The sequence below is a fragment of the Tiliqua scincoides genome, chromosome 7, assembly GCF_035046505.1.
Source record: "Tiliqua scincoides isolate rTilSci1 chromosome 7, rTilSci1.hap2, whole genome shotgun sequence".
Lineage (NCBI taxonomy): Eukaryota > Metazoa > Chordata > Lepidosauria > Squamata > Scincidae > Tiliqua > Tiliqua scincoides.
In genome coordinates, this window is record NC_089827.1 from 10,562,631 (window position 1) to 10,623,578 (window position 60,948).

The 60,948-nt window shown below is 46.1% G+C and overlaps 5 pseudogenes; 2 read left to right on the plus strand and 3 right to left on the minus strand.

The window, feature by feature from the left end:
• Positions 1-39,856: 39,856 nt before the first annotated feature.
• On the plus strand, positions 39,857-39,978 carry LOC136658092 (5S ribosomal RNA; annotated as a pseudogene).
• Positions 39,979-47,792: 7,814 nt separating this feature from the next.
• Positions 47,793-47,915, minus strand: LOC136657914 (5S ribosomal RNA; annotated as a pseudogene).
• A 29-nt stretch (positions 47,916-47,944) lies between these two features.
• LOC136658063 (5S ribosomal RNA) lies at positions 47,945-48,067 on the minus strand (annotated as a pseudogene).
• A 29-nt stretch (positions 48,068-48,096) lies between these two features.
• LOC136657720 (5S ribosomal RNA) lies at positions 48,097-48,219 on the minus strand (annotated as a pseudogene).
• Positions 48,220-49,148: 929 nt separating this feature from the next.
• Positions 49,149-49,267, plus strand: LOC136658249 (5S ribosomal RNA; annotated as a pseudogene).
• Positions 49,268-60,948: the final 11,681 nt, after the last annotated feature.

Genomic DNA, 60,948 nt, shown 5'->3' on the forward strand with positions numbered 1-60,948 from the left:
TTAGTCGGCGCAGAACTGAAGAGCTGTGTTGGGCTCTGCCACCGTCCCTGCCCTTTCCTGGGCCCGATCCACCCACCCTCCTCCCAATTTCACCCCTCCCTGCCTTCCTCCTGCCCAGAAAATGCCTCCCCGCCCCTCAATGGGGAGCTTGCTGGTCCTGCCGCCAGTGGGAAGCTCAGTGCCCAGTGGTGCAAGCCTCCCTACCGGTGCCACTCATCTGGTGGATGGCACAACATGCCTTATAGCACATTTGTGGCAGCCATTGCCTGGGCTCCACGTGAACGACATTGCCCAGGCTCAGGGTCCACTTGTTCCTGAACACAATGGGTTTACTTCTGAGTAAAATAAATAACAAGATAACAAGAGACCTCATCCTGGTGCCCTCCCTAGCATCTGGCATTCTAACATAGCCCATTTCTCAAATCAGGAGGTTGCACATACACATCATGGCTTGTACCCCATAATGGATTTTTCCTCCAGAAACTTGTCCAATCCCCTTTTAAAGGCGTCCAGGCCAGACGCCATCACCACATCCTGTGGCAAGGAGTTCCACAGACCAACCACACGCTGAGTAAAGAAATAGTTTCTTTTGTCTGTTCTAACTCTCCCAACACTCCATTTTAGTGGATGTCCCCTGGTTCTGGTGTTATGTGAGAGTGTAAAGAGCATCTCTCTATCCACTCTGTCCATTCCCTGCATAATTTTGAATGTCTCAATCATGTCCCCCCTCAGGCGCCTCTTTTCTAGGCTGAAGAGGCCCAAACGCTGTAGCCTTTCCTCATAAGGAAGGTGCTCCATCTCCGTTATCATCTTAGTTGCTCTCTCTTGCACCTTTTCCATTTCCACTATGTCTTTTTTGAGATGCGGCGACCAGAACTGGACACAATACTCCAGTTGTGGCCTTACCATCCATTTGTACAACGGCATTATAATATTAGCCGTTTTGTTCTCAATAACTTTTCTAATGATCCCAAGCATAGAATTGGCCTTCTTCACTGCCGCCGCACATTGGGTCAACACTTTCATCGACCGGTCCACCACCACCCCAAGATCTCTCTCCTGATCTGTCACAGACAGCTCAGAACCCATCAGCCTATATCTAAAGTTTTGATTTTTTTGCCCCAATGTGCATGACCTTACACTTACTGACATTGAAGCGCATCTGCCATTTTGCTGCCCATTCTGCCAGTCTGGAGAGATCCTTCTGGAGCTCCTCACAATCACTTCTGATCTTCACCACTCGGAAAAGTTTGGTGTCGTCTGCAAACTTAGCCACCTCACTGCTCAACCCTGTCTCCAGGTCATTTATGAAGAGGCTGAAGAGCACTGGTCCCAGGACAGATCCTTGGGGCACACCGCTTTTCACCTCTCTCCACTGTGAAAATTGCCCATTGACACCCACTCTCTGTTTCCTGGTCTTCAACCAGTTCTCAATCCACGAGAGGACCTGTCCTCTAATTCCCTGACTGTGGAGTTTTTTTAGTTGCCTTTGGTGAGGGACCATGTTGAACGCCTTCTGAAAGTCCAGATATATAATGTCTACGGGTTCACCCGCATCCACATGCCTGTTGACCTTTTCAAAGAATTCTAAAAGGTTCGTGAGGCAAGACTTACCCTTACAGAAGCCATGCTGATTCTCCCTCAGCAAAGCCTGTTCGTCTATGTGTTTTGAGATTCTTTCTTTGATGAGGCATTCCACCATCTTACCCAGTATAGATGTTAGGCTGACCGGCCTAGAGTTTCCCAGGTCCCCCCTTTCCCTTTTTAAAGATTGGCGTGACATTTGCTATCCTCCAATCTTCTGGCACCGTGGCCGTTTTGAGGGACAAGTTGCATATTTTAGTCAAGAGATCAGCAACTTGATTCTTCAATTCCTTAATTACTCTTGTGTGGATGCCATCAGGGCCCGGTGACTTATTGATCTTTAATTTATCAATGAGGTCTGAAACATCTGAATCTCTATCTGACTTAATTCCTTGGTCAGGAGGAATGTTTGCAGGTTGATAAAATTAAGCATTATGAACCACATTATTGATCTGCTTTTAAAATAGGGTCCCATTTTTGTGGATCAAATCAATTTCATTCCCTTTCACCACTGTATTCCGGGTCCTTCACAATATGGACGGGCACTAATTCTGCTCCCGTGTGACGAAAACACACCATTAATCTTAATAATATGTTAAACTCATATGAATAATTATGAAAGCCTATGGGACATAATTTATGATTAGATACGGCTATTGTGGCCCCTGAATCCGTAGGTAGATTACAGACACTTTGGCATAAAAATTATCTGATGGTATTAACACTGTAACCTACTACACATAAAAGAGAACTTGAAAGAAATACTATTATATTTATTTATTTATAGTAAATACACAATTAATAATTGGGGTTCTATGCTCCTGAGGCTGGTAAACACCTTAACAACATTCTGGAGGAAAAGTTCATCACGAGTTACAAGCCATGGTAGGCATGTGCAGGCTCCTGGTTTTAGAGGTAGGCTTTTTGCCAGGTGCAGGGGAGGGCACCAGGTGCAGGGGAGGTGCAGATTGCCAGGTGCGGGGGAGGGCACCAGGACACAGGTTGTGTGATGCCACTCTTGAAGCATTTGGTGGGCCACTGTGAGATACAGGAAGCTGGACTAGACGGGCCCTTGGCCTGATCCAGCGGGTGTCTTCTTGTGTTCTGAAGAGGACCTTTTCATCCCTGACTGAGACGAGATGGGCACAGCAAGCAGGAAGTCTTTTCTGTTGCAGCAAACATCTGACGTCCCTGGAAGGAAGACACAGAAAAGCAGGGTGAGGTGGGGGGGTCGTGGTCATCCACAAGCATCACCCAGGGACATCCACCGGCTTCTGCCGCCCAGCCTTCCTGGCTTCCGCTTGCCAACTTCCACCACCTTCCACCCACGGATATCCACCAGTTATTCCTTTCATCCATCCCATTCACACGCAATGCCTGGAAGTTGGCTTTAGAAGTCAGCTTCCAAGGCAAAGCACCATTCGCCTCGACCACTTTCACCGCCACACACGCACACAATCACGCACACAATCACGCACACAATCACACAAAGCTGGCAATGCTCTAGCAGCAAGACCAACCACCATTCACTCTCCATTCGCGCCACACACTCCCCAGTTTCCATCCGCAGATATCCAGTGGCTTCCGCCAGCTAGCTTCAGTGGACAGACTTCCACCAGTTTTCATCTGCTAACATCCACCCGCTTTCTCGCGACTGGCGCGACAAATCAGGCGTCCGAAAGCAGCTGGCCACCAGCTTCTGTCTGTTCACTTCCACCAGCTTCCACCAGGTCAGCTGGTTGACGTCCACCGGCTTCAGGCCACGGATAGCCGCCTGCTTCAGGCCACTTCCTTACCCCTCCCCCGCAAGTTCAAGAATGAACTTGCCTTCTCTCCCTCGTCCCTTCTCAGATGTCACTCCAGCCGCTTCCTCTTCCCCACGTGGCCTCCACCTTCTGGCAGAATTGGCAGAGACAGCACTGAGCATCCCTGTGCTCAAGCTGATCACCTTGGTGACCTTGGTTCCATGATGTCATAAAGCTGATCATGTCATAGAGGCACCAGCTTGCAGGAGGGGAGACTACCTGGCCTTTCCACCCCACCTCCTCACCTAGTCAGCCACCTTGGACTGCCAGTATTAAAGCTGCTACCAGAAGTGCCAGCTTTACGTGCCAACATCACTGAATGCTGGTGTGGCAGGATGAATTGTTTTACCCAGAACTCGTACACACAAAACATATATATATATATATATATAATGTGTGTGTGTGTGTGTGTGTGAATGTTTCAAAAACTTTTCACTACCCACCAAAAATCAACTTTGGACCCACTGGTGGGTCCCAATCCACAGTTTCGGAAACACTGCCTTATGCTGTGTAGAGCTCCAGCTGCCCCAATAGGTCTGCATGAATCTGTGCCCGCTATTTAGTCGGCGCAGAACTGAAGAGCTGTGTTGGGCTCTGCCACCGTCCCTGCCCTTTCCTGGGCCTGACCCACCCACCCTCCTCCCAATTTCACCCCTCCCTGCCTTCCTCCTGCCCATTAAATGCCTCCCTGTTGCTCAATGGGGAGCTTAGCATGCCCCACTCTCGCTGGTCCTGCCGCCAGTGGGATCCTCTAGATCAGTACAATATTTAGTAACTGGAACAGCCTCAGAAGGAGCTAATCCGCTGAACAACTTGGAAGCCAAATCAATGTCTGAGGACTCTATCCCCGTGTCTGGGACACAGCAATTTGTTATAAGTAACCAGAGGGGTCTAGACACTCAAATCCTCTCAACTTCAATTCCATCAGATTGACCCTTACCCAGCCGCTCCAAGAGCATCCCACGAGGCCAGCTGAAAATCCTATATTGGAATATTGCTGGCTGGTTTGCAAAGACATGGGGAAAAGAGCTAGACACTGTCTTAAAAGACCGAGATGTTATTTTACTGCAGGAAACTTGGGCAATATAGAATTGGGACTTTGACCAGGGAAGTTGATCAAGAAGACACCTGAGGGGAGAAATAACTGAGACATACCAAATTAGGCAGGGGATGGATATAGTAGATATGTTTATTTTCCTCTCATATGACACCAGAACCAGGGGACATCTACTATAAATGAGTGCTGGGAGAGTTAAAACAGACAAAAAAATTTTTTTAACCCAGTTTGTAGTCTGTAGGACTCCCTGCCACAGGATATGGGGATGATGTCTAGCCTAGATGCCTTTAAAAGGGGTTTGGACAGATTTCTAGAAGAAAAGTCCATCACGGGTTACAAGTTGTCATGTGTTATGTGCAGCCTCATGGGTTTTAGAAATAGGTTACCTAAGAACGCCGGGCGCAAGGGAGTGGCACCAGGATGCATCTTGTCTTGTGTGCTCTGATGAGATGTAAAAAGCTGGACTAGATGGGCCTTTGGCCTGATCCAGCAGGACTCTTCTTATGTTCTTAAGTTCTGCCATATTGCAACTGTGAGGAACCTAGCAAGGTTGGCAGATCAGAAGTGAGGAGAGAGACACTTTTAAAAGTGGAGTTCCTCTTATATATAGCAGGGGGTGAGTAATTGTCCTTCACCACAGCATAGCATTTTTCCCATGGCTGTTTCATGGTGTTTTTTCTGCATCTTTTTAGATTGTGATCTCATTTGGGACAGGAGATCATTTATTTATTTAACTTTCTTAGAGCCCAATCCTATCCACGCCTTCTCAGAAGTAAATCCCATGGTAGTCAATGGGGCTGGCTTACTCCCATGGCAGTGTGGATAGGATTGGGCTCTCAATCTCTTTGTGAACTTATTTGCTGTCAAGTAGTATATTAATATTCATCCCCTGTGCGATAGATCGGTTTCCTGTAACTTTCAATGCACAATGCCCTGAAGACAGCAAGATTCATGCAGCACACACATGGGTGGCATATTTGATGAAAGCCTAGGATAGCATTGCACAAACCTGTGCATGACGTTTTCAGAATGGTTTTGCAAAAATCACCATGGGTGGGGTATGTATATATTGGGCCCACTTACAAGAAGGAATATAAGGAAATACAGTCTAAGACCTCCTGGCTACACCTAGCGAGTCAACAGAGGCTTCTTAATTGCTCTCTTAGAGAGAGATATAATTTACAAATAGATTTGATATGGGTAATGTTTCTTTCTTTATACAGAGCACGAGAGGTGAATAATTAAGGGAAATTTAGGCTATTTAGCCCAGCCTGAGCTATCACAAATTGCTTCTTTAGAAAGTGTACAAATTTAGCTGATAGTGATATTTCAACATGCCAAGTATTCTCAGACTCTGGGCTTCTAACTCTCCTGGGGAAAAAATCTTAACCCAGGCTGAGCCTTAGGTTCCTGCATGTCCCTTTGTCTCCTCATCACTGTGCTGAGAATGTAACAAGCTCACTGGGTTGCTGCATGTTTGTTTGAACTCACAGTCTGTCCCTGGATAGAATGGAGGAAACATCAGGTCATTAGGAGGCCATCACATCAAATACAGAAGAAGTGGTAATAGAGCACACAGATAGTTCCAGATTCATTTCGTGTCAAGGAGCAGGACTGGGGAAGACCTTTGCTTCAGATCCTAGAGACCCACTTTTGGTCTGCAGACAACACTGGCTTTTAGAGAATAGTGGGCTCATTACACATAAACAGTTTTGCATTAGACAAAACCCTCAGCCAGTGGCATAAGAAGAAGATAGCCGGGGGCGGGGCCCTGGCACCAGGTGCCAGACTGCAGGGGGGGATATCTGAGAGGATGCCCCAAGATGGCAATAGCAAAGGGGGTGATCAAAACTATGGGATCAAAACTACACCCCATAGTTTACCATATTTCATAGCTTTCCCTTGCATGCTATTTACAAATAAAATTAAAATGCATCAGGCCATGTTATGCATTTGGGTTGCAAGCTGAATTTTTGCTGGGTTGGGAAAAGTTTTTGAATCCAACCAACCAACCAACCTTTGCAAGCACCCGTGCCTGGTTTGCAGAGGAAATCTTTAGCTGGAATACTAACCTGTGGTGTGATGTAATCTTCATACTGCCAAATTAAAACGTCACATTTTCTGATTTTTTTCTAGTAATTGGCATGCCACAGATCATATGTGAACCCAGTCTTTTGCCTGGCCTGGAAGTTCCTAACTGCACATCTTGCTCTCCAGTTCAACCTTCCAGGTATCTTGGAATGACTGTAAAGGGAAAAGTCCTTGAACTCCATTTCTAAGGAGAGTCTAGCAAATGTCTAGGCACTATATGTAAGGTCTCTAGCACCCTTGGGAGCACAGGACCCCTTTTATCATTTATTAATAATTTATTAATTAATAAAAAAATCTTTCTTTCTAGAGCTATATGTGTGTGTGTCTATTGGCTTGCAATAGATGGTTGTTTTTAAAAGTGGGTCCCGGTGCTATAAAGTTTGGGAAGCTCTGATTTAGCATAATTTGCTGCTTGGCCCTAACTTTTAAATAATCAAGGGTCCAATCCTATCCAGCTTTCTAGCACAGATGCAGCCATGGGGGGCAGTCATAGAGGCCTCCTCAAGATAAGGAAATCTTAGTTCCCTTACCTTGTGATTGTATTGCGGCTGCATCAACACTGGAATGTTGGATAGGATTAAACCCTAAATCAAATCCCCTTTTTAACTTCTTGTGTCATCTCTGGTTCTTTCCTCTTTACTTATGAATTTATCAGAAACATTTCCAGTCCAGGGGGTTGATTAATATTTGGTGATACTAAGGTTGGTGCCTGGATCCCTCTTTTCAAAACGACTTTATACTGTTGGTGAAAAGCATAAGATTTTCGTTGTCGTCTTTGTGATGTGCTTCTTTTAGTGCTCCTTTATAGATATGTTTATTTCCATTAATTCATGCCTTGTTATAAGAGGAGGGTAACCAAAAAAGATCAAAACCCAATGACAACTGGATAGCAATGTTCCATTTCCCTTTTGATTCATGAAAGGGCTCTGTAGTTGTTTGCCGTTCTTTACATCAAGGGCAGAGATGTGATCTTCTGGGAGACAGAGCAAGATTGATAAATAAGACAAATAACCTGTTGGGAGAAATATAGAAGAGACACAGAGGATGTTCAGCAAGAACAGTTTCAAAGGAATGATGCCTTTTAAATTTAATTCTCTTTTTAATCTTATTTTTAATTGTCTCATGCTGTGCTGTTTATGCATCAGTACTTTTGCAGCAATACTTGTGGGACCTCTTGAGAAAAAATATTTTCCTATAAGAGCTTTTTCCTATAAGGATTCCAGGTGCTCTTTCTTTCAAGGTTTAAAATGCTAGCCATATGAATCCTCCTTGGTTAATTAGCGTAGGAATGATTTATGCTTTTCTCCCCTTTGATGCCATCAGTCTGAGAGAAAAAACTTTGTTCTCAGTTCTGGTTTTCTTTGTTGTTCACTTTTTAAAAAATCATTTTATTCTATTTACATTGGATCTAGGACTGCATTCATTTATTTATTCTTTTTCGTCCACTCATCTTGAGGACCCAGGAACACCACAATGCACTGAGGCAGTGGTTCCCAAACATTTTAGCACTGGGACCCACTTTTTAAAATGACGCTCTATCAAATCACAGCCAGAATGGGGGAATGGGGCCTTGTTCAAACTAGTCATAATATTGGTGGTCCATGATCAGATTTCCCATGGTTTAAAGCAGGGGTGCCCAAACCCCGGCCTGGGGGCCACTTGCGGCCCTCAAGGCCTCTCTATGTGGCCCTCAGGGAGCCCCTAGCCTCCAATGAGCCTCTGGCCCTCCAGAGATTTGTTGGAGCCCACACTGGCCCGATGCGACTGCTCTCAGCGTGAGGGCAACTGTTTGGCCTCTCGAGTGAGCTGTGGGATGAGGGCTCCCTCCACTGCTTGTTGTTTCACGTCTGTGATGCAGTAGCAGCAGGAAAGGAAAGGCTAGCCTTGCTTTGTGCAAGGCCTTTTATAGGCCTTGAACTACTGCAAGACCTTCATTCATTCATATAAGTTCATCTTTAATATATTCTTTAATGTAAATTTATTCAAATTTGAAATGTAAATTAATTCGGCCCCCGACACGGTGTCAGAGAGATGATGTGGCCCTCCTGCCAAAAACTTTGGACACCCCTGGTTTAAAGAAAAAAAAATGGAATAGCAGCCAGGGCACCATGATTTGATCAGGATTGTATCACTGGGAAGGAGTGAATGCTCTTGACGTTTGTGGTTTCTCAAAGAAAATCATTTTCTGACAGCTCAATCTGATCCTCAAGATACATCAGCCTAGGTCCATGTGTGATGGAGCAATGACAGACCCACTGATGTGGAAGCAAGGCCACCAACAGATATGCCACAGATAGTGATCAAACCACACACCTCTATCACATCTCTAACAATCACAATTTCCTAGCATCATGTCTAATTTTGCCCTCAGTTACCCTACCATTTGGTTTCTGGAATAGTGTGCTCAACTTGTTTTTGGGGTACTTAGAAAGAGAATGGAACTCACAAAAATAGTGTGGTATGAGGAGGATATTTCTAGAAGAATCAATAGATGTGAAGGGCATGGGACCTTATGAATGGATAGTTCCATCAGGACTTTGCTAAACGGTGATCTTTAAGAAGATACAACACAGTCATAATAACTGCTTCATATTTAGCTTTCACTGCATCCCCGCCTATCAAAATGCAAAGGCTGTCATTTAGAACATGTCTTAGGGCAAAAATGGTCCTTCTTTTCTGTCAAAGCCACATCTGACCAGCTGTTTAGAGGATAACATCTGTTTGTTTTCTTCAAATAGCTTTCTCTTGCAGGTTTTCACCCCAAGGACTTATTTTTGAGCACTGCCTTTGATCATGCTTTTTTTTCATTATTTAGCATTCTCCTAACTCCTTTTTCTCTCTCTCTCCTCATCATTGTTTTCCTGATCTATGGTTTGCATTGACATCAAAAGGTATTTCACTGACACTTCTGATATCTCTGTTTTCTCCTAAGCCCCAGGAGTTTGCAAAATGGTTTTCACAGAATGACTTGTAAGCTGCTAACATGCTTTAAGTGTCTCATTACCTTCTGATCACAAAGATTCCAGAAATGACATCTTAATTTTCTTCTAGATCAACACTGATCTTGCTACAGAAAATATATGAAATTGCCTTATTCTGAGTCAGGCCATTCTAGCTCAGGCCATCTAGGTGAGCAGTTCCCAAACTGGTAGAGTTTGAGCCACTGTAAGTTCTTGCAGGGTAGTGGTGATGGTGGTGACGAAACCTCTACAATCACACTCTGCCAGGGACAAAAGGGCTTTATTATACTTACAGAGGAGAGCTTTGGCCCTCTGGAAGATGTGGGGTGCTCACAGCCCCCTCTTCAGGTCTCCCCGTTGATCAGAACTGTTCAAAAATGTGATTGCAACCCACTTCTGGTCTTCGCAATGCTTACACGGTGTATTGTGGTGCCTTACCACGCTACCCCTCCTGCAGCTACACTACAGGGTGTAGTCACAGCACGTGCAATCATCTTGGCACCTCTTGGTCTCTGCTAGCACTGGTGGAGGGAGCGACCAAGGAATCACCAGACAGTAATTTTAAGGTTTAAAAAGAAACATTCCTTCCAAGACAAACTGCAACTGTGAAACCTGAAACTGTTCAACATTTCAGAGGTCAAATTCTAAAGCGTTAAATTCAAAATGAATATGAAATGCTGTTACAGCACCTGTAGAAATTGCTTATACAAATGCCACCCTCAGTGAGACCTTAAGGACACACATAAAAGGTCCTGCTAGGTCAGGTCAAAGGCCATTTAGTCCCATTTATTTTCAGTATCGACTCATGGCCTGGGGAGTGAATATATGGATGTCTTGGAAATTTAAAGACTAATCTGAAGGTCTAAATTTTGACTTGAGCAGGAAGTGGGAAAGGCAGATTCCTCTAAAGTTCCTTAGTTCAGTGCAGTCTTGGGGATTAAGGAAACACTGACAATCCCAATGGTTTGTCCTGCTTAGAGCTTTACAATCTGATCCTTTGGAGAAGGAGGATTGAATTATTTTCACAGCTTGGCATTCTGTCGTCCCTTGCTTGCAGGCATCTGCCCGACCCTTTCTGCTACAGTGAGTTATGCAAGCTTCAATGCACCTTTTTTTAATTAGTTCACTACGGAGTATCCATCCTTTTGATCCTGTGGGTTACAGTTTTTGTTTTTTTTAAACCTCTGATAACAGCTATCTAAGCAGTATCCTAGTGGGGCATACTCATAAAAGGGAAATTTTGTGTGACCAATTGCCTCCTTTTGCCCTGCACAGCATCAGAACATGGCATGCAATTATTTAACCAGTGCATCTGTTCACTGCAAGGACCGTTTATGCAATGAAATGGGAAAGTACCGCTATTAATAACAACTCACCCTTAACAGATTAATTTAACAGAACACTGTACAGTCTTTTCCCTGCTCATCTAAAGAATATTTGCGTAATACTCGGTTCAGTAAATTCTACAACAGTGCAATCCTAAGCAGGTCTACTCAGAAGTAAGTCCCACTGAGTTTATGGGGACTTATTCCCAGGGTAAGTGTGCATAGGATGGCAGCCTAAGGGTTGTAGATGCTATGATAGAGAGCCTAGTGCACTATTTCCTCAAAAAAATCAAAGTGCAGCCCAGTGGTTCCCCTGTGAGCCATGGAAACCACTGAGGGGAGCCATGAAATCTTTGGGAAAAACCCACTGCCCTATTTAATGTATATGTTTGTAGCTCTAATGGGGAGCCGCAGCCCAGTCTATCAAGGGAACCACCAGTCAAAAAAGTTTGGGAATCACTGCTATGGACTAAGCTGCTATGCTAAGCTGAATGGAGTTTACCCTCAAAAAAATGTACATAGGTCTGTAGCCATACCATACAAGTCTAGGCATGTCTACTCGGAAGAAGTCCCAATGAGTTCCATAATTTTTATTTCCAGGTCAGCATGCAGAGGATTGCACCTTAGGGCCCAATCCCATTGCACTTTCCAGCACTGATGTGGCCATGCCAAGAGGGTGTGCACTGCACCCTGAGATGGGGAGGCACTTATGAAGTCTTCCTCAAGGTAGGCAATGTTTGTTGTCTTACCTGGGGCTGCATTACAGCTGCATTGGCACTGGAAAGTTGGATAGGATTGGGCCCCTAGATATATTGCAAGTATATTGAAAGTATAATTGGAACCTCTTATATATTGAAAGTATATTGAAAGTATATTGAAAGTATAATCTTATATATTGAAGATATATTGAAAGTATATTGAAAGTATAATTGGAACCTCTGAAAACAAGATGCATAGTTTATTCTTAAAAGTTGCTGTGCCAAAACACAAGTACTTAGGTGAGTTGTCAGGCCAGCATAATGACTCAAAGCAAGGTCATACATCAGTGTTGGTGTAATGGACCATTGGCACTTCCTTGTCAATGTCTTACTGACTTTGTCAGTGTCCCAAACTACAGTGTTATAACTTTAATTCTGTATGCCAGTGGTTCCCAAATGTTTTTGACTGGTGGTGCCCTTCATCTGCTGGGCCATTGGCCAGGGCTCCCAATTAGGGCTATAATCCAATACATTGTATAGGGAGGTGGGTTTTTCGAGAGGATTCCGTGGCTTCCCTGGTTAGTGTCTGTGGCTCCCTGGGGAGCCACAGCTCACAGTTTGGGAACCACTGCTGCAAGCTTAGGGTATTTTCATGCAAGAGACCTATGAATACCTATTATTCATTATCCACTCAGGTGGATTCTGCCACACTAAATGCTTAAAATACTTTTGAAAAATGCTTAAAAACAGAGCATCACATGATGGTTTTGGAGATTAGAGGAAGGCACTACTCCATTATATTTGGCATCCTTTATTTTAGATGTCATATGCCTTCTTTAGAAATGGTTTAGCTTAAATAATTTATAGCTCTGGTAACAGATAAGCCCATGAACACAAACACCAGAAAATCCCTCCAGGAAGATTCTTTCATGCTGATAGCTCAGGGATATCTACTTTCCACTCATCCCAGGTGGGACTGTCCTATATCACAAGCATGCAATAAATGTTCAAAAGATGAATACAATATATCACCAAGACTATATACAATGTTTTATGTTTCCTCTCCGCAGTTTGGCTCCTTGGGACTGCTAATGGTTTTCTATGCACAGTTTTCTGCAGCTTCCCCTGTGGCATTTTTAAGATAAAAGACCAAAGAACAGCAGCAGAAAAACAATTTTCAATATTTCCATTTCACAGCTGAAGGGCTTTAATAAAATACAGGTTTCATAATCTCTTAAAATAAGTGATATTTTTAAAAGAATGTTTATTATATATATATGGTTATGTCTATATCTTTACTGATTATATATTTGTTTTTTATTATCTCTCTCTTCCATTATGTTTTCTTGTTACATTTGATATTTTGTTCAGCTATTGTATTATTGTTTTATTATTCACTAATGGGCAGCCCAATCCTATGCCAGTCTCCACCAGTGGGACAAGAATGTGCATTGTCACAAGTATGCCATAAGGCAGGGGTGTCCAAAATTTTTGGCAGGAGGGCCACATCAGCTCTCTGACACAGTGTCAGGGGCCGGGGGAAAAGAAGAATTAATTTACATTTAAAATTTGAATAAATTTACATAAGTTTACATAAATGACTATATTAAAGATGAACTTCTATGAATGAATGAAGGTCTTGCGATAGCTCAAGGCCTATAAAAGGCCTCGCACAAAGCAAGGCTGGCCTTTCCTTTGCTGCCACTACTGCATCACAGACGTGAAACAGCAAGTAGTGGAGGGAGTCCTCATCCCACAGCTCACGCAAGAGGTCAAACAGTCACTCTCACGCTGAGATCAGTTGCGTTGGGCCAGAGTGGGCTCCAACAAATCTCTGGAGGGCCAGAGGCTAATTGGTGTCTGGGGGCTCCCTGAGGGCCGCATTGAGAGACCTCGAGGGCCGCATGTGGCCCCAGGGCCGGGGTTTGGGCACCCCTGCCATAAGGTACACTGTGTCAGCATGGAGACCATTTCACCAGTGGAAAGGCCTGCGCTGATATCTTGCCACCAACCAGAGGCCAGTGCCCGCTGGAGCAGGTAGGCACCCCATTGGATGGCGGGAGGGCAGGGGGAGGGTTGAACGGGGTTGGTGAGGGCTTTAACAGGGTGGGAGCAGGGCAGATGGATTAGTTCCAGATGGGCGGGGATGGCGGCCTCCACCATATCCTATACCACGTCCTAAGCCTGAGAGCCCAACATGGGGCAGTCCAGATCTGTTCTAGCTATAGAACTGGTGCAGATTCAAGTAGCCTCATAGAGGTTTCTGGAGCTTAAATGGGGATAAGGGGACAAAAGTCCCCTTACGTTGAGGAGACCTCTTGCAGTCACAGTTCCTTGCTGGGTGCAGTGGAGGCTGCACTGGCTCTGCTGCACTGCAGCATGGGAATTTGCTTAGGTTTGGGCTCAAAAGAATTTTTTTTTTAAAGAATGGTTTTAAAAAGAAAAGAATGATTGGGGGAAAATCTTAAAGGGCAGGAGGTGTGGTCTGAAGGTGGAGCTGCTGATGTGTGTATAAACGAATGGTGTTTGAAGGAGTCAGCTGACCAAACAAAACAAGACCTGGTTAACATCCTTGAGAAGTTGGACCAGCGACGGACCTCCCCAGCCCTGGACCCAGGGCAAAGGTCCATGATGGTGCCCCCCGTGGGCTGTCATGAGGCTCATGGAGCCTTGCGTGACCTTAGCCTGTGTAAGGGAAGCCTTTCTGAGGTTTCCGACCCAGTTGGGAGCCTCAGAGAGGCTACCATAAGGTCCTAGAGGCTCGCCCCTGGGGCATTTACCCCATCAGACCTAATGGTAGGTCTGCAACTGAGTTGGACTGAAGTTTGGCTGTAAGTGCCTGCAAGAGTCTGGAAAGAGTTGCAAAGTTTATGAACCAGCAGCCAGGATGATTGCCCTTTGAAGGGGAACATCTGGAGAAATGGAGGTTCTACAGGATTCTCTCATGGAATGAAATCTCACTGAAAAATGGATTTGTGTTCAGACTGTCTATGAAAACCACTTTGAGTCCATTCAGAAAGGTGCTATATAAATAAAGGCAATCAGGAAAACACCAATCCCTGTTAATTAAGTGTTTACATGGTTTGAAACTGCTGCACTCAATAGTGCCTAATTATTAGAACTAGAGTTAATTGTGAGTGACCTTTCCAACCCTGAAAATGTATAATGCCATAGTGCAGGGCATTGCTTTAGGCTTGTTATAATCAAAATAACAACGACACAAATTCACTTTCTTCAAGCATTCCTCCTTGCTTGGCGCAATGAATAACAGGTTGATTTTCCTCTCCTGTAATGTAAAGTAGGGCGTCAAAATAGTGAAAGTCACCAGCCTGGAAATGTTTGCAGTTAAATGAGAGTCTGCCTCAGAAAGTGGAACATTATTGAGAACAGTGCAAAGAGAACAGTGCAGGAGATGGAATAAAAATTTACAGGCCAGAATCTGGCATCTCCTAGCTTTGAAAATTAATTGGAACAGAATCTAGATAGATTCCTGCAATCCCAGAGCTGCTGCAACCTACTTTTTGTCTTATGAGAACCTGGCATATCTAAAGCATTGAAAACACCTTTTAAACAGTATTAAAAGGATACAATGATGTGAAACAATGTAAGGACTGTGGCCCAGTCCTATTCAGGCCTTATGCTGCCAGAACCCTTGTAGGGCTCTTTATGGCTGTCACAAAAAGCAACACTCCATGCATTATGGTCTGGCTCTTGCTGCAGGTGGTGAGCAGATGGGTCTGTGTGCCAATGGGTCGGGAATGTCCGCTGGTGCCAGTAAGTCAGCGCAGGGGGTGGGAGGGAGGCAGATGGGGGGGAGGGGGAGGAATAGGGCAGCAAAGGATGGCAGATTGCAACAGAGCATGGAAAATATTGATCCTAAGAAGTTCTCTTTAAAACAAATGGGGAGAAAATGTATGGTTCATATGAGGAGTTTTAGACAACTGATGTAAACTGATACACAAGTAAGGGAGTCCCCTAGGATGAAACTTGTGTGTGCTATGCACCTGCTAGATGGCCTGAGGCAAGCTAATCTCTTCTAGCCTCAGTCTCCCCATCTGCAATATGGAACAATACTAGCCCATTTTACAGGGCTGTGGTAAGGATTAGAGCAGGATAATGTATGTGAAACGCTTTACAAAGCGTTATCATGATCACCACCACCATTATTTATTAAGTCCTGGAAATCTTGATTAAACTAGAATGTTATCTACCACTGGATGAAATGGGGCAGGCCACTATGTTGCAAACACCAAACAGGTATCCCTGGAGGCTATCCCATGCAGTCATCGTTCTTGTGGTTTCAGTTCAGTTTTTTTTAACAAGTTCCAAAGCACGTTCTTCTATACGAAGCCGATGAAAAGATTTAACATTTCCCATGGGATGTACATTCAAAAGTGCGCGTCAGAGTCCACCACAAAGCAGAGCAATCACGTAGTTAGGATTGTACAAAGCAAACAAAGATGCATTTTGAAATCTTGTGGGATTGCACACCACACCCTTTCTGCCACAGCGAGTAACTGGGTTATCAAGCGATCTCACATGAAGGCTTGCGATAACATTAAATGGGCAATTATGGTGTGAGTAGGTAAGCACAGAAACCACCCTTTTTAATTACAAATGAATTTTTCCCCATGCGGTGTTGCGTGAAAGCTGCATGTTTATTCAGTAGTGTATACAGCGTATACAGCAACTGCTTTAAAGGATCTTATGGAGGTAATTGGATTACTGGTCCACGTAATTTTGTTACAACATCTTTCATTACAAAAATGAAGGGAGGGGACCCTAAGGTATGAAATGTTCCAAGTGCAGATAGATATGCAGTCCATATCTCAGTCCAAATGATAGAACTGAGAACTATATAGTTCTGAGAGCTACATAGTCAGTAGCATAGCTAGAGGGGTGCAAAGTGCTAAGTTTTGCAGGGAGACTCACCACTGCGTGCAAGCGACCCCCTCCCCCTTCAGAGCCATTCAGAGTGAAAGCCTCCATTTAGCTTCCCCTGCCTGGAATGGCTCTGAAGGGGAGGGACTGCTTGCATGCATGGTGAAGCTCCCTGCACAACTTTAGAGCGCAATCCTAACCCACTTTCCAGCACTGGCATAGCTGTGCTAGTGGGGCATGTGCTGCATCCTGCAGTTGGGGAGCAGTCATGGTGGCCTCCTCAAGGTATGGCAATGTTTTTTCCCTTACCTTGAAGCTGCATTACCCTTATGTCTGTGCTGGAAAGTGGGTTAGGATTGCGCCCTTAGTGCTTTGCACCCCCTCTAGCTATGCTACTGACTATGTAGCTCTCAGAACTATATAGTTCTCAGTTCTATCATGCAAAACCTGGAATAATTATATAGACCAGGGGTGCTCAGACCCCAGCCCTGGGGCCACTTGCGGCCCTTGAGGCCTCTCAATGCGGCCCTCAGGGAGCCCCCAGTCTCCAATGAGCCTCTGGCCCCCCGGAGATCTGTTGGAGCCCATATTGGCCCGACGCAACTGCTCTCAGCGTCAGGGCGACTGTTAGACCTCTTGCGTCAGCTGTGGGTTGAGGACTCCCTCCACTGCTTGTTGTTTCACATCTGTGATGCAGTAGCGGCAGCAAAGGAAAGGCCAGCCTTGCTTTGTGCAAGGCCTTTTATAGGCCTTGAGCTATTGCAAGACCTTCATCCTTAATATATTCATTTATGTAAACTTATGTCAAATTATTCAAATTTTAAATGTAAATTAATTCTTTTTTTCCCCGGCCCCCGACACTGTGTCAGAGAGATGATGTGGCCCTCCTGCCAAAGACTTTCGACACCCCTGATATAGACTATAGAACCAGGATAGTTCTATTTAATGAGTTCTGGAGAGAAGCCTGGGTATCCAATGAACAAGGTCAGATACATAAAGTGCTTTGTGCTCTAAAACAGGGGTCTCCAAACCCTGGCCTGGGGGCCAGATGTGGCCCACAGCAAGCCTCTTTCCGGCCCGTGGCCAGCCTTTTGTCCCCTGAAAGCCTCTGGTCCACTCAACTGAATTTGACCAGAACTGTGCTCTGATTGTGTCTGGAGGGTGTTCCGAGGGCCAGAGAGGTTGAATGAATGAGCCCATTGATTCATTTATTCACTCATCTAAGTTCCATCTCTAATTTATTTATTTAAATTTTATATTTACAATTTTTTTTGGCCCTCAGCACCACACCAGATATTTGATGCAGCCCTCTGGCCAAAAAGTTTGGAGAAACCCTGCTCTAAAAGCACTATACAAATTCTTTAGAGTGTGTTGAATCCAAAGTTTTCACTCTGTTCACAGAATTGTGCTCACAGAAGGACCCTTTTCATGTGCTGGTGAATGGAAGCTCCTTCCATTTACAGAGTGAAAACTATGACTCCAACCCAATATCCTTTACTTACATTTTGTGGATCAACCCACCAAACACGGTTTTCCCATCATTTATGAAAATGATCATCATTTATGAATACTGGAAACTCAACGGCATCCAGAAATGAACCTAGTTACCCATGTGAACAAATTAAACACCTCCAGTTTTTATCTCTGTGGCTTCATTCCACAAACCACACAGATCAGAATCCTCACTTTTGTCTGCAGAATCAAGTTAATGTAATCTGATTGAGACCTGGGTGCAGAGTCGCAACCTAATTCAATGCCTAGATTGCACTGAGTAGTGTTTGTATTGCTGAGGGATTGGAACCCCTGTCTTCAGGAAGCCCTGAGATTGTGAGGACCAACTCTGCCATAAAGTAGAGACAGATGGTAGGCTAGGTCTCTGAACAACAAGAATGGCAGCCCAAACACATCCTCCTCCCAGATGGCTTGCAGTGGAAGGAAGATAAAATAATACTGTACTGTTTCTGCTCTTTCCTAATAGAAAGGAACTAGGATAGATCTGAAAAAAGGAAGCAATTGGGATAACTGATTTTATCAGAGAAAAAGGAGGAAACCATCATGCATCATAGCTGAGATCTATTGATGGGGACTTGACTCGGAGTTGCATTTAAGTCACTACCCTCGAAGACTCACACCCAAGTTGCAACCATCACTGACTTGCGCTCAACTTGCAATTAATGGGCAGTGACTCAAAAATTGACCACGGACTCGAAATTGACGAGTCCCTATCATGTGTGTGCACTTGCTTACTTTTTTTCTTTGCCATCTCCTTTTTTCTGTGAAATTGGCTCCAATCCTAACCACACTTTCCTGAGAGTAAGCCCCATTGAACAAAATAGGACTTACTTCTGAGTAGACCTGGTTAGGATTGTGCCCATTAGGCTCAAGGACTTGAAACTCACGTCTCAAAATGACTTTGACTTATGACACAAAAGACTTGGAATTTTGCTCGTCAAGTCACAATGGCCAAGCACTATGACTTGTGATTTGTGTTGCAGGATTAGTGACTCGCAAGTCAAGTTTAGTGACCTGAGCAAATCCCTGCTGAGATCTTGAAAATGGTGACTTATACCATCATGGTTAAAATACATATAGGGCAGCCCAATCCTATGTCCAGAGGAGCAGCAGCATGCCAAAATGGCTACCACTGCATCCTTTGGACACCACAGCAGCCACCAGTCTCCCCTCAGGGGAAGGGGATACTTGTGCCCTGTAATGGATCTCCTTCAGTCTGTGCCAGCTATTTTACCAGACTGGAGGAGCTCTGTGTCAGGTTTTTCAGCCCGTCACGGATCATAGCTTGGTTCTTTGCAGAGTTGTAGGGCTGCGTTTACAACTCTGAAACAAAACATGTGCTTTATTTATATGTTAGTAAAAGTACAAAATTGTCCTCAAGCTCCCTATTTCAAACACCCGAGAACAGATGTTTTAAAAGGCAGCCTGATACCATGTGAATGCTTCAAATTCAGCATTTGGTGTCCTGTTTCCCAAGGTTAAGGAGTTGTTGAAACAGTTCTGCATCTCTCAGACTTTCTATTTGCTCCTCTTCCCAATAACAGAAGTTGCATGGAACAGAATCCAGCAAGACGACCGATCAGCCTTTAGGAGGGAAAAACATGAAACAGAACCAGCCTGGAAATTTTGTCTTTGCCTAAAACAACCGTATGGCATTGACTGACAAGCTGCTGCAAGGGAGGACTGAGTTAAAATTTCGTCTGAGAGGAGAAAAGGTGACTGATGCAATTATTGGGAGGCAGGTGAACAAGCACCTGCAGTCCTGTAGATAGGCTCAGCATGACTCTGAAGCCCGAGCATAATTTGAAGTTGTTGCTCATGTGATGTGCATTTCCTGAAGCAATCGTCAGGAAACAGCATTGTGGGAGCCTCTGACCTTTGTTTATGCACAATATTGTGATGATGCGCATGCATTCATAAACACAAAATAGCATTTGAAGCGGTGACCTGGATAATTCCAGAGGTTTGCTTAATATTCAGTGTGTGTAATCCCAAAAGGTCAGTGCGCATATGCACAATTTCACTGCACAAAGGTATCATCATTTTCTGAGCTGGCTTTTTTTACAATAGAAATGAGAACAAATGAGAGAGTGAGAGAGAGAGAGAGAGAGAGGCAAGTTAACAAGTTAATCTGTAGGGGTTTATCATCTGAAAGATCCTTCCCCAGGGCAAGCATGTTATACTCTGGCCCCTTCCAGCCTTGTAGTTGTAGAAATGAACCTTCCAGCTGAACAGCTTCAGTACTATTAAGAAAGACTTCTCAGGTAGGTAACAGCCAAAGCACAGGGCCAAACTAAATGTTACAGCAAACATGCAATGCGGTCCTTTATTTTGTGTTTATTTTATGTAAACAGCATACCAGAGTTGCCCAAAATGTGCAAAATTGCAGCAGGAAGGAGGGTTGGGGGAATTTAACATGTTATCCCTGTTGTGGCTCTAATCCCAGTTGTCTCCCCTCTGTGCTATTTTAAGGAAGGACACAAAATTCCATTGAAAGCCATTTGAAGTTGTTTTTTTTTCCTCCTTAGAATATCACTTGCAGGACCAATCAAGGTTGGAACCACAGCTGGGCAAAGTATTAAATCTTTCCTACCTCCCTGCAGTTTCACCCATTTTGGTTCCCCCCATGAATGGTACTTGTATTTTTAAAAAAAGACTCTAAAAGCAAATAGGCCACCCCTTGCATTTAATGGAACATGTGATTTTGCCTTAGGCCAGTTGCTCCCAAACTTACCTGGGTCATGACGCCCCCACAGCCTCTTCTTGCTGGCTCAACCAGGTGCCACCATCTTACAACATCTCATGAGATCCATGATGGCGGCACCCATATCTCACGAGATTGCATGAAATTCAAGATGGCAGCATCCAAATCAGAAAATCTTGTGAGAGCCAAGGTGACAGCGCTTGGAGGAACGGGTTGGAGGGGCCACCAGGGATATTCCCACGTTGCCCCGTGAGTGTGCTGTTACACCCTATGCCCTTGGTTCTCCGCAGGAGTTGGAGAAGCAAGGTAAGTGTGTGTGGGGTGGAGCAAAAGTAGCAGCTGCCTGGACTGATCGGGGGTGATTTTCACTTACCTGAGCCAGCTCCTTTCTCTTGGGGATGTGGGGAGCCCTGCAGAGGCTTCTGCAGGACTCCTGAAGCCTGGAAAAATCATACCAGAAACCACTTCTTGTTTTTGATCAAATAACAGGAAGTGGGTTCTGATTTTAATTTATGTGCCCTGGAAGCCAAATGACCTTGGTACACCATTGCATGGCACAGATTAACCCGAAAGAATGATTTCTTTTTCTTTTTCTTTTTCCAGAAATTAGAGATGAAGACCAAAGGAAACCCCATCCTGGAATGTTAGCTATAACAGAAACCTCATCAATGCCAAGGAGTGAGGGGGAGGCTGATGAACAAGCAATAAGCTTGAGGCAGAATGGCTGCACTGAAGCCATTCGCTTTTGTCGGCTAAGCGGTTTGTTCCCATAAAAAGGAGTGCTGTGCTGGAGTCCGCAACATGGTGGAGCAGGCCGCTCATATAATGTTACCTTATCTGGTCTCATTTATTGCATGCAACAGCAATGCCTTTGTTACGGGAGCACTGATGCCTCAACAATGGCTGCAATTTGATAGCAACCTGCATTTTGGTGCACCCCAACTCCCTGCTTGGAAGTCAGCCGGCGAGAGAATGAAAAGATCTCTGTTGCGATAGTTACGTAGGTGGCATTTTCTTATCTGATGCTGCACTGTAACACTGATTCAGTACCGCTCCAAGCAAAGCCCCTCCCCCCCGGTTGCTTTCCACATGTGTGCGAGGCTGGGTCCTATTGTTAGCTGATACCGCCATCCAATCAAGCTGTTAAGAATGCATGAGCTAAGGGTGACTGGTTATGTAAGAGGCATTGGTGTTGTCAATGAAACATGTGTGTTCCTAGAACATAATGATCTCCTAGCCGAGAAAGGAGTTTTCTTTGTCAACAACCAAGCAAAGAAAGAATACCTGAAAAGAAGGAGCAGAAGGCCAGTGGTTCATTTGCATAATGGTTAAATTAAACCCAGTATTCTTTTCTTTTTCTTCTTTCCATGGATCTCTGCGGCTTTTGTTCTCTCCCATTTTATGGTGATATCATGCAAAAGAGGGGAACGCTTTCAAGTGAAAAGAAATATATAGGGCAGAACGCTTAGCTTGGTGGGAAATGTTGCCTATGGACCATAAAACCTATGGTTTGTCGTGAGTTTCTGTGCTTGGTTATGATGCCACAGTAAATTGCACGTACTGCAGTGCTGAAAGGTGATAACAAGAAGGGTATAGAGTTGTCTTTATAAAGGGGGATTTAGTAGGTAGCTGCATATGTTGGGCATAGCTGTGCACAAGGTTTCCAGATAGATCCCATTTCCCCTGAAAACTCCAATGCAACTCTTTCTTATCCCCTCTCCGTTTGATTTGATGGCATGGCTACGATCTTGACTGCTGAAGCATGTTGCTGTATACAAAAAAATGATGTTGGTTCTATGGTGAAAAGCAAGGTAGAATTATTATTGTATATTTTACAGAAATATGAAAAGCACAGAACTTTAAAGCGCGTTTGGGGAGGGGGATGCAATATTTTGAAGCCAGGGGATGTGCGCTATGAAGACATAGCACACTGAAGGCCATTTCATGCAGCTTGCTTGCAGAAGATCCTGTGAGATGTGCCTGGGGTGGATCCAAGGGGGGGCCATGGGTGCATGCCCCCCCAACTGTGGCGCCAGCAGGGAAGGGCACCAGCCAGGATGGGGAGCAGCCCAAGCAAGGCCAGGACCCCAGGTCTACCAGGCTGGAAGAGGCCACTCCAGAAGGCAGTCAGAATGAGAATCCAGCTCTACCTGACAGGTCTACCCGCCCAGCAAACCTTGGCCACAGAGGCCAAAGTTCAATCGGGAACCCAGGTCTATCCACCTGGAAGAGATGGCTCCAAAGGGCAGAGTTGGAATGGAAGCCCAGGTCTAACTAATAGGTTGATCTGGGCTCCAAATTCAGACAGGAGCCCAGGTCTACCCACCCAGCAAACCTCAACCATGGAGACCACAAGTTCAACCAGAAGCCCAGGTCAACCTGCCTGGTTGACCTGGGCTCTGGAGTTAAGGTAGTGCTCATGCCCCCCCCCCCCAAACACAAAACACTGGATCCACCCCTGGGTATGCATGGAATTCATAGACAGAGGCAGCCAAAAAGCTTCTGGAATCCGAAGTGGGATATCAGATGCCCACTTGACCTGTGCCTTTTGACCACTGCCACTTCACTGATGGCCTGCTTGCCGCCCTACTCCTCCTTTTTGGCACCCTCTGCACCTGCTTAACGTGATGATAGTGTGTGGTGATCTTCTCCATTCTCTCCTGCACCTACTGCCATTTGCAAAGGAAGAGGACAGTGTGGAAGAGGAAGTGTGAAGGAGTGGATAATGGTGGTCTAGGGATGAGACACTCCAGGCCACTTCTCTCCTCCCCTTGCAACCCATTCTTCTGCTCCGTCCTCTTCCTTTTCAGATGGGAGTGAATACAGGAGAAGAACAGAGTAGCCAGCTGTGTACTGCTGCTGGTTAGGTGGCTGTTAATGAAGAACCGGATGTGGGCAGCGGGTGGCAGTGCCCTCCACGAATCCACCTCCTGAGGGGACAGCGTCAGTCTGCCTTCTGGACAGGCTATTCCAGTTCATAGAGTTGCCCACAATGACAGCCCATGCTGCCATGTGAATGCAGAGTCATCCTGTGGCTGCAACATTTTGTGTTGCAACTCACTCAGAGGTGCCGCCTTAATTCACTGGAGTCACCGTAAGTTTCCCCACTGGGCATAACTGTGCTTAAATGTACATGTGTCTCCTCTGGCAAACTGACAGCGTGCTAAATAAGGCGTTCTCTCACAGTCAGAGGAGAGCCAAGAATTCCATGGGACTCCAAGCATTCACTTCAGAACTTCTTGAAGATTACTTTGCGTGCCCGCCAAGAGATAGCAATAACAGGGACTGCTTGTGTAACATGCATGTATGCACTGCTGAAACAGAGACGCCTGCGTTGGCTTGGTCATGTTGTGAGAATGGATGATGGCTGGATCCCAAAGGATCTCCTCTATAATAATAATAATAATAATATACAGTATTTATATACCGCCTTTCTTGGTCTTTATTCAAGACTTTATTCAAGGCGGTTTACACAGGCAGGCTTATTAAATCCACGCAGGGATTTTTACAAATTGAAAGAAGGTTCTCTCTTTCAAGAACCACCACATTCAAGCTGTTACACTCCGATCTGGCTTAACATTCTAGCCTCCATCCTCCCACGCTCCGAGCAGATGGAACAGCTCAGCTGCAGCTTGCCAGCTGCTTCAAGGTCGCACGGTGCCGGTGGCCTTGAACTGGCGACCTTGTGGATGATAATCTTCAGGCAAATGGAGGCTCTACCCTCTAGACCAGACCTCCTGCCCTCCTGTTCTCTATGGAGAACTTGTGCAAGGAAAGCACCCTACAGGTAGACCACAGCTGCGATACAAGAACATCTGCAAGAGGGATGTGAAGGCCTTAGGAGTGGACCTCTACAAGTGGGAAACCCTGACCTCTGAGCGGCCCGCTTGGAGGCAGGCTGTGCAGCATGGCCTTTCCTAGTTTGAAGAGACACTTGGCCAACAGTCTGAGGCTAAGAGGCAAAGAAGGAAGGCCCATAGCCAGTGAGACAGACCAGGGACAGACTGCACTTGCTCCCAGCGTGGAAGGGATTGTCACTCCCGAATCGGCCTTTTCAGCCACATTAGACGTGTTCCAGAACCACCTTTCAGAGAGCGATACCAGAGTCTTTCGGGACTGAAGGTTACCAACATGGTTGTGTAACAATAGGCACAACCATTCACACAAAAGCCGCACACACCTCAAGCCTGCTGCTGCATGCTCAGGCACCTGCCAGTATCTTAAAATAATTCCCCTGACTTGCTTGGAAAAATCCAAACTGTTTATTTGTTCTCAGTCTGGATAGCAGTGGGTCCCTGTATCATGCCCTTGGCCCTCTCCTGGTACAACAACAGAGCAGAAATCAAGGGCTCCAAGAAGCTCTCCTTGGGTGAATGACACAGACACGATGTGGGCAACACAGTATCCAGGAGTACCCTGCCCTGCCCACCGGTCTACCCATCTTCTACCCTCCTCCTACCCCAGAACACTCACAAAACACCCTCATAAGAACAGCCCCGCTGGATCAGGCCATAGGTCCATCTAGTCCAGCTTCCTGTATTTCACAGTGGCCCACCAAATGCCCCAGGGAGTTCACAAGACAACCTGCATCCTGGTGCCCTCCCTTGCACAGGGCATTCTGACATACCCCATTTCTAAAATCAGGAGGTTGCACAGACACATCATGACTTTTCCTCCAGAAATTTGTGCAATCCCCTTTTAAAGGCATCTAGGCCAGATGCCATCACCACATCCTGTGGCAAGGAGTTCCACAGACTAACTACCTGTCTCCCCTCTGCGCTCCCCAAATCCCTGAGCTGGTGACCCACTGCCAGCATGAACTTACCTCCATTCAGGCTTGATCTGGCGGTGGGAGGCCAGCCTATATCCTTGTGCCAGCCTCTCTAACTCCCTTGATGGCATGAACATGGTTTATGGCACATCCATGACCACCAACCGGAAGCTGGTGCAAGGGACTTGAACTTGCTTAAGCGCAATTTAGGATTGTGCTTTCAGACACTAATCTTAATGGTAGTCAGTTGCTTACTCAACTGTAGGGTAAAAAAAATTTAGCATCGGTTTACAGTACCTATGGGAGACCCTCAGTACCTTGTTGGAGACCCTCAGTAATTACACACAGATGATACTTTATTCCAGAATAACCAGGGAGCTAATTATTTCATTTCTGAACAGTTCTAGTTTTTCTGTAACTATGGAACCTGGCAGCCATATGCAATGTCAATGAAATCGTCAGGTATTCACCATGATGTGCCTATCTTAAGGCTTCCTTATGAAGCCTGACATGCCCTGGGAAATCATGATGAACATGATTATATTCTGCCATGTTTATATTCTGCCTTGGGTTTACCAGACACAGCCAATGAAATGAATAGCTTGCCTCGCTTAATGTCGAAAAGAACTGTGCCAGTCAACCAGTTTTTCCCCACAGGACCAGTACTGGGGAAATGTGAAGAAAACAAAAGGTCAAAAGGAGAAATGGTTAAAATGGACTGGTTTTACAATAAGCCCCAAAAGAAGTCTGGTTAAGTTTTACACGGCTTTTGAAATATTACACCGGGCATTAAAGATGCAAGAACTGTACATTATGCATGGGAGAAATGGGAGCTGCCCGAAGTAAATAATTGACAAAGTGTAAAAAGTGAGCAACAAAACAGCACCAGCAAAAGAAACTGGAACTTCAGAATAACAAAGTTTGAATTCTATGTCTAGATGTTCTGAAGCACACAAGGCACAGTAGTAAACCATTTAACCACATAGTCTGCCACATTCGACCACACAGCTGCACTCAGGGCATAGAAAAAAATCTCTGGCAGGATGACATCTGCTGTATAGAGAGGTCTGCCTGCACCTCAGTGATAAAACGTGCTTCGTATGCACAAGTTCCTCCGTTCCATCTTTGATGTCGCCAGGTTGTTGGCATCCTTCAGTCTTGGAAGACTATGGTGTCACGCTCTGAATGGTGGTTCTGGAACAGAGTGTCCTCTCCAGTGCACGAAGCCTGGGTAAAGTAGGTATGGAGGATAGGCTGTTACCCATGCAGCAAATCCCCCCTCTCCACGTCGCTGAAATGGTCCAATGGAAAGGCAGAGGCCAATACGGTTGGTTCCAGCGGCATCGCAGGAGTTGCCAGAACATGACTGTGTTCAGCCATGAACTGCCTCAGGGACCCCAGCTCCGGATTTTGCCTCGAGGTTGACTCCTGAAGCCTTTTCCATAACTGGATGTAGCCACAAGGCAGTGGAGGTTTGGGATCAGAGTTTTCCTTCTCTCAGATGAGCTGCCTTCCCAGGCTGACGAGTCCCATCTACCTGGTGGCTGTTTAGTCGCCTCTTACGACAAGTACAGCCAAACTGAGGGCCTATTCTTATCCCCAGCCCCCAGGGGAAACAAGGTAGGTAGGGGCTGAGAAAGGCAGCCTGCACACTAGAGGGAAAGATGGCAACATGAAGCAGGAAGTACCCTGCTTCGTGCTAATGTTCTGATTGTGTTTCTCTAACATGCCAGCTGACTGCCTGCCTTTTGCATTCCTGGTTCTGCTTTCAGTACAAGGAAGACGCAGACTTGCTTGGTGCCAAAGGTAAAGGGGCCAGGGAGCCCAGGATGTACAGAGAACCAGATCCATGGATCCATGGATATGGGGACCGTTTGTACTGAACTCAATGCACCAATGGCCTGATTCAGTATAAGGGACTTTCATAGATGTTTGCTTATCAGGTGGTTACCTTGCAAGTAGCAGTTTCTCCATGGTCTCTCCATGGTCACCAGTTTCTCTCCATAGTCACAGTTCCCTTATGGCTTTGGGGGCATGCCTGCACACTTCTTAAGTTTATTTATTTATTTACTTACTTACTTACAGATTTCAACCCTGCTTTCTCTCCCTGCCAAGCATTCAAAGTAGCTTATTTTAGGGAATTGATGCATCCATTCTCCATGGCCCATATATACCAGGCACCTGCTCACTCTGTTTTTTCATTGGAAAACTGGAAGTGATTTTTAAGAGCCCTCCAAAGGCCTCAGAAGGTCTCTGAAGGGCTGGAGTGGCTTCCTGGCCCTCAGAAGGCCTCTAGAGGGTGGCCAAAGGTGGTGGCAGCAGGAGGTATGGATATGGCATGTGGGCTGGCCAGAACTACCACCCCTGGAGGTGTGGCACCCTGGGGTATTTCCCCCCAACCCCCCTCCCCAAAGTATGCCAGTGGCAATACTTTCTGTACTCTCAGCTATGTTCCAATCTGCATATTTTATCTGGGCAGCATGCCTGAAATCATATGTCCTGTACCAGTATATTAGCATACAAGCCAACATCAGCTTTTTAATTGACATTGAGAAAATGCCTTGAAAAAAGATGAGCTATATGCCAATAATTGTGCTGTTCTTAAAGAGGATTCTCTGGGAGTTGTGAAACCAATTTACATTATAACTGCCACATCAAATTGCTCACAGTGGGGGCTGTGACCATGTGGCAAGCTATTTGTAAGCAGCAGCTCCTTGTAAAGACTAGGTGGCTTTTGTCATTCTGCTGCCAAACTTTTTGTTGGGAAAAAGGGATATCTGTGACTTGATTGAAGGGGTGCATAAAACCACATGCCATGCAGTAAGCGCCACCATATAGACTGATTTAAAAGGGCTTCCACCTGGTGGTCCTGAAGTGCACACTGGTTGAAGGCACCTGTCCCAGTGACAGAGTATAGCAATTGAATTTAAAGGCACAAGATTAGAAAGTGCCTGATCTCAGGAATGCATTTTTTTTTAAATGATGCCAAGTAACCAAATCTATGGTATTGTGCATGCATGACAGTATTCTGCAGTGCCTAGAAGTGGAGGAACAGATGATGATGATGATGATGGTATAGGTGCTGCATATGCAAAGGTGAGCACAGTATGCACACATATATAAGCAGAGTACTTACTCAATCTGCAACAGATAACAAGCACATGATTATAAGGTTCTAATATGCACATTTGGCACTTTTGACCAGAAAGATCAGCGTCTGTTCCCCCAGTCCTGAGGCAGGCAAAGTAGGACACATTGCCTCTTTGTTAAATTATTTCTTTGATCATAGCATTCCCTTTTCTGACACTCCGATCCTTCTTTCATGTCCTTCGCTGATTTCTTTCTTCCAGCCAAAAATCCAAGGTTTTGAAGAGGGTGCACAGTTCCGACCCAACCTACACTTTAGCTCTTAATTCCTCCTCCTCGCTGCTGCTTATTTTGTTCAAAATCCTTTGTAATTGTCCAACTCCTGCTTTCTTGCCTTCTATGGAGCAATGTGATGATGATTAGTTAATTAAGGTCCCAATCCTGTTCCCCACCATTAATGACAACGCAGTGTGTGCTGATGGAATGCACGTTGTATCCAATGGTGAGGAGGCAGTCAGGAGGCCTGCTAGAGGTAAGTAAAAATATTTTCATTTACCTTTGTGTAGGCTGGATCCCAAAGGATCTCCTCTATGGAGAACTTGTGCAAAGAAAGCGCCCTACAGGTAGACCACAGCTGCGATACAAGGACATCTGCAAGAGGGATCTGAAGGCTTTAGGAGTGGGCCTCAGCAGGTGGGAAACCCTGGCCTCTGAGCGGCCCGCTTGGAGGCAGGCTGTGCAGCATGTCCTTTCCCAGTTTGAAGAGATACTTGGCCAACAGGCTGAGGCTAAGAGACAAAGAAGGAAGGCCCATAGCCAGGGAGACAGACCAGGGACAGACTGCACTTGCTCCCAGCGTGGAAGGGATTGTCACTCCCGAATTGGCCTTTTCAGCCACACTAGACGCTGTTCCAGAACCACCTTTCAGAGCGCGATACCATAGTCTTTCGAGACTGAAGGTTGCCAACAACATGGTGGCCTATGGGTATCGTTAGACTTGTGTTGGCTAGGTAGCCGATATGAGCTTGAAGAGACAAAAGAACAAAAAAAGTTGTTGCTGGGTTCTACCCCTTCCCCTTCCCGGCCTCCTCCGCCAACTTACCTAGGGTGATGGAATTTCTGGTGTGTCCCCTGCACCTCTGCCCATTTCCAGCAGCACACAGCCCAGATAGGGTTGGGCCATTCGATTCATTTGGTAGCTGTTCAATATACAGATGGGACCTCAGTATCCACGTGGGTTCCATACTGTGGATACTGAAATCTGCAGATACTGACGTCCCATTTTAAATTTTGTTTTGTGTTGAAAAACAACACAAAAAAAATGTGAAAACCTTTTTCCTGCCAAAGTACAGTGATGGTCAAATCCAGCATGGCTTGACTTGAGTCATGAGTCTCCACCACCTTCAAAAACAAGTCCTAATGGGCGGGCTTTCTGAGTCGCACAGAGCATTTTGAGGGCTCCAAATGACTCAAGACTGCAGCCTTTTTGATACACATGCCAGGCATGGCTCTGCATCAAAAAACAGAGTTGCTGCTGATGAATGTCCCCTTCCTCTGGGTGGCTGCCCAAAGCCCATGGGATGCAGCGCTGGCCATTTTGGCACCACTCCTTCTCTGGGCACAAGGCAGCTCAGGATTGGGATGCCTGTAAGTAAGTAAAAAAAGAATCAGAGGCATTTGGTGAGGGATTCTTTAGCTGGGTTGGCCTAATTTCCGTCCAAGATAAATTAGCAGGAAGCATTAAGACTTACTACAATATTGGATGGTTGGGCAGAGCCAGAAAAGAGCTTGCCATTCATGGCAAAGGCCAAAGCTGCTGCTGGATCCTATAGGAGACAATCCTATCCCCCTTCTGCACCAGAAGAGCATGCACTTCACCAGTGCAGACCACTGCAACATGCCATAAAGCATGTTGCTACAGGGAGACAGTTAGTAGTGCTGGAAGGGAGGCTTGCACCATCCCACTGGCACCAGCGCAGGGAGCAGTGTGGACTTGAAACGGTACATGGTGCGAGCATCAGTGGCAGTGGTGCATGCTGTATCCTATCCTCCCTTCCCAGTCTGATCCACCAACATGTGGCAATGTGGACTTGCGCCAGCAGTTTAGCAGGTGCAGATCCAAGTTGCCCCATTGCAGCTGCTGGGGCTTTGTCCAGGGCAAGGGGACGCATCGTCTCCTTATCTCACCGAGACCTCCAGTATGCATAATTCCTCTGCAGGATGCAGTGCAAGCCACGCTGCTGCTGCATCAGTGCAAGGCAATTTGGATAGGACTGACCTGAAAATGAATTCCCACGAATGTAGGAGTTGATGGAACCTCCAGCATCCATAGTCCTGTGATTCAATATATAGAAGCAAAGAATGTAGCAGTAGGTGCTTGACCCTTACATGTCTGGAATTACCCGCGATTGACAGGACCTGTGTGCTGTGCCCAGTAGTGGGCTGAGTCTCAAAGGGCCTTTATATTAAACTCAGTGGGGGAAAGAACGGCGTCTTTCTTACGACCCTGTACAGTGTCAAGTGCATCAAAGGCTTGATGTAAATAAAAAGAATGATACATAATAACCTCCTGGAGCTCAGCGGTGACAGCAGCCACACTCTGAATCACTGTATGCCTTAATGTGGTTTGACATGTTAATTAGTTCTGAGTGGGCTCATTTTCTTGCAAGGGGAAACAGCGATTACAACGAACTGGGATTTGCCGTATGCCATATGCTTTCACGTTAACTCCATGTTTTGGAAGGAAAGTCGGTCGCTTTATGGGAAAACAATTTTGAACTTTTGAACAGAGCTGAATGCGATCCATCGTTTTGCACGTGAGCTCAGCGTGACTTCCTAAATATTGTGTCCTGCAGTGATGTAGCTCGAGAGGGTGCAAAGCACGAAGTTTTGCAGGGAGCCTCACCGTAGCGTGCAAGCAGCCCCACAAAGGCTCCGTTTTGCTCCCACCGCCGGGAATGGCTCTGAAGGGAAGGGGAGCGGCAGCTCGTACACTGTGGTGAGGATCCCTGCAAAACTTAGTTCTTTGCACCCCCTCTAGCGATGCCACTGGTGTCCTGGAGCCAATTCTTTTTCTTGCTGTGACCGTCTTTAAAATGACTATCACGTGCAAAATGATTGTAAAGACTGTCATTTCTTGCTACGTCCATCTTTTAAACTTCTATATTGGCAACCTTCAGTCTCGAAAGACTATGGTATCGCGCTCTGAAAGGTGGTTCTGGCACAGCGTCTAGTGTGGCTGAAAAGGCCAATCTGGGAGTGACAATCCCTTCCACACCGGGAGCAAGTGCAGTCTGTCCCTTGTCTGTCTCCCTGGCTATGGGCCTTCCTTCTTTGCCTCTTAGCCTCAGACTGTTGGCAAAGTGTCTCTTCAAACTGGGAAAGGCCATGCTGCACAGCCTGCCTCCAAGCGGGCCGCTCAGAGGCCAGGGTTTCCCACTTGTTGAGGTCCATCCCTAAGGCCTTCAGATCCCTCTTGCAGATGTCCTTGTATCGCAGCTGTGGTCTACCTGTAGGGCGCTTTCCTTGCACGAGTTCTCCATAGAGGAGATCCTTTGGGATCCGGCCATCATCCATTCTCACGACATGACCAAGCCAACGCAGGCGTCTCTGTTTCAGCAGTGAATACATGCTAGGGATTCCAGCACGTTCCAGGACTGTGTTGTTTGGAACTTTGTCCTGCCAGGTGATGCCGAGGATGCGTCGGAGGCAGCGCATGTGGAAAGCGCTCAGTTTCCTCTCCTGTTGTGAGCGAAGAGTCCATGACTCGCTGCAGTACAGAAGTGTACTCAGGACGCAAGCTCTGTAGACCTGGATCTTGGTATGTTCCGTCAGCTTCTTGTTGGACCAGACTCTCTTTGTGAGTCTGGAAAACGTGGTAGCTGCTTTACCGATGCGCTTGTTTAGCTCGGCATCGAGAGAATGAGTGTCGGAGATCGTTGAGCCAAGGTACACAAAGTCATGGACAACCTCCAGTTCATGCTCAGAGATTGTAATGCAGGGAGGTGAGTCCACATCCTGAACCATGACCTGTGTTTTCTTCAGGCTGATTGTCAGTCCAAAATCTTGGCAGGCCTTGCTAAAACGATCCATGAGCTGCTGGAGATCTTTGGCAGAGTGGGTAGTGACAGCTGCATCGTCGGCAAAGAGGAAGTCACGCAGACATTTCAGCTGGACTTTGGATTTTGCTCTCAGTCTGGAGAGGTTGAAGAGCTTTCCGTCTGATCTGGTCCGGAGATAGATGCCTTCTGTTGCAGTTCCAAAGGCCTGCTTCAGCAGGACAGCGAAGAAAATCCCAAACAAGGTTGGTGCAAGAACACAGCCCTGCTTCACTCCGCTTCGGATGTCAAAAGGGTCTGATGTGGAGCCATCGAAGACAACAGTGCCCTTCATGTCCTTGTGGAAGGATCTGATGATGCTGAGGAGCCTGGGTGGACATCCAATCTTGGGGAGAATCTTGAAGAGGCCGTCTCTGCTGACCAGGTCGAAAGCCTTTGTGAGATCTATGAAGGCTATAAAGAGTGGCTGTCGTTGTTCCCTGCATTTCTCCTGCAGTTGTCTAAGGGAGAATACCATATCAGTGGTGGACCTGTTGGCTCGGAATCCACACTGCGATTCTGGATAGACGCTCTCTGCAAGTACCTGGAGCCTCTTTAGTACAACTCGGGCAAACAGCTTTCCTACAACGCTAAGGAGAGAGATGCCGCGGTAGTTGTTGCAGTCACCCCTGTCACCTTTGTTCTTGTACAGCGTGATGATGTTTGCATCCCTCATGTCTTGAGGTACTCCACCTTCTCTCCAGCAGAGACAGAGGATTTCATGCAGCTCAGTGACGATGATCTCTTTGCAGCATTTTAGGACTTCAGCAGGGATGCTGTCTTTTCCAGGTGCCTTGCCAAAGGCAAGGGAGTCCAGGGCCACGTGAAGTTCTTCTAGGGTTGGTTCACTGTCAAGCTCTTCCAGCACAGGCAGGCACTCAATGTTGTTCAGTGCTTCTTCGGTGACTACATTTTCTCTGGAATATAGCTCAGAGTAGTGCTGCACCCAGCGTTCCATCTGCTGCGCCCGATCCTGGATGACCTCGCCTGTGGCAGACTTCAGAGGGGCAATTTTCTTCTGTGTTGGACCTAGGGCCTGCTTGATACCATCATACATCCCCTTGATATTGCCCGTGTCAGCTGCTATCTGTATCTCGGAACAGAGCTGGAGCCAGTAGTCGTTAGCACATCTCCTGGCAGTCTGTTGGACTTTGCTGCGAGCAGTTCGGAGGACCTGCAGGTTGCGCTCACTGGGACAGACCTTGTATGCTGCTTGAGCTCTCCTCTTTTCCTCAATGACTGGTGTCAACTCCTCAGAGTGGGCTTCAAACCAGTCTGCCGCCTTGTTGGTCTTCTTGCCGAATATGGACAAGGCGGTGTTGTAAACGGTATTCTTGAAATGTTCCCATCTGTTGGATGCGTTTGCGTCGGCCGGGCTGGAAGAGATTCCTCAAGCGCTTGTGCAAATTCCTCCACTTTTCTCTGATCCCGGGTCTTGCTGGTATCAATGCGAGGTCTTCCTTCCTTTTTCGTGTGATACAGTCGCTTTGTTTGCAGTTTCACTCTGCTGCACACCAGGGAGTGGTCAGTGTCGCAGGCAGCACCATGATAACTGCGTGTGATCTTGATGCTGGGAAGGCTGGAGCGTCTGGTGAGGATCAGGTCGAGCTGGTGCCAGTGCTTTGATCTTGGATGTCTCCAAGAGACTCTATGTTGGGGCTTTGTGTTGAAGAACGTGTTGCTGACACAGAGACCGTGATGACAGCAAAACTCTAGCAGGCGTTGGCCATTTTCGTTCATCCTCCCAGTGCCAAACTGACCTAAGCAAGTGGGCCATGAACTGTTATCAGCACCAACTCTAGCATTGAAATCGCCGAGGATGAACAATGGCTCTTTTACAGGGATTTTCTTGACAGTGGTGGCCAGGTCATCATAGAATTTGTCTTTGGCTTCTGCTGGAGACGACAGAGTCGGTGCATAAGCACTGATGAGAGTGATAGGTCCTGCTGATGACTGGAGCTGCAGGGACAAAATTCTTTCACTTCCCACAGTAGGTGGGATGATGGATTTCAGCAGGGTATTTCTGACCGCAAAGCCAACGCCATGTTCCCTGGTTTCGTTTGGTGGTTTTCCCTGCCAGAAAAATGAGAAATTTCTCTCCTTGACAGATCCGGAATCTGTCTATAAACTTAAACTTCTATAGATAATACTAGTACAGAACTTCTATAGATAACTTCTATAGATAACTAGTACAGAACACAGCTGCTCGTGTGGTTGCTGGGGCGCGTCGGTTTGACTCTGTCGAGCCGCTGCTCCGGCGGCTACACTGGCTGCCAGTTCTGTTCCGGGCCCAATTCAAGGTGCTAGTTTTGACTTTTAAAGCCCTTTACGGCTTGGGGCCGGGGTATTTGAGGGACCGCCTCCTTCCCTACAATCCTGCCCGTGCTCTTAGATCATCTGGGGGGACCCTTTTGACTGTGCCGCCACTAAGAGATGTGAGAGGGGCGGCGGCCAGGAAGAGGGCCTTCTCAGTGGTGGCCCCCGAACTGTGGAATACCCTCCCCTTAGAACTGAGAACTGCTCCCTTGTTGCTAACATTTCGGCGTGGACTGAAGAGCTTTTTATTTCAAAAAGCTTTTAATTGTTGGCAGGCTGGCTGGTGTTCTTGCTTTTCATATGAAAATCCACGGGGTTTGTTTGTTTGTTTTTAGATTTTTTAATTATGTAAATTGTTTTTAATAATTGTTTTTAATGTTGTATTTTTAAAGTGTTGTGAGCCACCTTGTGTGCCCGTTGGGCAAAAAGGCGGGGTATAAATTAATAAATTAATAATAATAATAATAATAATAATAATAATAATAATAATAATAATAATAATAATAATAATCCAGGCTCATTTCACTTCTCAAAGCTATTTCTGGATGGAGCAACACCATGGTACCTCCATGTTGGGAAGGCAAACATGTTTCTTCATAAGTATTTTGGCCACTTTCCTGTTAAAATTATACAATGATCCAGTAGGGGTGGTACACCTGAGCCAGTTCTATCCATGTTTGATTGTGGCTGCAATTCTATGCACACTTTCCTGGGACTGAGCCCAACTTAACACAATGGGGTTTACTTCTGAGTAGACCTACATAGGATTGTGCTGTGCGTACACAGAGGAACAGCAGGTTGGGAAGCAGCAATGGGGTATGTATGCATGTCCGTAATAGACAGACAGTGGACAGACAATCATGTCCTTCAGGGCAGGACAAGCTCAGATCACATCATCTAAACCAGCCCATTCTGATATAGTATAATAAAATAGCAATTAAAACACAAAAAAGACACTGCAGCAGTTTAGCATGTCGATGCTAAAGGCACAAGAAACTGTTCAAACGGCTTGTGCCACTGAGCCCATCTACGCTCTGTTGAGAAGAGTTACCTCCATGTTCTCGGAAAAGGATCAAGGGATTTCTCGCAAAGGATTTTTATCACGGACGTGAAGCTCCAGTTCCCAGAGTTCTTTGGGATGCCACAGCAGATCAGTCAATATCAAAGAATGCAAGTTGTCATGTAGATACAGCATTGGATCTTTCAGAGAGTGTCTATGCGTGCGCACAATTGACGAAGAGGGCCATCATCTCTGCTCCAGTGTCTATCAGCAGTGGCTCAGGTGCAGGAGGGTCGCGAGGCTGATGCGGCTGGTGCGGGCCAACTCGGGTGTGGTGCTCTAGGAGGGCAACACGACATGGCCCTGGGAGGTGGCACCATCGCTGCCCAAGTCTTTGGTGATATTTCTCCATGACCTGGGCTCTCCTGTCCACCGTGCAGAACTTCGCTCCAATTGGCGGCACTCTGGAAAGCTGTTGGCAGCAACACCATGATGTGACAACGTCATAATGACAGCCCCAAACTTCCAGATTGCCCAGCCTCTGCAAGGCCAGTGCTGCTGCCCAGGTGATGGTATACTGATAGACTACCAACTCATGCCACTGAGCATCGCTGAATAGGATCTGAAGCCCTTGACAGAGCATGTTACAAGGTGGTGGTTAAGGTGTGGTGCTCTTACGTCAACAGTAGGTAGGCTCATGGCTGCTGAGTGAATAGCAGTTCCCACTGTGGGCCATTGGCAACATCACCCCTACCCAGGCAACACTGCCTCATGACATACTCCAGGAGGGGGCATTGGGTTACGCTCTTCTATTCACTATTGCACAGCTGTGGAAGCTTGCAAGCCAGCCACTGCTGCCTTCCATGTGTTAGCACATCTCACAAATGCTAACACAACAGTTAGTGAAATAGGTTTTGTGTGGTTTGTTTTTCCATACCAGGATCTCTGCCCTGAAGAGCTGACAACCTAGTTGAAGTTGTGTTATGTTACGTTATGTTCTTATGTTCTTAAGTTAAAACCCAAACTGGGTGTGGCGATAAAGGTGAAAAGAAGCTAAGAGATTGCAAAATCCAAAGCAAGGAGTAACAGTTGTTGGGAAACAGTGGGGTACAGTTGTGTGGGTTGTCAGATTGTGTTGCCATCCTGGGTGTCCTTTATTACCTCCAGGAAAGGTGTTTAGGCACCTCGAATCAGTTTGGAATGGGAACGGCAAGGAGACACAACTGCGTGGGGATTGCGCAGAGAACAAAATGATGCTTCTAGGACTGGTGGTAGAGTCTGGGAGGCAGAATGGTCCAAACCTATGCTTGCTTATGGCAGTGAATCTGGTGATTGACTGCCATAAGTCAACTTCTGCACCATTGTATGCTATGAAACCAGCAGTGGAAACAGCCAGAGGCTCTGTATGGGTGCAAGAACCTCCCAAGCGCTCTGTCAGTGCAAGTAAGATCGGGAAGGGGCAGTTCATGAGTAATATGGGAGAAGATCAGGGCTGGGAGTGAGCTGAACTGGGGTGCAGTTCAGGGCAGGAGAGGGTGGATCTTGGCAGCAATCTCATGCACTCTGAATCTTATGCCCCTTTCCCAGCCTGGACCGACCCCCTTCCTCTCCTTGGATTTATACCAGCAAAATAGGTGACATATGTCTGAGACAACCCATTGGTAAGTAGGTGGGCTACTGGAAGGTAAATAAAGGAGGACGTCTGACCACCAACCCCCACCAAACCCAGTTTTTGGTATGTATACCTGCGTAATACCGACTCAAACCATTGTTCCATCTAGTTTGCCATTTTCTATACGGGTTGGTAGCAGCAGCTCTCAAAGGTTTCAGACAGATCTTTCACAGTCCAACCTAGAGAGCCCAGGGGTTGAATCCACAGCTTCCTGGCATACAAAGTAGGTGCTCTACCCTTGAGCAATGATTCATCTTCTCCTCCCCTGTCTTTTTTACCTTCTTGAGTGTCAGGAGGGGGTTAATTTACAGAGGGCAGGGTCAACTTTTTTTCAGGTCAGGTGTGATCATCCCTCAGGCATGCTTATGTCTCCAGTGACTGAAGCATAAACACAACACTTGTTTTTCAAAGATGCAGTTTAATCTGGAATATATCCAAAAGAAGGTCTTCGAACCTGGTTGTGTGAATCTCATCTCCCCCCTCACTGAAACCTCTGTGTCTCCTCTCCAGAAACATAAAAAGGTGTCCTTCTACGCCAGCAATCAATATATGTCAGCTAAATCCCCCACTTCCAGAGTTCATTTCCCCACAGGCCACGTTTTAACAACCTCTAAGCACAGGAGCTGCATTCGAGCATCTCAGCACTTAAATGGCAAATCACGCTAACAGCTATGAAGAAACTGCCTGTCACATGGTAAATTTATTTTGCTGAAAGATGCACATAAATGGCTGTCTCTTCCTTTAGTCGCTCTTCTATTCTTCCGCTGTGATGACACTTTTGAGATGGAATCATTGTACTGGCATGAAAATGTGTGTCAGCCCAGCTTTGCTCACTAAGATTAACTAATCAGTTGGGCGTTGCATCTTGTTGAAACTCACCTTGGAGGCTTGCCTTCATTGTCCGAAGCCAAGTTTTCATCTTTCCCTCGGGCACAGACAATTTCATTTGATCCGTCTTGGAGCATAAGGATATACGAAGCAAATCATTTAGAGATGACAAAGTGAAATAAAATGAAAGACTGTGGGCCTGAGAGACTTTAGGACTAACTAAACCAGAAAGAATCAATGAGAATCTATGCATTATCTCTGCCAGAGGTGTAAAACCCATGGGCCAAATGTGGCCCTTGGAAGCTCTTTATATGGCCCGCACCACCATCAGATTCTCTCCGCTGCTCTGCTGTGCTGAGATGTCACTGCTGAAAGCGCAGCCTGCGTGATTGGGCTCATATTTTGAAAATATGATCAAGATTTCTGAATTTTCTCTTCTGTTATTTGTATCTAATGAGTTCCTAAGTGAAAAAAGCACTTACTTCTGGTCACGACCAGCTTAATGACATCACTTCCTGCTTAATGACCTCAGCAGGCATCATGAATGTGATTTGGCCCACTGTATGAAACAAATTTGACACCCCTGATCGATGCAATAGTATTGCTTTTTTAAAAAACATCTTAACATGCACTGTGAAAATTTAGTGAGTGAAGGTAAAAAAAAGAAAAACCCCATGAAACACGAAGAATCTTTTTTGTTTACCACCAAGTGAATTTCCTGCAAGTCTTTCTTAATTCTCTTGCCCTGTAATAGATGTATAGGATGCCTAGTGCAAAAATCTCATGATTAAATGAATTTGTCCTGAGGGGACAATAAATTGTGTGCAAGCCCAGACACTATGATTGTTGGGACAGGACTATGCCTAAAGGTGAGGCAGGATGAACTTGTGCAATATATTTTAAAATAAAGCAATTTTAAGAATAAATAATTCCTATTCCTATTCCAATTCCAAAACCTTTATTGGCATGAACAACAAAATTAGGTAAAACAATAAAAGACAATACAATAATAATAACAATAAATAATTCTGTGCAACTACTTTTTGATTAAAGTCTGGAATTTTAGTTACTCACGTGATCTAGATTTCAACTTCTTGTTTGCTTTAAAATAGATTATTATTAACAACAGTTGTCGCTACACATCATAGCAGTTTCCACATTCTTTCCTTTTACAGCTCCATGTGCCTTCCCAAGGTAGTTTTTGGGACTGCACTCTTCCAGATAATAATTAAAATATTTTGCAATCGTTATTCAGGTTATTCAGACAACTGTATCCTGTTCAAGATTTTTCTTGTGAAATTCAACCTGATTGACTGAACACGCCACAGATTTATGTTGACAGTTATGTATTGTATTAATTTTCTGGTTTAATACACCCTGAAAAAAATATTCACTTGCACGATATAATTAGAGAGACTTAAAATTAAAAATAATTAAAATGCCTCTATTTTCAGAGTATCAATTTTCTGTCTGTAGAACAACTGTTACCCTGCACATGCCCGATCTCGTCTGATCTCGGAAGCTAAGCAGGGTCAGGCCTGGTTAGTACTTGGATGGGAGACCGCCTGGGAACACCTGGTGCTGTAGGCTTATACCATAGTCTTTCGAGACTGAAGGTTGCCAACCAGAAGCATTCTATGAATAGCTTTATTTTAACAAATGGAAAAGAACCCAAGCTCCCGAGTCTTTCTGTGTTCACAATTTAGTGTAAGTCCACGGTTCCAAACCTCTCAGGGAGAATTTGAGCCACAGTATGTGCTTGTGGGGAAGGGGCGATGGCAGCAATATGATCCCCACGATTGTGCCACTGCTGGAGACAAAGGGCTGTTTTTCTATTTTCCCCTGACAGTGTCAGCCCTCCAGAGGGTGCAAAAAGACCATGGCCAACTCTGCAGGGCTCCCCAAGCTTCAGAACTGATAAAAAATGTGACTGCAACCCACTTCCAGTTTTTCAGCAAGCCTTTTCAGGTAAGGAATCAGCTCAACTTCCAGTCCACACCTCCTGCCCCTGTATGATTTCACTGGCCCATGGTATTTTCCTTAACGTGAGAGTTAAATTGCCTTTGAATCCCTCTTGAGTTTTTTGAACATCTGATCATGGTTAATATTAGAAGAGAAGTATTTGTAATTTGAATGGCCATTCTGGCACTTGGAGTCTTTACACTTGAAGCCAGGATTTAAGTAAGCCTCACGTGTAAAAACACCTGTTGAACTGCTTGACATGTTTAGGAAGAGAACGTGGTAGAGGTCTCCAGGGACTATGCAGGTGGAGGGTGTCATGATGGTGTTCTATGAGCTTCTGGCTGACAGAGTCAAATCAGATGTTACCACAAATATATAATGGGATCCTTTTGCTCCCTTCTTATTAGTGTGTTGGGGGGGGGGGAACGACTCTGAACCTGCAGCATGAAACTGCAGCAGGGGGGTGGGGTGGGGCTTTGGCACATTACCCCTGCTCTAGTTCCACCCTGTACACGCCCCTTTTATATTTCATGCATTATTTTTTATTTTAAAACCCCTTCTTTGAAAGCTTTAAAAAAAAAAAAAAAAAAGCACATGGAGGGCCATAATTCGGTGGGGAACCACGTGGGAGCAATGAGATAAAGATCCTCATTCCTGCCACAGTTTTACACCTTTTCTAGTCCCTCATTTCCAGACAACTGTTTAGAAAAAAAAAAAAAACCCTAAAAAAGGACCGTGTTACATCTTTGTTGTAATGCCTGATTTGACCCTAATGTTCCAGGATAGTTTGTAGATGGTTTGTCAGTGTGTTCAGAGATGGCATCCTAACAGCCAGATGTCTTCAGTGCGCACTTTAAAGCAGGCAGTCTTCAGATCACAAAAAAAAAAAAAAAAAAAAAGGTGACACACTGCTGGTATACTTAGACTACTGCATGATAGACCCTTGCCTGTTCAGCTATGCAGTTTGCTTGCGGGTACAGATGTTACTATCACCTATCAAGTAGCAAAGTTTGCTAAAGCCACAAAAAAGATCCGTGCAGAACTCCATAAATCTTAAGGATGAGTGCTTTTATTGGTTATTGTTATATATTTATGATTGGTTATAGGTGACACACAAACCCAGCTGAGGAAAGGGGGTGAGTGTGTGTACATGTAAAGAAGGAGCAGCTTTACATCCTGGAAGAAACAGAGATGAGCTGTCAGAGTTAGCCAGAGACAAAATGAGCTGTGACTTGTGGATCTAATCCGGGATGTCTGTTTGCCTCCACTTATGCTCTCCTTGTGTTTTAGTAACAATCCAATCCCAACTTGCACTTGCTGACTGCCCTGCCCCAAAACACCCCTTCCCTGCCTCAGTTATGCCTTCCCACCACCCTGTCTCCTTTGCGGCTAATTCTAGTTATGGTTATCTCTATAACTGGTGTCTTCCCACACATCACACCAATTTCCAGGTCTTCCTCTTTGACTACTCCATGATGTGCTTTCCCAAGGTCATCTTTTGACTCCTCCAGATAAGCCCCCTGTTCCCAGGACAGTATGTGTTGTTCAGTAGCATAGCTAGAGGGGGCAAAACGGTAAGTACTGCAAGTGCTGCAATATGCCGTGTGCGTTGCCCCTTCCACTCACCATCAGAGCCATTCCAGCAATGCACAGATGCTGGCCAGACCAAACTCTATCTCCTGCGCATTGCCATCACTGCCTGGAATGGCTCTGACAGCGAGTGGGGGGGGAGCCCCTTACATGGCTTGTTGCAGTTACTGTTTTGCCCCCTCCCAGCTATGCTACTAGTTTCATTAGGGTTTTCAACCTGGGGAAATTCAAGAAAGCAGGAACCTCTGGAGCTCCCAACATATTTCTTTCCATTGCACACATTGAGTTCCAAAGTATGTAATCCTCTGCATTGAAGTGAAATGGTTTTCATAATAACTCCTCAACGTGCAAAAACTAAGGAGAAAACCGGGGGGGGGGGAGACTTCACCAATTGATGCAGTGGTGGTTCTATTTTGTGACAAGGTAGAATGCAATCTTCTGCTCTTCTTCTATATTTAATCAGCTGTTTCCTCTTTTTTTGCCATACGTACAGTAGTTTAGAGGCCTGATCTTGACTAGTCAGTGAATGAACCTTCAGTTATTTTTGGCCTCTTATGTAAAAGTAAAGATTCATTTTTCAGCCTGCAGGGATAGCTGCAGCTTTAGCAGTGAAGCAGAGATGAAGCCGATCTGTGGAGAATTCATAGGCCGGTGACGACAATAAGTCTGGCCACAGATGGGACTGACTTCAATTAGGCCATGGTCCAGTGAGGATAAAGCAGCCAAGCATACATGGAACAGACACATCTATTTCATGGGCAAATGATGATGATCACAGCCCATTTGCAAGAAAAATCAAGAGAATATGTAGTTGTAAGCTACAAAAATTAAGATTTGTGCTTAGACTCCGAAGGCTCTCTTGAAAAATATTATTTGACCAGTGAGACAATATTCTGCCAATAATCAAAAGCCAAACTTCAACAGTTAGTTTATTATTTAAACCCCCACCCACCTTCCCTCCTCTCTCTCTCTCTCTCTCTCTCTCTCTCTCTAGAACCTCTGGAGAACCATAGCGACCCCCTGGTAAGTTTTAAAAAAACCCTTTCCTACCTGGCAGCAGCACAATCGCGGCTATTGCATTGCTGCCGATATCTTGGCCACTTCCCTTAAGGGAAGAAGGTTAACTTTCAGGTCCCTGGTGGGTCATGACCCACCGGTTTGGGAACCACTGCTTTAAAGTATTGAAAACAGCAAATCCAGACTAAAAGTTACCTAGAAGGACACTTCAACTGGATTGTGACAAGAGAACAAAAGCAAGAAACAAACATGGGGAGAAAGGTAGAGCATTAAAATGGCACTGGGAAACTTACAAATGTACTCTTATCCCAATTATTTTAGTTCTATTGATTTCAATGGGATAACAACGAAAGTACTTAGAGCCAGGATGGTGTAGTGCAATGGTTCTCACACATTTGGCACCGGGACCCACTTTTCAGAATGCGAATCTGCCAGGACCCACTGGAAATGATGTCATGACCTGAAGCAACATCATCAACTATCCTAGGCTGTAATCCTACGCACACTTACCCAGGAGTAAGTCCCATTGACTATCATTGTTAAAAGAATATACATAGTAGCTTGTTAAAAGTACAGGTTTGTATCATTTCCTCAAATGCAGTCACATACCATGGGAGCTTCAAAAAATGAGTGGGGATCCATCTGAAATTGGTCCTGACCCACAGTTTGAGAAACACTGGTGTAGTGGTTCTAGAGTTGGACTTAGACCTGGAAGTCAAATCCCCACTCAGCCACAAAGCTTCCTGGGCAACTCTCAGCTTCACGTACCTCACAGGGTTGTTGTAAGGATGAAATTGAATTATGGAAACGAAATTTGAGCAAATTTTCAATATTTGTGAATATTTGTATCATCTCTAATTTTCTAGGTATATCTTCCTCAGATTAACAGCAACTTTCATTAGCTATTAGTTTAAATCCATCTTCCAAGCAATACTTAAACCTCTCAGATTATGAGCACAGATTAAGTATAGTTCTTTGACCGAGCATTTTCCCATCTAAAACACAAATTGAAGGGATGGCCAAAGACACCATATGTCAGTCAAGCTTCTTCAGGCATCAGGGATGGTAATCCTATTAAAGCTGTATTTGTCTGGCTGGAGTCCAGCCCTACTAGATCTGCCAATAGGAAACAGACTGTCACAAAAGCTTCAAGCTTAGAGGTGGCCACAGATGGATTCATTCCCAGTCTTCTTCCTATCTGTGGAATGAAAAGTTTGAATAAGAAAAAAGGAAATCAGACTTTACAGGCAAACTGATGCAGTTGCCACGATCAGCAATTCAATTCAATTTTATTTGCTTAAACCATAGGTCGTCGCAATACATTAAAAGAAAAACAACAACAAAATATATAACAATAACCAATAAAAGCACTCATCCTTAAGATTTATGGAGTTTTGCACAGATCTTTTTTGCGGCTTTGGCAAACTTTGCTACTTGATAGGTGATAGTAACATCTGTACCCACAAGCAAACTGCATAGCTGAACAGGCAAGGGTCTATCATGCAATAGTCTAAGTCGGGGTGCCCAAACCCTGGCCCGGGGGCCACTTGCGGCCCTCGCGGCCTCTCAGTGTGGCCCTCAGGGAGCCCCCAGTCTCCAATGAGCCTCTGGCCCTCCGGAGATCTGTTGGAGCCCACACTGGCCCAATGCAACTTCTCTCAGCGTGAGGGCAACTGTTTGACCTCTCGTGTGAGCTGTGGGATGAGAGCTCCCTCCACTGCTTGCTCTTTCACATCTGTGATGCAGCAGCGGCAGCAAAGGAAAGGCCAGCCTTGCTTTGTCAAGGCCTTTTATAGGCCTTGAGCTATTGCAAGACCTTCATTCATTCATATAAGTTCCATCTCTAATATATTCATTTATGAAAACTTATGTAAATTTATTCAAATTTTCAATGTAAATTAATTCTTTTTTTTCTCTGGCCCCCGATACAGTGTCAGAGAGCCGATGTGGCCCTCCTGCCAAAAACTTTGGACACCCCTGTTCTAAGTATACCAGCAAGAAATTGATTCCTAGGATATTCATACAAGGGACAACTAAATAAATAGTGAAAGATATCATCAATAACCCCTAGTCCACATAGACAAACTCTTTGATAAAAGGGGCCATGATCAGCAGAAAAGCAAAGCCAAATTAAAAGGGCACATGGGAATCACACATGAATAATATGGGCAGCGCAATCCTAACATGCGCTGGAATGGGGAGACTGGCAGGCCTGCCCAGTATCCAGCATTAGGTTGAGACCAAGGGGTCGTGACCCAATTTTTGTTGGGTCACGAAAATGACAGGGCAGATTAGGCTATGTGCATCAAGCTGCTACTTGGGGACAGGCACTGCTTCCCAATCCCAATCCCAATCACCCCCCTTGGCATTTATAAATCAGGCAGCAGCCTCTAGAAGGCCTCTAAAAATTTTGGGAACCTCTGAAATAAAGGCTTCCCATTTTGATCTTTCTCCTATTCAGTCCCTTTAGAAGGCTACTGGGTGGAGTCCAGCAGGGCCGAGGAGAGGGGGGTAAAGGGGGTAATTTGTACCCAGGCCCAGGGTCTAAAGGGGGACCCAGGAGCCAAAGGAGGGGGCCCAGAAATTTCCTGGGATCTGACATTTTCCTATCTACTCAGACTTGTTGCCCATACGGGATGCTGGGGACACCACCATGACGGGATGCTGGGGACACTACTGATGCCACATGGCTGGGTAGATCTGGGCTCCAAAGACTTGTCCAGCTGTCTCTACCTTCCCCTCACCCTGCTTTACCCCTCCCTGACCTATTCTGCTTGCCCATCACCCCCCCTTACCCCTCCCCCTTTGCAAAACGGCCCAAAAGAAACTTTGTGCCCCCTGATAAAATTCCTCTCAGAGACCCTGGAGTCCAGTGTTGTTAAGATGCAGATGATGACAACCAAGTCTACTTCCAAGGCCTTATGGTGTGAACGTCTTTCAGTTTATGTTTGCAAAAGTGACCATGAAATCTAAAGGGCACCTCTTGGTGCACTCAGGTAAAGTGAGGAATCAGGAAAGTGATGCTTATTTTGTCAGTATCGGATATGCAGAGGGAGCTTTGCCGTGCAAAGAAATGCTTTGCTCTGCTAAAAGAGGCATATGGGCACGCCAGAAGAGTGGAGGAATTGTGGGCACCGTTCCCAGAATCGTAGCTCATGCTTCGTATGAAGCACCCCATGTCGACTTCGTGTTCACTCAGAAAGTGGTGGAACAGAAATAAATGCATGACTTGCCTCTTGATTTGCAGCTGCTCTGACAATTCATTTAGAGCTGCAGGGGTAATACATTAATCTCACAGCTGTTGTTCGGGAACTGTGTGACCAGTACAGGAAGCTGCCTGCTTCCCTGCCATCCCAGCCCCTGGAGGCTCCTGGTGTCTCTTGGATACATACATGAAAGAGCATGTGAAATGCCCCCTCTTGCCCACAACCTATCACCAAGGTAATAACCAGGCAAGTGTCTTCATCAGTTTTACAACAATTGCCAACCCCCAAACTGCCAAGGGCCCACAGGAACTGGAGACATTGCGCACTCCTTTTGAAACACATGTTGAGGAAGATGGAATCGCCCTGGAAATTTGATTGGCAGAGCTGCCGCAGGGCCCCATCATAAAACTGTGGCTGATATTTTAGATGTGTAGATAATTATTTATTCATTTACCAAATGTCTATCACGCCCTTCCAACCGGGCAGGGCAGCTTTACAACACATATATAAAATCAGACCATTTTAAATTAAAAATTAAAATTAAAAACCTAACATCATCAGATAAATTAACAGTTAGACATCTTTAAATGTACATCTTACTGCCAGCTGTTTAAAAAAGGTTACTGCATAAGCAGAAGGGCTAGTTGAAATACTTTCTGTTTAAAAGTTGCCAGAGAGGACGCCATCAGGACTTCCTGGGGATGAAGGCCCACAATTTAGCTGCAGCTACTGAATAGGCTCTGTCTCTCAGTCCTACCCGCTACATTTCGTCGAAAGGTGGGACTTGAAGCAAGTCTGCAGGTGTAGAACAGTGTACTGTAGCATTTCTGAAACTGTGGGTTGGGACCACTAGGTGGGTCACGAACCGATTTTAGGTGGGTCGCGCAGCACCTAGCTCAGCCGCCATTGATTGCAGAGCTGAAAATACAGGTTACAGGGCTGATGGGAAGGGTGGGCTCCTTGTGGGAGAGAAGCCCACTGCTTTGCCCTGAACAGGTGGAAAGATGGGACACTGGAAAGGGAGGAGGGCTGTGGAGAAGGATCCAAGCCTGCATTCTGCTTTGACTTCCGAGTTGGAATGTTTGAATTCTGAGCTACGCAGAATAACAGCATGAGCACACTATGTAATGGGACCTTTGGCCAACCATGGCTTAGGTTTGAAGCCTAAATTGACGGCGTCACTTCTGGCCATGGCATCATTTCCAGGTCAATGACATCACTTCCGGTGGATCCTGACAGGTTGTCATTCCAAAAAAGTGGGCCCTGGTACTAAAAATTTTGAGAACCATTGATGTTCTGTGTATGGGAAGATACATACAGGGGGAAATATCCAGATCCTATGTCATGTGGAATGTTAATAGTAACAACCAGAACCTTGAAGTGGACCTGGAAGCAGACTGGCAATCAATGTAGTTGGTGATGCATGACAGTAACATGCTCAGACTCCTAGACAGGACTCAGGTTGCACTCTGCACATGCTTATAATATTATTTTTATTGCAAGTAAAAGAAACTTATCCAAACTGTGAGCAGCCAGGGTCAGGGCATGCATGTAGTGAGAGTGTGGACAACATTACTCATGTGTGCCCAGTAAGGCTGGCAAGCTTCAGTCTCGAAAAACTATGGTATAAGCCTACAGCACCCGGTATTCCCAAGCGGTCTCCCATCTAAGTACTAACCAGGCCTGACCCTGCTTAGCTTCCGAGATCAGATGAGATCGGGAGATAGTGTTCAGTATAGGGAGATGGTTGGCATCCTTCAGTCTCGAAAGACTATGGTATAAGCCTACAGCGCCCGGTATTCCCAAGCGGTCTCCCATCTAAGTACTAACCAGGCCTGACCCTGCTTAGCTTCCGAGATCAGATGAGATCGGGAGATAGTGTTCAGTATAGGGAGATGGTTGGCATCCTTCAGTCTCGAAAGACTATGGTATAAGCCTACAGCGCCCGGTATTCCCAAGCAGTCTCCCATCTAAGTACTAACCAGGCCTGACCCTGCTTAGCTTCCGAGATCAGATGAGATCGGGAGATAGTGTTCAGTATAGGGAGATGGTTGGCATCCTTCAGTCTCGAAAGACTATGGTATAAGCCTACAGCGCCCGGTATTCCCAAGCGGTCTCCCATCTAAGTACTAACCAGGCCTGACCCTGCTTAGCTTCCGAGATCAGGCGAGATCAGGCATGTAAAGGGTAACAGTTGAATTGTCCAGACCAGCCCACTGAGTAGCCATTTGCACAATTAGAAGGGCTGAGTCCAGCATTTGTGATTCTAGCCACTGAAAGGTATATTCAAAGTACTATTTAATTGAATTATAACTACTAGAGCTCATCACAAAAGTGGAACAAATTTGGCTTGGCCTCCATTACCAGAGAAATATCAGGCCTTTACTAATCCTGCACTTTTGTATTATCCTTTACACCTCCCCTCCCCCCCCCCCCGCTACATGCAGCATAAACAACTCTGTGCTCTTCAGATCCATGAAGCATAAATAATAATGAGACAGTTGACTGATCACAGGTTATTATCTATTATGTGGGTGCGCTGCTGCTGCCATGTGGGCTGGAGCAGAGGTAAGGCGCTGAGCACAACACTCAGGCATAACTGAAGCAAAGGTTGCATTTCACCCACCTCCACAGCGGCAGGCAACCGTGTACGTTTGTTGCAAAGAAGGCTGCTGCATGTGTAGCACAAACAATGCTTGAGACATGTATACCCTGACCATGTGCCTTCTCTTCCAGGACCACTGAAATGATGTGAAAAGGGAAAAGCAAGGAAAGCAATCCCAAGGCAGGCTGTTCTACAATGGGCCTTTGGTATCTACAGGTGATCCGTGGACCCCCTGTGGAACCCCCTATGGAACCAGGACTCCCTGTAGAAACCAAATTCTGTGGATAATGAAATCCACAACTGGAGAGCCTCAGAGGACCTCCTGGATGCAACCGTTAAGTCATTGGTGCGAACTGGAAGTGACTTATGGTTGCATTCCGGAGGTCCTCTCTGTTACCCTGCACATGCCCAATCTCATCTGATCTTGGAAGCTAAGCAGGGTCAGGCCTGGTTAGTACTTGGATGGGAGACCGCCTGGGAATACTGGGTGCTGTATGCTTATACCATAGTCTTTCGAGACTGAAGGTTGCCAACCATCTGCATCCAGCCATGGACTCTGCATCCACAGATACTGAAATTCACAGTGCCTGTGGATAAGGAGGGTGTTTTGCCAAATCCCAATCCACTGGGCCTTGTAAACCAGTCCAATCAATCAGAGTTGCCAATAAGCCAAGTTACAGTCCAAAGTCAGGTTCCAGGTAGGTCAGTCCAATCCGTCAGGGTATCCAAATCAAAGTCCAAAGCCAAAGTCCAGTCACAATCCACAGTCTGATTCCCAATTCCATAAACCAAGTCAGTCTCCTCTCCTACCTCCAATCTGCACTCCTTCAAAACCCACCAACCCTTTCTGCCTCAGGTGCTCCTTATATCCCTGAGGGCCTTATTACCTTCCAGTGGCTACAGCTGTGCAGCACACTCTGCTGGATGCCCAGGCCTTACCCTTAAAGGGGCCACTGCTGACACCACATCTACCTCCTCGCCAGTTCTTCTGCAATTCCAATACAGAGGGTCCACTGTATATACTGCCCATGAAAGAGATGTCAAAAGCACAGGACATTAGCCTTCTCTTCTTTCTCCTTTTCCAGGCTCAGGGTACAACGAGTTGCAGGACAGAACATCTATTGGGGCAACCCAACTGCCCAGGAGCCCACCTCAGTGACCTCTGGAGCCATCCCACTGGGCTCTGGCTTACTAGGTAATGGTGGGCAGCAGTAAATGCTTCTTTCAACCATAAAATTGAAAAAGACCCTATTCGCCACCCAGGTGCCGAGCCATCAGAAAAAGGGAGATGATGAACACTGCACTGAAGGAGGAACAACTCTCTGTTCCTCTTTTACCCTTCCTGGGTGGCTAGAAGTGCCATGGGAGCACATACCACTGAGATTTAGGGCTTTCTCCCAGGGCCCCTGGAACCCTGCCACTAACCTTGTGAATGGGATTCAGAACTTCCACCGTTGAGTTAATGAAACTAACTTGAAGCTGGGGTGGGGTGAGGTGGGGGGAACATGAGATGAAACCCATGTTATTGGAGAAATCTGTACCCACACCATTCTGCTGATAAAAATTCCCCTCCAAGTTGCAACTTGCCCCACAGAGCAAAATTTTCAGGTACCCACATGATACCTGTAACCTTTTGCCCCCTAGGGATATATAGTAATAGTAATTGGGGGGGGGGGTTAATCAGAAAGAAAACACAGGGAAAGGGTTAACTCCCCAGTGTCACATTCCTGATCCAATTCACCTCACTTTCCCGGGGGCTGCTAGTTATTATCATTTTAAACTGCAAAGGAAGCACTCAGCCCTGGGCCCTTAAGGAGAGGACGCCATTTAAACAGAAATAGCAGTCAGAAACCACTTTGAGTTTCACAATCGAAAACCGGAAGTGGTTTCCAATGGCTCTTTTTACTTACTCAGAGGCTTGGGAAGGTTTCTGCAGGGTTCCCTGCACCACCCAAAGGCTAGTGCTTGCTTTGGTGAGGATAAAACCACCCTTCTTCCCCAACAGTGGTGTGATCCTGGGGATTGCATCTCTGCTAACTCCCCCCCCCCCGGCCCCCTCAAAAACTTACTGCAGTCTCAAAGTCTTAGTAGGATTTTGGGAACCGCTGCTTTAGAAGGTATTCAGAGGGCTGGGAGGCCATGTGCAACCTCACTGGTCCTCAAAACATCCTCCAGATGCAATTTGAGCACAGCTCTGGACGTGACATGAGGGCACCAGGTCCGGCCAATCTATGGGTTCAGAACCTGTGGTTAGATAAAACCGCAGGTTCCAAATCCATGGATAAATAGTTTGGATTTGTACATAAAGCTAGAGCTGAGTCATATATACAGGAAAATCTGGAATAGAGACATTCTGGAATAGATTCTAGAATCTGGAATAGAAAATCTGGGAATAGAGACAGCAATTTGCACTTCTGCTTTCCCCATTCTGAGTTAGGATTCATGAGCCCCCAAGGCCATCTGGAGATCACAGATCCCCATTTCTCCTTCTACAGCAGAGGTGACTGAAACTGAAGTCTGCATGTCAGCCTTGGTGCTTCTTTCTCAAAACAGGCTATTTTGCTGTGAAAAAAGTAAGGGAAGTCTATTATTTTCTCAGCATTTCTGTCTCAGACCCCCATGGCATTGTCAACGGCTGAAAATACAGAGGCAGCCAATTTTCACAGTGTCTTAAACAAGAACACTACGATTTATTTTCTCCTCCATTTCTCGAGGTGTCGGAATGTGAATTGTTTCGCTGGCCGCTGGTAATGGCACATTTCAAAAGGCAGCACAGCATATAAGTGGCAAGAGTGGAATTGAAAAGATCTTTAAAAACCCTCTAAAATGATTCTGGTGCAGTAACGTGCCATGTTGAGAATACGGCATCTGTCCACAGACAGAAAACAGCATATTTTGGAATAAAAAGTAGGCAGTCTCCCTTTTGCTACTCTCGAACACTATTAAATTGCAAAGCCTGAGATTGGGCTATCCATTACCGTAAAAAGTAGACAGCTTATTTTGCCTGGCAGAGTACTTACGTAGCATTGAGATCTCCCAAACATTGCATCTTATCTTTGGTTGCTGTATAAATGCCACACTTCTCTCCACCTGCAAATCTTTTATTTCATTATCACTGAAAAATTACACCTCTAGTAATAGGGGAAGAAAGATGGTTCATTGCAATATGCCAACTGGGGCCCAGAGCCCAGTGGGAAGGCTTACTGGGAAGCACTGGGGAGCAGGCAGCAGTAGTGAACTACTATTTCATGGTTCCTGGGTGCCCCGAATGCCAGTGCTGTGTTGGGGGACAGGACATCCAGGAATTATAAAATAGTACTGGGTGATACTTATCCCTTGGGGGCTGGGGATAAGAATAGGCCCTCAGTTTGGCTGTACTTGTCATAAGAGGCGACTAAACAGCCACCGGGTAGATGGGACTCGTTAGCCTGGGAAGGCAGCTCATCTGAGAGAAGGAAAACTCTGATCCCAAACCTCCACTGCCTTGTGGCTACATCCAGTTATGGAAAAGGCTTCAGGAGTCAACCTCGAGGCAAAATCCGGAGCTGGAGTCCCTGAGGCAGTTCATGGCTGAACACAGTCACGTTCTGGCAACTCCTGCGACGCCGCTGGAACCAACTGTATTGGCCTCTGCCTTTCCATTGGACCATTTCAGCGACGTGGAGAGGAGGGATTTGCTGCATGGGTAACAGCCTATCCTCCATACCTACTTTACCCAGGCTTCGCGCACTGGAGAGGACACTCTGTTCCGGAACCACCATTCAGAGCGTGACACCATAGTCTTCCGAGACTGAAGGATGCCAACAAGACTGGGTGGAGGAAGAAGATGGTCTCCTGTTGCCACTACTTACCCACAACCTCCTGGGAAGTATTCCCATGGGTACAGGCTTGCCAGGCAGTACTGGTGAACAGTGGTGTCATCAGGTCCTCATGGCACCAGGCCTAAAGCTGCCAACCCTCAGGGTGTCTCCAGGAATCAGCTCCTGTCTCCTCGTGTCTCCAGGAATCAGCAAACAATCTACTACCAAAAGAAATCTTGGAGATGTTAAGAGAGGGCCTCCAGGAATTTCCAGTTTTCATCTGGTTGGGGGAAAAATATCTAGGGATCACATCAGTTTATTCAGGCCGCATCTGTGGAGACCAGTAGCATAGCTAGAGGGGGGCCAAATAGTAAGTACTGCAGGCGCCACAACACAGCATATAAGAAGCCCCTCCCATTTGCTGTTTGAGCTATTCCAGGCAGCGACGGCAACACGCAGGTGCTTGCTGAACCAAACCGCATCTTCTGCGTGTTACAGTCACTACCTGGAACGACTCTGATGGCAAGTGGGAGGGGCTATTTACATGATGTGTTGGGGCACTACTTACTGTTTTGTCCCTCCTCTAACTATGCTACTGGTGGAGACACCCCTATACTGGTGCTTTCCATGTCTTTCACTGAAGTGTGGGTGTATGACCATGTGTGTGATGAGGAATACACAAAAAGACTGAGGCCACTGAAGTGGGGATTGGCAGAAAGGAGAGTCCGTATCCCAGATCATCTGCCTTTGGGCAGAGCATAGTAAGCTAATTTTGTAGCTGGCACCTGTAAGTCTTCCCTCAAATTTGCCTTCCCTGAATGTGCAGGGCTGGTGAGACAGCAAGAGCTAACAAGTTGAGCAGAGGAGAGAATCTTGTGTTATGAAAGTACTAAACTAAACCTAGCAACAAATGTTTATCAGCTTTCGAAAGCGCCTCTTGGATGACACATCGATACGTTTGCATAAGTGCAAGTGACACATCATCCTTGACATTCGCAGCTTTCTCATGCGTTCGGTAAAAAAAATACACAGAGAACATGTAGAGGGTACACATCATTATTCAAACGAACCCTTTGAATTAAAAGGGTATCGCTAAAAGAGATGCACATGAGCACACCTCTGGATGGCCTATGTGGACCACATGACTGGTTGCTAAACAAATGTTGTTTTGTTCATGTAATCCGAAGAACTACGACAGAGGACATGACTGCTGTATGGGGCTGTGGAGGAATGGGTAGAATGAGGCTTCAATAAGGGAAACTGGTTTAAATGAAGCTCACTGGGTGGTTTTTGGTGACCAACTCTCAGGATGGAAACTGTTATTAAAAAAAAAAAAAAGGCTCCCAGCACAATCCTATTGAACTCTTCAGCTGGCACAGTGGCTAGAGTGTTCACCAGCCTGGAGTGTTGCCAACATGCTGTAAAATCAGCATTGCATCCAGCTGGCACTGCACCCAAGCCCCTGGACCCCATCAGAGGTAAGAAAAGTGCCCACTGGCACAGGGGCTTGGGGAGGATGGAACAGCTGTGGGAAGGGGAGCACACTTTGAGAACCACTGCACTATTGTGTTTGTTTGACAACTCTGTTGTGAGGGTAGGCTTGCAACTCTTGACAAGGAAAAACATGAGACTAAGGGCACAAGCCTCACCAGGTCTACTCAGAAGTAAGTCCTATTTTGTTCAATGGGGTTTACTCTCAGGCAAGTGAGGTTAGGATTGCAACCAATGTCGTGTGGGCCAATGGTCTTCAACCTTTTTCATGCTATGTCCCCAATCAATTAATCAGGGCTCCAATAAATAAATAAATCAAGTATAAGACTGGGGACCCACAGTGCCCCCCCCGGAGTTCTATCTACCCACTCCCACACCATAATGCCTTCCCAGCACTGTTCACTATAACCAAATATCCTTATTAGAGAGAGCAGAAAATGTTACCATGAAGCCTGGTGCTAGTGAAAGCTATTTTAGCACAATTGCTAAGAACCTAAGCAGGACTGAGACACCATCTCTTGGTACCCGAAGGGTTACACCAGATGCCTCCCCCTTTACCTGGTGGTGCTTGTTTAGTCCAATGGTCTTCAACTGCCTTCATTCCCATAAGTTGCCTCGACCCCACAACTGAGGCTTCACGATCCCATTGGGGTGACAACCCTAAGGTTGAAGAACACTGATGTAGGCTATCCGGAATTCCATGAGAAATAGTAAGATACTAATGTTCCCAATCCCTTTAAAATATTTCAAAATGAGGATGTTTCAGCATGTGCAGCAGCTCATTGTGTTGTAGATATGAGATGCTAACTCCCTTGTAGGAATGCCCTTTGCTACCCAAGAGCCCTGCCTGTTCTTGCAACTGACCTTCTTAGGTTGACATTCATACAAGACAGGCTTCATCCCAACACTCTCTGCTCCTATTGATCCTCTGAGCATGTCTTTTCATGTGATGAGAATCATCATGGAGAAATGTGTCAACTGTCCAATTATCACATGACAACTGCATGATAATTGTACTCCCACTGTACCCACAATGCATTTTAGGGAGATTGTTAGGCAGGAGATAATGATCCTTTCAGAGATGATAATGAAAGAAACCCCTGCTTTGTACAAAAATCTCTCCTCCGTTACCAAGGACAAAGCAGCTTTTCGAAAACGAGTGTCGCACATCTCGGTGCAAATCTTCTGCACCCAGAAGGGAGAAAGGCAAACCAGTGGCATTTCAGCGGATGACTATTCATTAAGTTTCGACACACACTGCTCTGTACAACACAATTTCAAAGAGAGGGGGGAAAAAATCCAAGCTGCTTACCTGCAGAGAATCCAGCATGAGTCATGCTTAGGAATGAGCAGAGTTCCAATAATACTTGCGGCATGCAAGTATTTGTCCTTCCTGCAGATTAAAACATTTCAAGTGGCTGAAAAAAGACCAACTAAGAAGGAAAAATAGGAAGGCGGTGTAGGTGATTCAGGACCCAATCCTAACGGTTTGGGCACTAGGTGTCGTAAATGTGTCATAAAGCATGTTTATGGCACCCTCAGAGTAAGGAGCGCTGGTTCTGGACCAGCACCAGAAGGACTCTGTCCAGAAGAAGGTAAGACAGCTGGGTGGCAGTGTGGGTGTTCATGGTGGGGGGAGGTGTCCTGGGAGGGGGAAGGGTGGGGTGGGTGAGGAAGTGGCTTGGGGGGGAACCTCCTGGTTCCTACCCGTTGGGCTGAAAAACCCAACATCGAGGTTCTCAAGTCTGTGCCAACAAAATAGCCCGTGCATACTTGAGAAACCCCATTGCGGGGACTGCTTGGGGGAAGGAGACAAATGCCTGAACCTTCTCCTGAGGGGACGAAAGTCTGAACCTTCCCCCAAGGAGACAATGTCTGAACCTTCTCGCAAGGGGATAAACGTCTGAACCTTCCCCCGAGGAGGCCTCAGGCAGCTTCCCCACACCTGCAAGATACAGCGGTCGCCATTTTGGCACAGCTATTCCTGCAGGCACTGGGAAGCTCAAGATTGAGCTGCCCTTCAGTTCCCAGAGAGAGCATTTGACAGAACAAGGCAGTTACACATTAATGAACACCCGCAGTAGTCCACTTTGCCTTCAAGCAAGTTGGAATTTGCCTTCTTGATCAAGTTAAGACCTCTGACTTTTGCATATAATTGCTTTGTGCCCAGCGAGACCATTGGCCTTTGACCATTGAGACAATAATAATGGAGAAACAGGGTCATTTTGGGCAAATTGGCAATCCTAAACACAAGCGATATTTTAATTGGGGAGGGTAGGTGGGAGTTAGTTGTTTTCTTCAGAGATGAACTGCCACACAGCGCATTACCATTCTAAAACCACACTGCTGAAAATGTCCTTCTGCAACTTCCCTCGCATAACCGCATTTATTTATAGAAGTTAGAGAGTGGCAAGTTGAAAAAGAGCAATTAGCAGTTAGAAGCCTTTTCTGCATTCTGTCTCCTCAGAGCTACTCACTGCATTGGACCTATAGGCTGTTGCATTGCCTATATTAAAAGCTGACAGTCGGTTTGGCTGTGATTCATTATACAGGCAGACCACTGTATCCAGGGAAATCCAGCTCTCCCCCCACCCAATATGGAAACCTTGGATATGGGGGAACCCTGTCTCCATGGCCCCTGTGTGCCCCATGTGTGCCCATTAATGTTGTTTACTTCCTTACTGCTGCAAAAACATTCTTGCTTTTACAGATCGCTATAAGCATACAAGCTTATAGCACACATAGCAGGCAGCCTGAATGCTTGAAGCAACTCAGTTGGCGTTAACACGAAGCAGTTAAGTAAGTTACTGCCTGTTCTATTCATTGTATACTAGTTTTGCCACCATTTTTCAGGCAGAGCTCCTGTGCCTCTAGCAGCTGCAAGACAAGACAAGCTTTGACAGATAGAAGTTTTCCTAGCATGCAGATTCAGGGAGGGGGGAAAACTTCTCTACCTGTATTTCTGCTTGTAATGCAAGTTGCTCCAATTGTGGGAGTTTTGCCAGCAGGAGGGGGAGAGGTGAAAGACTCATGGCACATGTGCTTGTCTCCTCAGAAGTAAATCTCAATGAGCAACTAAGATGATTACGGGGCTGGGGCACCTTCCTTATGGGGAAAGGCTACGGCGTTTGGGCCTCTTCAGCCTAGAAAAGAGGCACCTGAGGGGGGACATGATTGAGACATACAAAATTATGCATGGGAAGGATAAAGTGGATAGAGAGATGCTCTTTACACTCTCACATAACACCAGAACCAGGGGACATCCACTAAAATTGAGTGTTGGGAGAGTTAGAACAGACAAGAGAAAATATTTCTTTACTTAGCATGTGGTTGGTCTGTGGAACTCCTTGCTGCAGGATGTGGTGATGGCATCTGGCCTGGATGCCTTTAAAAGGGGATTGGACAAGTTTCTGGAGGAAAAATCCATCACAGGTTACAAGCCATGATGTGCATGTACAACCTCCTGATTTTAGAAATGGGCTATGTCAGACTGCCAGATGCAAGGGAGGGCACCGGGATGCAGGTCTCTTGTTATCTGGTGTGCTCCCTGGGGCATTTGGTGGGTCGCTGTGAGATACAGGAAGCTGGACTAGATAGGCCTATGGCCTGATCCAGTGGGGCTGTTCTTAAACTACAATTCCCAGGAGGCCTTGCAGGTCTTCTTGTTGTCTGGTATGCTCCCTGGGGCCTTTGGTGGGCCGCTGTGAGATACAGGAAGCTGGACTAGATGGGCCTATGGCCTGATCCAGTGGGGCTGTTCTTATGTTCTTATGAGTTCAATGGGACTTACTCCCAGGAAAGTGTGTATAGCATTGCAGCCAGGCAGTCCAATTCTATGCTTCCCAGAGCCCAGGGCTGAATCAGTGCCAAAATGGCGAGTGCTGCATCCAGTGGGGTCAGGGAAGTAGCTGCAGGTCTCCTCCGGGTAAGGCAACAGTGGTTCCCTTACCCCTTGTCAAGCCCAGGTGGCCCCAACGGGGCTCCTCGGATCTGCGCCCACTGTTGAGGACATAGTGCCAGAGCCTGCTGCTGTCTTCGCCCTCTCCCACCCCCACCCCAGAATACCTCTGCCCTATCACTCCGCTGCCCAGTGCTAATCCAGAGCTCTAGGCAGCCTGGAACCAACCTCTGCCCAGTGCTTGCTCAGCACAGACACACGTGGAGCTGGCACCAGCCTGACAGTGTCACAGGGATGCCTTGAGATTGTGACACTCAGCGCTGGTGCTGGGCTGGCACTGGTCCGATAGGATCAGGCCTTTAGAGCGCAATCCTACGCAAGTCTGCTCAGATGTAATTACCGCTATTGCCAATGGGCCTTACTCCCAGCTATGTGTGGATAGGATTGCAGCCTCCATATATCAATAAAGAAAAAGTTACTACAACTGTACTAACACTCTTAGTCAGCGGTTACTACACTCTTTCTCTCGATACTGAGCTAAACAAACGCATCGGTAAAGCAGCTACCACGTTTTCCAGACTCACAAAGAGAGTCTGGTCCAACAAGAAGCTGACAGAACATACCAAGATCCAGGACTACAGAGCTTGCGTCCTGAGTACACTTCTGTACTGCAGTGAGTCATGGACTCTCTGCTCACAATAGGAGAGGAAACTGAACGCTTTCCACATGCGCTGCCTCCGGCGCATTCTCGGCATCACCTGGCAGGACAAAGTTCCAAACAACACAGTCCTGGAACGTGCTGGAATCCCTAGCATGTATGCACTGCTGAAACAGAGACGCCTGCGTTGGCTCGGTCATGTCGTGAGAATGGATGATGGCCGGATCCCAAAGGATCTCCTCTATGGAGAACTCATGCAAGGAAAGCGCCCTACAGGTAGACCACAGCTGCAATACAATGACATCTGCAAGAGGGATCTGAAGGCCTTAGGGATGGACCTCAACAAGTGGGAAACCCTGGCCTCTGAGCGACCCGCTTGGAGGCAGGCTGTGCAGCATGGCCTTTCCCAGTTTGAAGAGACACTTGGCCAACAGGCTGAGGCAAGGAGGCAAAGAAGGAAGGCCCATAGCCAGGGAGACAGACCAGGGACAGACTGCACTTGCTCCCGGTGTGGAAGGGATTGTCACTCCCAGATTGGCCTTTTCAGCCACACTAGACGCTGTGCCAGAACCACCATACAGAGCGCTCATAGTCTTTCGAGACTGAAGGTTGCCAATACTACAGCTGTGATCATCATTACTATTCATGAAAGTCTCTGGAACCTTGAGCTCCTCAGATATCTCATTCTTTTTCAGATTTTCTTTGCAATAATAAATAAATAAATAATGTGTACCTTGTAGTCAGACCAACAAGCCAATTTAATTTGATTGATTAGTACTAATTAGGTTTTCCAAGCAAGCACTAACCTGATAAGGATCCAATCTGCCCTTAACCACATGCAATAAATTTCTATTGATTTTAGCAGTGGAAAGCTAACATACCTTAAGGCACATCTGGACTGATGACTGTGAAAACTTATCCTTTCAGCTGGTACACACCAAAAACCAGTGCATCAATGATAATTAGGGCAAATTTAAAAGAAGTTACTCTACTCATCTGTAAAAGTAAAATAACCAAAAAGTTGCTTCAGACAGCCTTATGCTTGGATCGAAACATATCGAGTATGCAAGTTTACATCCATGTAACATTGTCTGTATTAGAACCTGTAGACAGGGGTGTATCTTGAGCAAGTAGTAGTGGTGTCGCCTCCGTCACTCTGGAGAGCTCCTGGTCTCTTTGCAGGGGGGGGGGCATGGCAGCTTCACACCCACATTCCTTCCACCCCCACACCCCGTCCTCTGGGGGAAACAGCACGCACCCCCTCCTCTGGGGAGAACTCAGAAGTGACCGTCTTGCTCTGCAAGTGACGCAAGGCGGTCACTTCTGGGTTCTCCCCAGAGGAGGGGGAGGCTTCAAGAGGAGCCTCCCCAGGAATAGGAATGGGCTCCACAAAGCTACCAGTGTTCCCTTCTCCAGGAAGAACCCAGAAGTGATGTCACATACCATTATAACATCATGGCCTTGATTGCTACGGCAGTGTGGTACGCCACTGCCTGTAGATGAAAATGGAATCTGTTTGAATGCATTACAGCCTGCACTTTGGTAGCATGTACAGTTGGAAATGCATTAGAGTTAATCATACCTTTGTTGTCCAGTATAATACATAAATGTTGCTAATGATCAGATAAGAAACATTGGAAAATAAGACTGGCAAGCTGGTATGCACAGTTATGACTCCTTTCCTCCTTCCTTGACATTTATCGTTGGATACTGAGCTGAATATGATAAAATAGGTTAATTCTCATGCAATGCTTATTAGAATAGCATTAGGACCACACAATCATCATTCATGCTCTCATTGCTCTGAAGCCAGACAACTCCACTGTGCTCATGAAAAATGTTAGAGTCCGTCAGCTAATGGAGAATGCTGTCAGTTCTCTTTTACAGCCAACCTACATGCGATGTTTGAGCAAGTCATTACAGCTGATACGCAGGCAGTCCAATCCTAAACTGCGCTGGTGCAGCCAGGCTGCATGGCCTGCATCTAATGCAGTTTAAGAGCGGGCTCAAGGTCTCCTAAGGGTAAGGAGATTTTTTTCTCCATACCCTGAGTAAACCCCCAGCCACCCCATGGGGCTTCTTGGATACATATCAGCTATTTAGCTGGCACAAATCTGGGAAGCACTTTGCAATGTTGGGCTGGCCAGGAGGGCGGTTAGGATACAGCATGTGCTGTCACAGCCAATCCCACCCCTTCCTGGACCTGATCTTCCATTGTTCCGCTCTCCCTCTTCCCAAAAGTGCTCCTCCCTACCTCCAAACTGCCCTTCCACCACTTTCTCCCAGCCCCCATGCCACCCAGTACAAACTTACTGTGCCAGCCAAGATGCTGG